The sequence below is a fragment of the Gossypium arboreum genome, chromosome 11 (assembly GCF_025698485.1).
Source record: "Gossypium arboreum isolate Shixiya-1 chromosome 11, ASM2569848v2, whole genome shotgun sequence".
NCBI lineage: Eukaryota > Viridiplantae > Streptophyta > Magnoliopsida > Malvales > Malvaceae > Gossypium > Gossypium arboreum.
Genome location: NC_069080.1, coordinates 101,945,227 through 102,017,315, shown reverse-complemented (window position 1 = coordinate 102,017,315; position 72,089 = coordinate 101,945,227). Strand labels below are relative to the sequence as shown.

At 37.7% G+C, this 72,089-nt stretch overlaps 1 protein-coding gene across 1 annotated transcript; it reads right to left on the bottom strand.

The window, feature by feature from the left end:
* Positions 1 to 37,277: 37,277 nt before the first annotated feature.
* Positions 37,278 to 49,093, bottom strand: LOC108471559 (cytosolic sulfotransferase 15-like). Its single transcript, XM_053021330.1, has 2 exons — positions 48,515 to 49,093; positions 37,278 to 37,661 (listed from the first exon to the last, which is right to left on the bottom strand). Exons 1-2 carry the CDS (start codon positions 49,091 to 49,093, stop codon positions 37,278 to 37,280), a joined length of 963 nt encoding a protein of 320 aa, XP_052877290.1.
* Positions 49,094 to 72,089: the final 22,996 nt, after the last annotated feature.

The following is a 72,089-nucleotide window of genomic DNA, read 5'->3' as shown; positions in this document are numbered from 1 at the left end:
ATAAATTAATTAAAAGAAAACTAAATGTCCATCTTCTCCAAGTTCTTTCTCCACCAAAAATTAGAAGAAGGAGAAGCCATCTTAGGGTTCTTCCATTCGGCCATAGTCTATCCTTGAATGTAAGTGTAATTTTGTCTCATTTTTAATTATTTCAATGTTTTTGAAGCCACTGTAGCTTAATCTAGCTAGCCTAAGGACTAATTTGCAAAACTATTAAAGGTCTAGGATTTTTCCATGAATTTCTTAACTTGATATTTCAATTTTAATGAAAGATTAAGAGTCCTTGTTAACAAATAAACAAGTTTTGTAAAGTGAATTTTGATGAAAATGCATGGTGAAATTGTGAAATAATGATTTGCATAAATTGGTATGTGTTCATGATGAATTCGACTAGCTCGGGTTATGAATGAAATTGCATGAATTTCAATTTACGAGCTCACAGACTAAATTGTAAAGAAATAAAAATAATAAGGGCAAAAATATAATTTTGTAAAAGTATGAATTTTGGATTGAATTGAAAAGAATGAATATTAAATATATTGAATTTATTTATTTAGATCAAGATAGACGTTGTACGACTTTAGATTGGGATAAAGATAAAGCTTCAGATTAGTCGACTCCGTTTCTACTCCTTTATCGTCAAGTAAGTTTGTATAATTGTGTAATGTTTTAATGCAATATTTTGAGCTATACGTAAAATGTTGATTGTTATGTAAATGATTAATGTAAATCCAATGATGTTACGACGATTATCGAGCCCCATTTGAACCTTAGGAATTCGTAGGATACGTTAGGGTTTTCATGTTTCGGGTGCTAGCCTTGAATGTCCTACCGATGGCTGAGGTCCTGGATTTGTTGCAGATACTCCATAGATCATGTAAGCAGTATTGTGTAGCTTACGTTCTGACCCACAGCTTCTGTGAGCAGGACCATTTAACAGCTTGTGTCAGCAACGATGTAAAGGAAAGGAAAGGTTACGATTATATGTTAGCACACTTTGTGTAAGCTATCCCATGTATCCGAAGATATTCTAAATGGTTCAACGGCCATGAATGGGAAAAGAAATGGTAAGTGTTCAATATGAACCATGATATGTATTTATGACAGAGATTGAAATGGTGAGATACCTTAAAAGCATGTTATGTTATGGAAGATGATAACTCCTATTGAATTATGTTCAAGTGTAATGGCTATCTATGTTAAATTCATATGAATATGTTCAAGTATGCTAACATGTGCTATTGTTGGTGCTTAGGCTTATGCCAAACTTATGTTGGATTGTATTAGTCATAAACTTAATGTTATGTAATGAAATGGTAAGTTATGTTTTATGTTTTACAAACTTACTAAGCATTATATATTTATGTAGTTTTTTTTTCCTATGTTTTATAGATAATCAGAAGCTCGATCAGTTTGGAATCTCTTTAGAGACCAATCACACTATCCCATAGATATATCAGTAGATTTTGATGTTTTGGTCATGGTTAGAATGGCATGTATAGGTGAACTTGTATTAATGATCTAGTTGTTATGTTTGGTTTGTATATATATGGTATTATGGTTGGTGAACTTTTAGCATTATGATGTTGAAATGGTTGGTGTCAAAATAGTCAAGTGAAGGTATATTTTGAATGTCCAATTTGGTATGTTTGATTGAGACTTGGTATAAGGTCAATTGTACTATGGCTTGGTATAGAAATAGGTAGTTGTGTATAGTTGATTCATGGATAAATATGTTTATGTTTAGGTTGATTTGATGATTTGTAATTGAGGTGTCTTTTGACATATTGCTTGTACGGATAAATGACCTATTGAATTGGTCTTATTATGCATGTTTGAGGTATGTTTTAAGGCTTGATTGTATGTGCAAATGGCTTGTAGGTGTGTGCTTGAATTGGGTGAAAGAAAGGGCTTAAATTTGGCCTATTTCTTGTCTACACGGCCTAAGACATGAGTGTGTGTCTCATTCGTGTGTGACACATGGCCATACGACATGGCAGTGTGTCCCCTCTAGGTTTCAAAATGTTGAAAGTCAGGAAGTTACATGGCCTGGAACATGAGCGTGTGAGGCTATTTCGAGAGTTACAGGGCTTGACACATGGCCATGTGACCCAATTGAAAGAGTTACTAGAGCATAGACACGAGCTGGGACATGGTCGCATGTCCCTATTTTGAATGTTACATAGCCTGAAACACGGGCGTGTGATCCCTGGAGTGTGAAATTTTCTATCTTTTTCCATAAAGTTCTAAATGTTTCTTCTGGAAGGCATCCTGGAAAAACTCTTAAGTTACACGCTCATCCTCTATACCCCGCACCACAGTCTGCCACCAGCAATAGGGCTCATCTCTCAGCAAGGATACCGTACCCTTCAACTCTTGCTCATGGGTACAGTCCAAATCATCCATAATCCTCTCTGTGGCCTCCATCTAATACCCAACCACATTTGGGGCCATCCCAGTCCAAAATATCTTAACCTTGCTTGACCAAAGTTACTCAGTCACTAACCCTCGGTCCACAAATCCAAATTAGGCCTCAAAAACTCTCTGTAGAATCCTAAGCATAGCTTGGAACACTACATCATCCCTAATACCCTGATTATCACACTCAATAACCGATGTATCAACACTCTCACTTGCCTAAAGGTTGGGCATGTTTCCTAAAGAAGAGGACTTAGCTTAAGCCACTCGACGGCGCACACCACGCCCTCGTGTACCACGCCCACGTGTACCACGTGTACTTATTATACTATCTATACTCCAAAAGTAGTTTTAAAGATTAAATAGATAATTTTAATACTAACTCAAGTTTAACAGAAATAACACAGTCTTTATCTAAAGTATTAAAAGTCTTATTCTACAATTTTAAGAGTTTATCAGTTTAGCTAAAAGTATCTGAAGTAAAAGTATGTTACTTCGACCGATGTTGGAGTCTTAAATTCTCTCTTGAAATCTTAAGCATTTTATGAAAATCTATTTATAATATAGTTCCAATTGTAAACATAATTTGTTTCTAGAATTTAGACTCTAATACAACCAAATGTAACACCTCGAACCCGGCCTAGATGTTATGACTGAATCATGGAGGTTACACCAACTGCCCGGAAAGCTGACTTTGCTTACCTTATTAAACTTCAATGAAATTGTGAAAATATTTTGCAAAACCCTTTTTACTTTGCTTCCAAAAACTCCACTATTGCTAAGCGAGAAATTTTCTAAAACTTCCATCATTATACTATCAATTTCAATTAGAAATCATATTATTAGCTTGGATATTATTTGGAAAACTCATATGTAATATCCCGAATTAGGGCCTAATCAGAATAGTGGTTTTGTGACCAAAAATCTGAGATAGAAATAATTATTTTATGATTATTTTGAGGTCTATGATATGATTGCATGATTGTGTGAAAATTTCGTGAAGAAATTCTATGTAGAAAGTGCTTAATTTGAAGTTAGGGACTAAATTGAATAAGTTGAAAAACTTGCATTCTAGAAGTTTCTAGTATGAAATTGCTTTGAAATATTAATTAGGAGGTCTTAAATAGCAATTTGACCAATTTCAAAGTTTATGGACAAATATTGGAGATGGATGGAATTTTTGGAAAGTTTAGTAGTAAGGGCATTTTGGTCATTTAGGGTAAAATGAATTAAAATACAAAATTAAAAGCCAATTTTGCTCATCTTCTTCACCATGGACGTGTATACCAAGGGAGACTCCATGGCTAGGGTTTCAAGCTTCCAAGCCCGATTGTAAGTCCGTTTCTAGCCTCGCTTTTAATGATTTTACGTTTTTGGAGTCCCAAGAACTTGATTTAGCTTATGCTAGCAATAATTCAACCTAGGGTTCATATTTGGAAAAATACCCATAGGTGAAATTTGTGTATTTTGGTGTTTTATGATAGAATATGAGGTTTTAAATTATGTTAGACAACTTGTGCTACTTGGTTTTAAGTGAAAACGAGCAAAAGGGCTTAATTGGTAAAAATAGTAATAGTCATAAGTACATGTTAGAGTGAGAATTTGATGTTTCCATAGAAGAGAAAAATGATCATCATGTCATAAAACATAAGAAAATAGGATGAAGTTTCATTTCCGAACCTTGGGGTAAAAGTGAAAATATGCAAAAGTTTAGGGGTCAAAATGAAAATTTTTAAAAATATGATTTTTGGACCCGTATGAATAGTGTGACTAATTATTTGGCCAAATGTGATATTATAGATGAAGGAAATCGAGATTCAGGCTTAAATCGGGAAAATACAAGGTTATGGACTAAAATGGTAAATTGTTGTTTCTGGATCGAGGTAAGTTCGTATGATAATAATAATGCAATGTTATGTTTGAATTATATTTCTTACTATTATTGCATATATTTTATGATTTAATATATTGGAAAAGTTGATGGAATGGTGTTTATGATGTGGAAATATGACATGAAAGAATGTTACATGAAATGCAAGAAAAATGAAGATACATGACAAGTGATATATGAAATATGTGATATATGTTATGTAAATTCTTAAAAGCTGATTTGATATTTGAGTTGTGTCTTATTATACTATGAATGGACAATTGGTACTATGGATAGTGAGATCGAGACTTCGAGTAAATTCGTACATAAATAATCTATCGATTCTTTTTATGTTATTATATTTTGATATCATATGAAATGTGGCTGCCTATCAAATGGTTATTTGATGTAAATTATGAATTTAAATTGATTACGGACAATTTAGTAAAATGTTGAAAAGTGAGGAATTTCCTGTAACACCCCAATTTTCGGGAATTCTGTGAATGTTGGCATAGGTTTAATTATGTTAATGGGCCTCTAGAAGGCCCAAGCTTAAGATAGAACCCGTCAATTTTAGTTAATTTTTGTTCCATAAGAAAAAGGGGGTGAAATTATGAAATAGGACCTATGTGAAAATGTTTGAAAATGCTATAGGCTAAATTGAAGTGGCCAAATAAATAGGAGTGCAAAATAGGAGGATTTGCATGACAAACCTCCCATTTTACATGAAGTGGCCAGCCATCATGTTGTTGTAGACAATATGAGCACTTGATATCCATAATTCATGGTACAAATTGATAATGGGTTAGGTAAATGTTCCATGATAATGGATTAAGTAAATATTCCATGATAATGGGTTAGGTAAATGTTCCATGATAATGGTTTAGGTAAATGTTCCATGATGGGCATTTCATGTCTTTTGTATTAAAGAATTAAATGGATGAAATATGAAATTTTATTAAAATAAAAAGGGGTGAAAAGAACAAAGTTTTGTCCATCTTTGTTCATCATAGCCGAAAGTTAGAGAAGAGAAAGGAAAGGAGAAAGCTCTTGAATGTTTGGTCACTTGGGGAAGAAAATTGAAGGTAAGTTCATGGTAGTTTGCTTCTATCTTGATGTTCATGAGTTCTTCTTGATTCTATCTTAACTCTTGAAGCATATTTTGGCTTTTGGTTGTGTTGTGAGCATTTGGTCATGAATTAAAATGAAGGAAATGGTTGTTGTTTCATGTTCTTTTGATGAAAAATGGAAGATAGGTGAAGTTGAGCCAATCAAATGAACATGCATGTGCCTTAGATGCTAAAGGGAAAAATCGGCTAACATGTTGTGCTTTAAAATGATGAAATGGAGATTATACTTAAGTAAAATCATAGATATGTGATGATTGATTGGTGATATACATGTTTAAATAACATGCATGCAAGTTATGTGTGAAAGAGTGAATTTGGTAATAAATCTGCTTGGGACAGTAGCAGTAATGTGACTTTGGAAAATCACCATAAATTGTAGGAGATGAATTAAAAGCTGAATAAATTATGTAATTAAAGATTAATGAGTCTAGTTTCAAATGGAATAAACTAGAACATATTTTGAATTTTGTACAATGAGAAATTTGATTCGTAATTAAGAGTGGTCAGATTAGTCAAACAGTGAAACATAGGAAACTTTAAGAAAAATCTGGTATTGATTGGCCATACCAAAAATTCTGAAAATTTTATGGATAGAAGATATATGAGTCAATTTTCAAGAAAAATTAACGGAACTTGATATGGAGTTTCATAGCTCCAGTTATAAAAAATTTAGTGACTGTTGCTCAGGAAGACAGCTTGTAGTGAAATTATGATTATGTGGTAAACATTGACAAAAATTTGTTAATGTGTTGCTTATTGTTTTCTTATAAGCTTACTATGATCTGTAGGTGTGGTTGGCTGAATATTGTAAGGGGTTAATACGTAGTTTGTATTTGAATAGTTAGATTAACGTGTTAGTAATCCGATTGTAGGCGTTAGTGTGTGGATCTCACAAGATATTGTTACAAGCAGTGTGTAACTAACACCCTCTTTCTTAGTCTAGATCGGCAAAAGTCGAAAATCCGAAATGCCGAAAATTGGTATTTTGTAGATTTGTGAGTGTGCGAATGCTCGTGAGGTAAATCGATTAATGTTTTGGTAAGCTGCAATGTTTGGACGCAAAGTGCATGATTTACGTGCCCTCGATATTTTTGGGCTTAACGGGCAAAATTGGAATGATGGGCCAATCTGCCCAATTCGGTAAGAACACTTTCGGCAGTGATTACGTTAGTACGTGAAAGGTAGGAATATGCATGAAAAACCCTAAAATAGATAAATTCTGAAATACCTTTAAAAGTGGAAAATTTACGTTTTACCCTAGGAGATAAATTCTTGAATTACCCCTAGGGTTAAATTGACTTAAATGCATGTTTGATTGTTGTTATTTACTGCATGCCATGTTGTTATTATCTTATGCATGGAATTGGGATGTTGACGGAGGAAGCATCGAAAGTGGCTTGTCCACGTCTTGGAGGCTTTGCCTCAATTTATCGTTAATCGAAAGCAAAGAATGTCGCAACTGTGGAGTGTTGGGTGGGTGGGTTGAGCTATCCCCACATGGAGTGTATGGGTGATGCGGGTGGAGTGTAGTGGTTGGTGGGTTGAGTAGTCTCCCAAATGGGCTTGCATATGTTATTGATGTTGCATGTATTTTGAAATGGGCCTATGGGCCATCTTCATTATCTGAATAAGGGCTAAGGCCCGGTTTATTGTGTCTGAAAAGGGCTCGTCCAAGACCATTATTACTGAATGGGCTTAGGCCCAATAGGCTTGAGTGACTTGGGCTTTGAATGGGTTTTCCTTACACACCGAGTTTCCCCAAACTCACCCCTTTTATTTTTCATCCACGCAGAAAATCCCCAACCATAGTGGGCTTGGAGCTGTGAGGGAATTCGGAGTGGCCATCCGTTCTGAAAGTTTGGTTTTCTTCTGGTGAACTAGACATCCTATTATTTACATTGAGGTTTGGGTTTTTAAATGTAATAAGGCCGCTTAATTATTTTTGATGGTTTTAATATGTATTACTAAGATAGGTATTACTTATTTTAACTGTTGAAATTGGATAGCTTTAGGGCGCGTTTTCAAAAAAAAAACAACAATTGATTTCAAAATAACACGACAACAAGCAAAGCTTCCGCAATGAAAGTATTTTCCAAAATCAATCACTTTTCCTAAAAATGATATAATCAAATCAGTTTCCTAGAAATATCCATGACGTTAAGGTGTGGCAATGGCGGTATGCATGTCTAGGATTGGATCCGAAGGAAGCTTGGTACTTAAGCAGTCCGATGGACTCACCACCTCTTTTTCGATTTCCTACTTGGTGCACAGCTTCCATTCACTTTAACCTATAATGAAATTATCTTTTAAAACACTAAGTAAGTTTTTCTGGATCAATAATATAAAATGTTTTGAACACTTCGATGTGGCATGTCGGATCCGGTCATAACGTTTGGGCCAGGTTTGGGGTGCTACATTTAATGGTATCAGAGCCTAGATTGCAACAACTCGGCCGTGGAATGGGTTTACAAAAAAAACAAAGATTTTCAAAAACAAAAAAAATTTATAAAGATTGCAAAAAATGCGTTTTTCAAAATTTAGATTTTAGAAGGTGGCATTCAATCTCCTACCAAGCTCGTAAGTATTACTCGAACTTTTCGAATATTTTCTGAATTATCTGCGTACTAAAATCACGCTAGGATACTCTAGATAGGATGATCTGAAACCATAAAAAATTTAATAAGAGATTGAAAGCTGTAGCTAGACTTGATTCTGCGAAAACAAACTCGAACTCTCATTCGATTTATAAAACATCTGTAATAAACTTTGGAATATTAATTGATGCATAAAAATTCATAATCAAGACAATACGATATGAGTACAAGAGGCCGTGGACGGAGCCGAGGAAGTGCTCAAGCGAGATCTTCGTCTTCGAGACATATGCCGGTGGTGGATGCACCGGTACCACCGGCAACAGAGGTAGAGTCTCATGACCGCGGTGCTGAGGATGATGCCCTGTCACAGGCAATGCTTCGTGTTCTGAAAAGGGTTGCCGGGGCAAGTACGGGCAATGGAGTTTCGAGAATCTATTTCTAAACGACTTCGGGCTAACGGAGCGGAGATCTTTAGGGGCGTGTCTGGTATAGCCCCGAATGTGGCGGAATATTGGTTGGAGGCCACAAAACGGATTATGGACGACTTGGACTGCTCTGAGGAGATTGTGAGTGGGTATCTGTACTAAGTCCTTTGGGTCACTCGGTTAGGGTAGACAAACTGTATAGGGATGTACCCTTAGAAACTCAAGGTAGGATTTTCCCTAGAGATCTGATGGAGTTACCGTTCGGAGAGTTTGATCTCATTTTGGGAATGGACTGGCTTGTTAAGCATAAAGCGACTCTTGATTGTGTTGCTAAACGAATGGTGTTAAGGACCACAAAGGATGAGGAGGTTATGGTGATAGGTGAGCGAAGGGATTATTTGTCCAATGTGGTGTCGGCATTAAAAGCCAAAAAGTGGATTCGGAAAGGTTGTGAGGCCTATTTGGCATTTGTAAGTCAGTCGGAAGAGAAGGGACTGACAATGGATAAGGTTAGGACCGTAAAGGAGTTCCAAGATGTTTTTTTTGGAGGAGCTTCCAAGATTGCCTCCGAACCGAGAAGTTGATTTTGGAATAGATTTGTTGCCTGGAATGGCGCCTGTGTCCATCGCACCGTATAGGATGGCACCGAAGGAGTTAGTGGAGTTAAAGGCTCAAATTCAAGAGTTGTTGGATAGGGGCTTCATTAGGCCAAGCGTGTCTTCATGGGGAGCACCGGTGCTATTCGTGAAAAAGAAGGATGGTACGATGCGGATGTGCATTGATTATTGCCAGTTGAACAGACTGACAATTAAGAATAAGTATCCACTGCCAAGGATTGATGATCTGTTCGACCAGCTTAGAGGAGCTTCTGTATTTTCCAAGATCGACCTTCGATCTGGATATCATCAGTTAAGGGTCAAGGAGGAAGATATCCATAAGACAACATTCAGGACTCGGTATAGTCGTTACGAGTTTCTGGTTATGCCATTTGGACTGACGAACGCTCCTGCAGCGTTTATGGATCTGATGAATCGTGTGTTCCAACCATTTTAGATCGGTTAAGTAGTCATCGATTTATTGACGATATCCTGGTATATTCTGAAACTGAAGCGAAACATGATGAGCATCTCCATATAGTGCTGCAAGTGTCAAGGGAGAAGGAACTCTTTGTGAAGTTCAGCAAGTGTGAATTTTGGTTGAGGGAGGTAACCTTCTTAGGACATGCGGTCTCTGCCGAAGGGATTAAGGTGGACCCTCGAAAGATTGAAGCAATTTTAGAGTGGAAGCCACCTAGGACGGTGTCAGAAATTCGAAGTTTCCTAGGGTTGGTAGGATACTACAGAAGGTTTGTGGAAGGTTTTTTTGTTATGGCAGCACCTCTGACAAAACTCATAAGGAAAGGATTACCGTTTGTATGGACTGAGAAGCAACAGGAAGCTTTTGAGAAGTTGAAGAAAGTTCTGACTGAAGCACCTGTGTTAATTCAGCCAGAGTCTGGGAAGAATTTACTGTGTACAGTGACGCATCACACGTGTGTTTGGGCTATGTGTTAATGCAGGAGGGTAAGGTGGTTGCATATGCATCACGACAGCTTAAACCTCACGAAGTTAACTATCTTACTCATGATTTGGAGTTGGCGACAGTGATATTTGCACTTAAGATTTGGAGACATTACTTGTACGGGGAGAGGTGTATTATATACACAGACAACAAAGGTCTTAAGTATTTGTTGACTCAGAAGGAGCTGAACCTTAGGCAAAGGAGATAGATTGAGTTGCTTAAGGATTATGATTATTCGATCGAGTATCACTAGGCAAAGCTAATGTGGTAGCCGATGCTCTAAGTCGTAAACTGTATCTGATCTGAGAGCAATGTTTGCTCGTCTGAGTCTGTATGATGATAGAAGTCTGTTGGCTGAGTTGCAAGTGAGGCCAACCTGGGTGGATCAGATTAAGGAAAAGCAGTTGAACGATGAGTCTTTGGTCGCTCGTTTTCAACAAGTTAAGGAAGGGGAAACTTCTGAGTTGGGGTTAGATGGCGAAGGAGTTCTGTGTTTCCGAGGAAGAATTTATGTTCCGAAGGACTCTGATTTGAGGCAAACAATATTGAAGGAAGCTCATGGAGGACTTTGTGCCATGCACCCTGGAGGGAACAAGTTGTATCACGACTTACGAGAATTGTACTGGTGGCCTGGACTTAAACGAGAAGTAACGGAGTTTGTAGGGAAATGTCTGACATGCCAGCAAGTGAAAGCTGAGTATCAATTACCCTCTGGACTATTACAGTCAGTGAAGATACCACTTTGGAAGTGGGAGAGGGTAACTATGGACTTTGTGAGTGGGCTGCCCTTGACACCATCAAAGAAAGACTCGGTGTGGGTGATTGTGGATAGGTTGACCAAATCGGCCCATTTCATACATGTTCGTACTGACTTTTCACTTCAAAAGTTAGCCAAGTTGTATGTGGCGGAGATTGTGCCAGTTCATGGAGTCCCAGTTTCAATTATTTCTGATCGGGATCCCAGATTTACATCTCGGTTTTGGCAAAGGTTGCATGAGGCGTTGGGGACGCGATTGAATTTTAGTACGGCTTTCCATCCCCAGATTGATGGTCAATCAGAAAGGGTTATTCAGATTCTGGAGGACATGTTGAGGGGATGAGTGATTGACTTTCGAGGTAGTTGGGAGGATTACTTGCCGTTGGCAGAATTTACGTACAATAACAGTTACCAGACGAGTATTCGAACGGCACCATATGAAGCACTGTATGGACGAAGGTGTCGTACACCTAGTTGTTGGACCAAACTAGGAGAGCGACAAATTCTTGGACCAGAGTTGGTAGTTGATACTGAGGATAAGGTTAGAATAATTAGGGACCGGTTAAAAGAAGCATCTGATAGGAAAAAGTCGTATGCAGATTTGAAGCGTAAGGAGATTGAGTACTCAGTAGGTGATATGGTCTTCTTAAAGGTTTCTCCTTGGAAGAAGATATTAAGGTTCGGTAAGAAGGGCAAGTTGAGTCCGCGGTTCATTGGATCTTATCGGGTTTTGAAGCGAGTAGGCCCAGTGGCTTATCAATTGGAATTGCCTCCAGAGTTAGACAGGATTCATGATGTTTTTCACGTCTCCATGTTAAGGCGTTATCTTGCTGACCCTGCTCATGTCCTGCCAATTGCAGAAATTGAAGTTCAGACTGATTTGACCTTTGAGGAGGAGCCTGTGCAAATATTGGCTCGAGATATTAAGGTTCTCAGAAGGAAATCTGTCCCGTTAGTGAAAGTACTTTGGCGTAATCATGGAAGGGAAGAAGCTACTTGGGAATCAGAAGAGACTATGCGTCAACAATACCCTCAACTAGTTGGATCAGATAAATTTCGAGGACGAAATTTCTTTAAGGAGGGTAGAGTTGTAATGCCCCAATTTTCGGGAATTCTGTGATTGTTGGCATAGGTTTAATTATGTTAGTGGACCTCTAGAAGGCCCAAGCTTAAGATAAAACCCGTCAATTTTAGTTAATTTTTGTTCCATAAGAAAAAGAGGGTGAAATTATGAAATAGGACCTATGTGAAAATGTTTGAAAATGCTATAGGCTAAATTGAAGTGGCCAAATAAATAGAAGTGCAAAATAGGAGGATTTGCATGACAAACCTCCCATTTTACATGAAGTGGCCAGCCATCATGTTGTTGTAGACAATATGAGCACTTGATATCCATAATTCATGGTACAAATTGATAATGGGTTAGGTAAATGTTCCATGATAATGGATTAAGTAAATATTCCATGATAATGGGTTAGGTAAATGTTCCATGATAATGGTTTAGGTAAATGTTCCATGATGGGCATTTCATGTCTTTTGTATTAAAGAATTAAATGGATGAAATATGAAATTTTAGTAAAAGAAAAAGGGGTGAAAAGAACAAAATTTTGTCCATCTTTGTTCATCATAGCCGAAAGTTAGAGAAGAGAAAGGAGAGGAGAAAGCTCTTGAATGTTTGGTCACTTGGGGAAGAAAATTGAAGGTAAGTTCATGGTAGTTTGCTTTTATCTTGATGTTCATGAGTTCTTCTTGATTCTACCTTAACTCTTGAAGCATATTTTGGTTTTTGGTTGTGTTGTGAGCATTTGGTCATGAATTAAAATGAAGGAAATGGTTGTTGTTTCATGTTCTTTTGATGAAAAATGGAAGATAGGTGAAGTTGAGCCAAACAAATGAACATGCATGTGCCTTAGATGCTAAAGGGAAAAATCGGCTAACATGTTGTGCTTTAAAATGATGAAATGGAGATTATACTTAAGTAAAATCATAGATATGTGATGATTGATTGGTGATATACATGTTTAAATAACATGCATGCAAGTTATGTGTGAAAGAGTGAATTTGGTAATAAATCTGCTTGGGACAGTAGCAGTAATGTGACTTTGGAAAATCACCATATATTGTAGGAGATGAATTAGAAGCTGAATAAATTATGTAATTAAAGATTAATGAGTCTAGTTTCAAATGGAATAAACGAGAACATAATTTTAAATCTGTACAATGAGAAATTTGATTCGTAATTAAGAGTGGTCAGATTAGTCAAACAGTGAAACATGGGAAACTTTAAGAAAAATCAGGTATTGATTGGCCATACCAAAAATTCTGAAAATTTTATGGTTCAAGAAAAATTAACGGAACTTGATTTGGAGTTTCATAGCTCCAGTTATAAATAATTTAGTGACTGTTGCTCAGGAAGACAGCTTGTAGTGAAATTATGATTATGTGGTAAACATTGACAAAAATTTGTTAATGAGTTGCTTATTGTTTTCTTATAAGCTTACTATGATCTGTAGGTGTGGTTGGCCGCATATTGTAAGGAGTTAATACGTAGTTTGTATTTGAATAGTTAGATTAACGTGTTAGTAATCCAGTTGTAGGCGTTCGTGTGTGGATCTCACAAGATATCGTCGCAAAGCAGTGTGTAACTAACACCCTCTTTCTTAGTCTAGATCGGCAAAAGTCGAAAATCCGAAATGCCGAAAATTGGTATTTTGTAGATTTGCGAGTGTCGCGAATGCTCGTGAGGTAAATCGATTAATGTTTTTGGTAAGCGCAATGTTTGGACGCAAAGTGCATGATTTACGTGCCTCGATATTTTTGGGCTTAATGGGCAAAATTGGAATGATGGGCCAACGGCCCAATTCGAGAAGAACCCGGTAGTGATTACATTAGTACGTGAAAGGTAGGAATATGCATGAAAACCCTAAAATAGATAAATTACTGAAATACCTTTAAAAGTGGAAAATTTACGCTTTACCCTTAGGAGATAAATTACCAAAATACCCCTAGGGTTAAATTGACTTAAATGCATGTTTGGTTGTTGTTATTTACTGCATGCCATGTTGTTATTATCTTATGCATGGGATTGGGATGTTGACGGAGGAAGTACTGAAAGTGGCTTGTCCACGTACTGGAGGCTTTGCCTCAATTTACTGTTAACTGAGCAGTAATGCTGCAACTGTGGAGTGTTGGGCTAGGTGGGTTGAGCTATCCCCACATGGAGTGTATGGCTGGTACGGGTAGAGTGTAGTGGTTTGTGACAGCCCAAAATTGACGCTAGTCGGGAAGTGGTCTTGGGACCGCTAAACCGAGTCACCGAAATGTTTGAACGTAATATTTATTGTCTAGAATATGTATTTATGAATGTGTGAAAATTTCAAGCTTCGGTTTAGTCGATTGCATGTGAATTCAGTTAGTAGGACTTGTATGACACTTTTGAAAAATGATAGGCTAATCTATAAGGACCTAATAGTACATGTAGTCAAAAGGAGGACTTGCATGTCAAATTCCCCCAAGTGCTAGTGGCGGCCATGACAAGGAATCATGGGCAAAACATGTCATGAAACATGTTGGGTGAGTGTTTTATGTTGGAATAAATAAAGTAAGGTGCATGAGCAATAAAAAATGAGAAAAAAAATGTGTGTGTGAAGGCTTCTCCCCCTCCCCATTGCCGTGAAGGTGAGAAAGAAAACAAAAAATTGTTCATCTTTTTTCATCCTTTTGGCGAAAATCCCAAGGAGAAGAAAGGGTTCTTGCTCATGGTTGGTTTGGAAGAGGATTAGGAAGAGGTTGGCTATCCTTGTATCTAGATTAAGGTATGTTTGATGTTGTGCCATGAGATTCATGCATGTTTTTAGTTGCTAGTTTTAGTTCTAATTAGTCCATGGTTCAAAACTTTGCTATGTCATGGGGATGATAGTATGGAATGAAAATTTTGAGATAAGTAAGGTTAAACTTGATTTGGTATAATCGGCCATATGGGTGTATATGTTTGTGAAAATATATTTTCTTTGTTAACTCTTTACAATCGATTGTAGGAGTAATATTGGCTTATAAGGTTGAGTTGATTCATGATGTTGTATATTAGGATTAAAATACTTGAGACTAGATTAACTTAATGGTGACAATACATTCGACCTTGAAGCATTAATCGAATATTGGTTGAGGTTTTGATATTTTGAACAAGGATAGTTGTGAAATGGGGTGAAAACCATTAAATTATACACATAAAAATCCAGCAAGAAGATTAAACTACTAAATGTATTCATTTTAGATCAAGACATCAAAGAGGAGAATCAAGCAAAGGCAAAGCAAAGATAATCGAGTAGTCGATTGGGAATCATTTCATCCAATATAAGGTAAGTCATTAAGCACTTATTTTGTACTAATTTAAATGGTCGTAATGTCCAAGTAATGATGCTGAATGGAATGATAAATATATATATATATACATGTATGTATGTGGTGATGAAAGTATTGAATGGAAAGAAAAGAGGTGAGATGTATTGAGTTATTGGTTTGGCACTAAGTGTGCGGGTGTAAACATTTATGATCACAAATTGGCACTAAGTGTGCGGGTTCAAATTGTATAGCACTAAGTGTGCAAGTTTGATTATATAGCACTAAGTGTGCGAGTTCGACTATTAAGCACTAAGTGTGCGGGCTTATTACACATCCTCAAATGAACATACATGCTCTACGTGTGCGGCCTTACCGAGTCAATCATGGACAGCGGTACGAGTAAACACCTTGAGCTCATGAGGAATGGACATTTTATTTATATTTGGAATTTAGCTTGGTAAGTCTTGACCTATGTGGTGATTATACTTGAAGATAAATGCATGCAATGTCATATGGTGTAATGTATGAAATATCAAAGTAGGGCTTGGTATGAGATCAAACCGAAATGCCTAAGGAATTATAGCACAGTTTGGGTGTGGATGGAGGATTTTAATCCCGCATTAATTATTTTCTCTTATGATATATTATTACTGAACGGTAATATAATGCTTATGGCTTACTGAGTTATATACTCAATCGGTGTTTGCTTGTCGCCTATTTTAGGTTTCTTGGACTCGTCCTTTTGCGTGCTCGTGATCGTCATCGAAGTCATCACACCGACTAGCAACTTTTGGTATCTTTCTTTGTAGTCGGTCTAGGAGAACATTTTGGCATGTATAGGCTAATATGCTTTGTTGAACTTTGGTATGTAAACTTTTAGCCATGCGAAAATGGCATAAATGTTCGGTTGGATTTAGTTCTCTAATGTTAAGTTGCAAGTCTTGGTAATTCGATTTTTATGCCATATGCCATGGTTGATTATTTTGGTGTTAAAATTCATGATATGGCAATAGTGTAGTAGGGAGATGTTTGACAATGATTAGCCTTTGGTATGGCTAGTCATGATCATAATTTGTGACATGTATGATGAATCACTAGTTAGATTAAAGGGAAATCATGCAATAGGCATAGTTGCTTTAGTAACAGGTGCTGGCAGCAGAAGTGACGTGAGATTGAAAAATCACTAAAAATAGGGGAAATGGAATTAAATAGTGAATGAATTATGGAATCGAAGCCCGATGAGTCTATTTGCATATAGAAGAAACGAAGCAACCATATGAGCTGTATGTTAAGAGATATTTAAGTTCTTACGGGACAGGGCCAGAACGGTTACTGGAGTCCCTGTCCTGACTTTGGGAATTCATCATGAATTGACCAGAGATAATTAGAAGCCATGCCATATATGTACAGATTCCTTTTCGAGTCTAGTTTCTATAGAAACAAACGGCATCAGTATTGAAGCTCTGTACAGGGAGATATCCAAGTCGTAATGCGCAAAGGTCAGTGTAGTCGATCCCTGTAACATGGGGGACTTCAACTAATAAACTGTACTAATTGGCCCGACCAAAAATTCTAGAAAAACATTTGTAGATGCATATATGAGTCTAGTTTTGGGGAAAATTTACGGATCTGGATTTCAAGTTTCAGAACTCAAGATATGATTTTTAATGCGACCCGTATGCAGATTGGCAGCCTGTCTGGGAAATTTCTAATAAGTGGCTTGAAGTCTGTTAACACCTCGTGTTCTACTCCGGCGATGGTCTCGGGTTCGGGGTGTTACATGGTTGGTGGGTTGAGTAGTCTCCCCAAATGAGCTTGCATATGTTATTGATGTTGCATGTATTTTGAAATGGGCCTATGGGCCACACTGTGATCTGAATAAGGGGCTAAGGCCCAGTTTATTGTAATCTGAAAAGGGCTCTGGTCCAGTACCACTGTTACCTGAATGGGCTTAGGCCCAATAGGCTTGAGCTGACTTGGGCTTTGAATGGGTTTTCCTTACACACTGAGTTTCCCCAAACTCACCCCTTTTATTTTCATCCATGCAGGAAATCCTCAACCATAGTGGGCTTGAAGCTGTGAGGGAATTTGAAGTGGCCACCCGTTCTGAAAGTTTGGTTTTCTTCTAGTGAACTGGACATCCTATTATTTACGTTGAGGTTTGGGTTTTTAAATGGAATAAGGCCGCTTAATTATTTTTGATGGTTTTAATATGTATTACTAAGATAGGTATTACTTATTTTAACTGTTGAAATTGGATAGCTTTAGGGCGCGTTTCAAAAAAAAAACAACAATTGATTTCAAAATAACACGACAACAAGCAAAGCTTCCGCAATGAAAGTATTTTCCAAAATCAATCACTTTTCCTAAAAATGACATAATCAAATCGGTTTCCTAGAAATATCCATGACGTTAAGGTGTGGCAATGGCGGTATGCATGTCTAGGATTGGATCCAAAGGGAGCTTGGTACTTAAGCAGTTCGATGGACTCACAACCTCTTTTCCAGTTTCCTACCTGGTGCACAGCGTCCATTCACTTTAATCTATAATGAAATTATCTTTTAAAACACTAAGTAAGTTTTTCTGGATCAACAATATAAAATGTTTTGAACGCTTCGATGTGGCATGTCGGATCCAGTCATAACGTCTGGCCCGAGTTTGGGGTGCTACATTTCCCCGATTGAACCTTCGGAATAAAAACGATACGAATGATCCATTGTGAGGTCGCATGTGTAGTACTATGTGCAGGCTACTATGCGTACCCGAAAACTGTGATCACGTGTGTAGTACTAAGTGCAGGCTACTACGTGTATTAGATGGTGAGGTCACGTGTGTAGTACTAAGTGCAGGCTACTACGTGTACCAGACTATTGGTCGCATGTGTAGTACTAAGTGCAGGCTACTATGCATACCAGATAGCTTCGGCTACAAGTGTGGAAATGGGAAAATGTGCAGGCAATTGTGTATCTATTATTATTCTGATGAGTTCAACGGGAAATCGATTAAATGAAAATACATGTGAAAGTGATTATGTGATGAACAAGTACAAGTATATGTTTATTTGAATTTATGAGCAATATGCTCAATATTTGAGCGAACCTCGGTAAAATGGAATGGATTAAGTGAAATTGTGTAAAAGTGAACTTTAGTAGTAAAACAAGATTGGAAGAAGAAAGTGCATGACTTTGAAAATTCACCAAAAATTGTGTAAGTTGAATTAAATTTAAAAAAAATTTATGGAAATAAAGCTTAATGAGTCTATTTTTGCATGAAAGAAACAAGGGAAGCAAAAGAATTCTATATTGAGTGATATTTGAATTCTTGTGAAATAGGGTCTGAATGAATTTGAGATTCCCTATTCTGAAATTAGAAATTCACCATAAATTGTACAAAATTATTGAGAGTCATACCTTACATGCATGGATACCTTATAGAATCTAATTTTAAGGGAAACAAACAACATGGTCGTTGGAATTCTATCTGAGGAGAAATTTGGTTTGTAGTGCATGTGGGTCGAGTAGTCATACCACAAACAAGGGAGACTTTAACTAATAAACTATACTAAATGGCCCGACCAAAAATTCTAGAAAAAAATTAGTAAGTAGACATATGAGTATAATTTCATAGAAAATTTACGGAATTGGATTTAGAGTTTTGTGACTTGAGATATGATGTTTTTAACTCCGGGACTCCAGAAAACAGCCTATCCTAAATATGTGTAATTGTACAATTATAGTGTTTTATCTTGAAAAGCATGGTAGTAATTGCTTATTATTTTCATATGAACTTACTAAGCATAAAGCTTACCCATCCTCTTCATATGAACTTCCTAAGTGTAAGCTTACCCATCCTCTCCATTTCTTTAGTATTGGCAGGTCGGCTCGGGGTTGGAGATCGTCGGAGGCAAAATCACACTATCAAACTATCATTTTTGGGAAAATTAATTCAAATATTAGAAATATCAAGTGAGTGGAATGTATAGAAAGTTGGTTTGTGATATGTATTTTTATTATGATTTTGACCATACGTATCAGTCTGCATTGAGTTATCGTATAAAATCATGAGATGTGGTCCTTATCCATTATGGTTTATAAGTTTAATTAATCGTGCCATGTCCTATATTTTGATGTGATGATATAGTTAGCTTTGTTTGTTATGAATGTGTTTGAAAAGTTTTGAATTAAATGAAATTTTATGGCCCGATTTTCGTCTGTGTATTGTTAAGCCTGGTAATGCCTCGTACTCTGTTCCAGCCTTGGATACGGGTAAGGGGTGTTACATCATATGCGTATTTTGAATTTGCAGCGGAAAACTAGTGTCTTATCAATATTTTGAAAAATATTATCGTACTTAATTAAGTGAAAAATCATGCATCTCGTCTAAAACTATCCTATTAAAACCAAATGTCAACGTCCAAAAACTGAATCAGAGCTCTCGAGCTCAAACCAATCCTAATCCCAAAGATTAGTTGAGAAAATAAAATAACAGATTGAGCTAAAAGCCCAGTATACGTCATAGCCCATCAAGCAGATAATAGATAACATGGCATGCTTAGAAATGCATATTGTCAATCAGAATAGATCCTACCCCTAACTGCTACACAGCATCTCCATCCATCCAGCACGCCAAATAGAGTTATAGAAACTCATCTAACCAACACATCGAAGTTGTGATCTTGAGCCATCGAAATATTATGCAGACGAGCTACTAGATATAATGCGGAAATACCGCCAGAAATAAATAATGCAGTATAATTGGAAATATTAGATTTTGCGGCTAAACAACTAGAACCACAAATCATAGTATGCCAGAACTTCCTCTATGTCATACACATCCCATCCCCAATGCATATGCAAATGGCATAACACCATTATACATGCTCAAAACAAACATACTCATATACAGATATAACGAATCAAAACATGCTAATAGCACATATAGACTAACAACTCGAAGGCATGCTCATAGGTTCGACCAACATAGTAGTAAGCAAAAATCTGCATTTAGCTAACATCGATAAGGGCACATATGCATTCGACCAACAACAATTATCACTGACCCTTACACATTTGGTCATCCAATGAGACATACACTCAATCAGTTAAGCATAGATCACCATGGTTAAGGGTTACTTACATTCGACCCTCACTAGATTTAAGCACAAAACACATACGATGATTATAGTTGGGTCACAAAAACATTCGCTCAGTGCCTTAAGAGGCACACATCCATAAGACTAACACCACACACACAAAACACTCAAGAGTTACGACACACACCTCATTGCTTTCGGATTGTCTGCACAACGATAATAGACCACGTTCTACACACATGACGTCAAACCCTAACCAATTAGTATTCATACACAACCTGATCTAAGGCATTTGACCCTTGCCCTTTAAAAGCCTTAGGCCAACCATTAGGGCATTCATTTACTTACTCTTAAAGGAAGAGGTTGCTAAAATCCTCAATTCGTAGGAGGGGCGTGCGCCACACACTCTTCGCCTAAATAAGAAACAACCAAATAAAACCATCAGTCCAATGACTGATCGATCAAATCACACATCTACATACCTCTCTCGCTAAACCAAAAAACAAACGCCCTTTAAGGAGTAAACAAGTTACTTACGAAGAGATATAAACACAACCCCAAAACACCCAAATCTCACACGGCTAGTAACTATAACCTGAAGAAAGCGACGACACAGGAGAACAAAGTCTGAACGATAGTAATATCAAAAGGAAGAACGACAATGGAGAAGAACACAATGTGAAGAAATCACCAAGGTGAAAAATATGTAAAAATAGAAAAAGAGATTGAGGGAGTGGACGAAAACAGAGAAAAACAAGAAAGAAAAGAAAGAGACTACCAAGAAGAAAAAATAAGAAAGTACAATGAGAGGATGGTCCGGGAGAAATTTTCAGCAACAGTTTGGGCGGAAGAATAGGGAGGAAACAAAACAATTCAAACCTAAGATATAAGGGAACTTACAACACTCCTTAACCACTAAGCTAATGCCCTATACTTGTTAACAAACTTACAAAATCTAAAGAAAAGTTAGGCACAACAAGCTAGACATTTGAGACAAAATTAATAAAAATTAAAAAAAGAATCGAACACAAAACCTTAACCACTAAACTAAATTAAGAAGTTTGGGCCGTTACAGAAATCAAGCCAGTAGAACCCAAATTCAATTTAATTAATAAATAGATTTTTAAGTTTAAATTTAAATATAAAATATAAGTTTTTAATTTTTATTATGTTTTAAATATTAAAATAGATTAACACTCACGTGTTAGGTTGGCCTAAAAACAAGACAAAGCTTAAATTTTTTTTTTTAAATCAAGCCATGAATTCTCCTAATCCATGAATAGTTTTAACCCACACTCCACATATTAACATAGGTAAATTTAAAATACATATTAGGTAGCGTGAAAAATGGTTGAAGTAAATTTATTTTATTAACATTTAATTTTAATGAAATAATTTATTTGAAAGTGTTGATATGCATGAATATTACAAAAAATAATAATAGTTTTTGTAGTTTTAAATTAGGTTATTAAGTTAGCACATCCATCAACACATGGATTTAGTATTTATACCAAATCCAATGTCCAATAGCTAAACGTTGAAGTTTTTATATTTTATTTTGAAGTAATGTATTTATAAGGATTCATTTACATATTCACTTACACTTGAGTTCTCTCTTTGATTCTAAATAATTAATATAAATTTAAATTTAAGAATTAACAAAATAACAATTATTTACATTATTAAATTTTGAATATAACATAAAAATATATATTCAATCAGAGCAAAGCCGGAAATTTTTTAGGGCGGATGAAATTTTAATTTTTATAGTTTATATTTTTATAATTTGTAAAGGATTAAATTGAATTTTTATAATTTTAGGTGGGGCCAAAGTGAAATTTTACCCTTACTAATTTAAAATTTTTTAAAAAGTTTAAGGACCTAAAATGAAATTTTTCATTTTAGGAGTGGTCAGGCCCATGCCAAAGACCTCAGCTATGCCACTGTATTCAATCATATTTATTTTCTATTTTATTATTAATTAAAAATTTTATTAAAAAACTTTAAATCTCCGGCGAAAGCAGAGGCTTAATTCTAGTTTATAATAGAATTATTTATTTAAAAATTGTAATATTAATATTTTACAAAGTAGTATTCATAATCTATACCTAACCATTTGTCCCAAGCAAGGATATCTCTCAATTTTAATTGTTGAGAGGTGCGAGCTGTTTTAGTAGACAAATAATCCTAGACATAAATTAGGTTGTGGAGGGTAATTGGGTCAATTTATTTTTATGCTATCTATATGTATTTATCTATAATTATTTTAAATTTTTATTTGATTTGGTGTACCTTAAATTTAATCATATCTGTAAAAGGTCATGTTAATTTATGTATATATACTAAAAAAATTATTTAAACAATTATGTTAAAATTCTAGAAATTTATCGATCTATGTTGTTTTTGGAGAGAGAAAGGAAGGCGTGTCCCACTAGGCGTATTTTCACTACCACATCAATGAAAACATGCCGTGTAGGATGCATTTTTGTTCTCTCTCCAAAATAAGCCCGATGTAGATTTATTTGTTTTCACTTAGGTAAATTTTTTTTTTCTTCTTCTTTTTCTTGCGATTGGAAATTAAAAGTTTGTAGATTTATTTTTATCCGTGATTGAGATAGAAATGATTGTAGTTTTAAGGAATGTTTGAATTTACGATGGTGCTGTGGAGCTAGGTGACCTACAAATTTCATCTGCCATGTGAGTATGGAGCCATCTCTTAGGAAGCCAGATTGCGTTGCAACTCAAGGTCCCAGTTGACGGTGATTATATGGTACGAGGTTGAAGTGTAGCTAGGGATTCAATTTGCAAAGGTTATACTATCAAAGGACATAAATGGGGTCATAGTTGATGGTGGTTATGCGGGCACGACAACGAGTATCTCATCAAAAGAGGATATTTTATAAAACTCAAACATAAATACGAGGAAGAGTGACATTTCAATACAATCAAGTGATGTATCTTATCCACCACCGTCGAAGGCGGTGACCCAATTATTATAACATGTAACAGTATTGAGGTGTAATAGGTTATACTAACAAGGTCACTGCCTTCAGTGGGGATGGACAACATGAATAAATTGATTGTATTGGAAGGCCCCTTGCATTTTCCTTCCTCGCGCCTATGTTTGAGAATTATGAAACATGTTCTTCTAATGAGAAAACTCATTGTTGTGCTCACATTAGCACCATCAACTACGGCCCTATTCATGCTCCATCCCTTGATAGCATAACCTTTGTAAATTTGAAGTCTTGGTTACACTTCAACCCAAGACGTATAATCATAGCCAACTTGGACCTCGAGTTGCAAAATGGTCTCAGCTTCTCAGGTGATGGCGCCATACACATACGGTAAATGAAATTTGTAGGTCACCAAGCTCCATGACATCACTGTGGACCCAAACACAACTTAAAACTATGACTATGTCTCCCTAAAAGTGAGAGAGAAATAAATCTGTAAACCCAAAAATTTCAACACGTAAGAAAAAGAAAAAAAATTAGAGGAGATTGAGAAGTGGTGAGTAGGGGTGAAGAAGGAGCATTTATATAGGAGATAGGGCGAGGTAAAAAGGGAAAAAAATTATCCCGAGAATCCTGGGTTGCAAGACTCAAAAGCAATCAAGCTAGAGGGTGTTTTCATCTAACATGGCAATGAAAACATTTCCTCATGTGGCATTTTCCACTGACATGTGGCTTGAAAACGAATCTTATAGGAAGCATTTTCACTATCATGTTAGAGGAAAACACCCCCTGGAAGGAGCCTTTTCTCTCTTGCCATTTCAACCATAAAACTTGACTTCTTCCGAGTCCCTACAACCCGGTATTCCTAAGTTAAACTTGATCGAGGAAAATGTAGAAATCACGAGTGTCCTATTTTCTCATACTAACTCAATCGAATCAAGTGAAATAATTTTGAGTTGTCGAGTCCTATTTTATCATCTTAACTCGACTTGAAATTTCTCTAAATCGAGTTGAGTGAAATAAAATTTGGGTCGAGTTGAATCGAATGAAAGTGTTCGAGTTAAACTAAAAAAAAAAAACTAAACATGTTAAGTTAAAATCTTGTGCCAGTATAACTAATTTCATTTTAGGGCACATATATTTGAAACCATGTATATTTGAAAACTTTTCCAAAGCAAAATAAAAAAAATACTTTCATATGACAAACTTAAATCGTTAATTAGCTTAGTTAGGTCCCAAAAATTATTATTATAGAAATATTTTAATTATATATATTTTGTAGAATTTTTTGAAATTTTAATAATTTTACATATAAAATTTGTTATTCAATTATTTGAATTATTTAAGTTATTCAATGGTAAAATTTAACTCGAATGGTAAATTTTAAACTCACAACTTGATTTCATACAAACCAAGATAATTTAATAAATTTGTTTCATACATTGTAAATAAATGTACATTTCGGATGCAAAACATAGTATATAAAAATTAAAAAATAACATAATCATGAGTGTCTCGAATGTATGCCACAATCGAGTGGGCGTCAGACATGTCTTGGGTTTCGTCGCACTATTGTGTTTGGCGGCTACTCATCAACTTCAGCTTCACCTTAACTGCATGTTAGGGTTGATCGCTGACTTCGTCCCCTTCCTTTGTGGTTGAACCTGATCGTGTCCTAATCGCCCATTGTGGATCCCATTGGGTTGAGTCGGCAGTTGCGAGGATGACCGACCTCATTAGAACAATGATGTTAGGGGTGTTTGTGACACTATTTGCAAGCCACTATATGGTGTCACCTGGCTTGATTGTAGATAAAAGGTGGAAACTGAAGGTGTTACGGGATGTGTCAATGTTGTTGGTGGGATTAGCATGTAATATGGTGCGGTGTGGTGGTCGTGCATAAAATATCCCAGGAGAAGGTGTTGATGTAATAAATGATGGTGTTGTGTCACTTGTGTAAAACAAATTGGTGCTGAATGTGTTGATGCATGGAATGATTGTGTGTATTGTGGTGGTTGTGTAAAATAAACAAGAACTGAAGGTGATGATGTGGGGAATGAGCGTGTGTGTTGTGATGGTTGTGATAAAAAAAAGAGTCAGAAGAAAAAATAATAAATCACATTGACCGAGAGGTTGAACGGCAATCGGGTCCTCTGATGTAGATGGAATAAATGTTGATCTTGCAGCATCTCTATCTCCAGACTTAGGATTGATGGGCCCTCGTCTTGGTCTCCTAGAGTGACGTTGCCTACTCCTCTCTGAATTCGACAATAGATACTACTTGTCATTATGCCTGATCCAATCCATGTAATCCGGAGACGTTGCCAACTCCGTTGTGAGAATTGGTTCACGCATTGGCAAGAAATCGTACCTACGCTCCCACATCTCGATATACTTCTTGTGGAATGTTGGCTAATTTTCCTCAAGTCTCCCACAAGTCAATCTTGTGGAGGTCATCGAGCTCCTAGGGTGGTGATGTAACGCCCCAATTTTCGGGAATTCTGTGATTGATTGGTAAAATTTAAAATTCTGTGTTCTGTCTATTTGATGAAGGTTTAATTATGATAGGGGGCCTCTAGAAGACCCAAGCTTAAGCTAAAACCCGGTAATTTTAAGTGATTTTAATCCATAGGGAAAAGGGGTTCTGGTTAACTGGGCTTTTAAGTATTAACTGAGTAAAATAAAACACAAGGAAGTTTGTGGTAAGTTGGCATGTGACGCCACTTGAGGGCTTTAGAGGTGGCGTGTGGATGACCAAGGAGAGCTAAGGTTCGAGTCGCAAGGTATGCAAATTAGTGATATTAATTTTTATGTACAGAAAAGGTAAGCAGTGGAACTTAAGTGAAAGTCTGTCAGGAGAAGATTTAGGAGCTGATAAGGGAGAGGATTGAGGAACTGATAAGGGAGAGGATTTAGGAGCTGATTAGGGAGAACAGTGTTGGCCAAATGGTGGACTCTTGAGGAGCAAGAGTTGGCCGGCCAAGGGGTGCTTGAGGGGGGCAAATTTCGGCTAGGGTAAGTGCCAGTATAAATTCGACATTAGGGGTAAGTTGTGTCGTTTCCTGACTATTCTCCTCTTCTTTTCTTTTTCTCCTCTCTCCATCAACTTTTTCTTTTCTTCTTTTCTCTATAGCCGAAACTTTCCATCCTCCTGTTCATCTCCATCTTTTTCTTCAGACGTTTCTAAAACCCTCATAGCCATTTACCATAAAAAGCCGAAATCCCGAAAACCATACTTTCATCTGTGCCGATTTCTCCTAGCCAATTCTCTCATCTTTTTCATCATTCTTGACCGATTCTTTAGTCTCTAAACCTCAAGTTTCTATCGACAAGACCACAGCAAAACCCTCCTATTTCATTTTTCGATACACAGTTGCAAGGAAAAAAAAAGCCGAAAACTCCACACTCCTAAGGACTTAGCCGAATATTGAGATCACTGAAGGCTCGACTTTTGTTATCATTTGAGGGCTTAGAACTGCATCAGAATCGAGTGGGGATTAAGGGATATTGTTGACTGAAGGAATCGGTGGTAAGTCTTTTCAACCTACTCTTTATTTCGTATTCTTGAAAAAGTCGAAATCTTAAAGGTTAGGGAGGCTGTCGATTTGGACTTGTAGCCCTAAGGGGTTGTGATAACTGTTTTATCCTGATGATAGTGTGATCTAGAGGCTGCTGATCAAGGGCTTGGACAAGGGGAACAACTGGATCTAAATCTAGTCGCTAACTTCGGCAAAGGTAGGATTGCTAATGCCTAAGGTGTTATTGGTCTAATAAGGTAAGGGGTATTATGTAGTTCGTTTCGGTAGTTAGATTAACGTGGTAATAATTTAATTGTAGGCAGTTCGTGTGTGGATCTCGTCAATGAATCGTCGCAAACAGGTGTGTAACTGGCACCCTCTCATAGACTAGATCGGCAAAAGTTGAAAAGCCGAAATGCTAAAAAGTCAGTATTTTGGGAACTTGCGAGTGTGCGAATGCTCGTAAGATAAGTGGGTTAATATTTTTGATAATCTTAAGTGATAAAACTACATTACGTGCAATTTCGTGCATTATTGATATTTTGGGCTTAATGGGCCGAAATCGGGTTAATGGGTCAACGGGCCCAATTCGATAAGTATGCGCGGTAATAGTGCGTAAATGGTAGAAATTTACATGAAAACCTTAAAATAGTTAAAATACTAAAATATCCCTATGCATGGAAAAATTACCATTATACCCTTAGGTGATAAAATTACCATTATACCCCTAGGGTTAGTTTTGACTAAAAAGCACGATGATCTGAATCTGTACGATGTATGCCATGATTGTATCTCTGTTGCATGGGGACATGGGTTATATTATGGAGGAAGTGTCCTGGTGGCTATACCATAAATTATCTGATCTGGTGGCTCTGCCACATATATCTGTTCTGGTGGCTCTGCCACGATTATCTGTTTCTGGTGACTCTGTCACATTATCTGTTCTGGCAGCCATGCTGCATATTTCTATGACGTGCAGCGGTTGGGTGGGTCTAGTAGTCTCCCCACATGGTGTAAGGTTGGACAGGGGTGCATATGGTTGGATATGGGTTGGGTTTTGCATAAGCATGTAATATCTGTTCTGATCTGTCATGGGCCTAAGGGCTTCTTCTGATTCCTGTTCTGGGCTAAGGCCAACTTACTATGTTTCTGTGGTTTGAGTTGATATAGGCTATGGTTGGGTTAACTTACACACTGAGTTTCCCAAAACTCACCCTTTTATTTTTCATCCACGCAGGTAATCCCCAACCATAGTGGGCTTGGAGATATGAGGGATTCGGAGTGGCCACGCAAGTCTACAAATTCGGTTTCTTTCTGATAAACTGGACGTGTAACATCCCAAAATAGGGCCTAAACGGAATAGTGGTTGCGAAACCACAAATCCGAGGTAGAAAATTTTATTTTATTACTATTTTGAGGTTCATGATATGATTGCATGATTGTGTGAAAATTTCGTGATGAAATTCTATGCATAAAGTGCTTAAGTTGATGTTAGGGACTAAATTGAATAATTTGCAAAACTTGCATTCTAGAAGTTTTTAGTATGAAATTGCTTTGGAATATTAATTAGGAGGGTTTAAATACAATTTGACCAATTTCTAAGTTTATGGACAAAATAGGACATGGATGGAATTTTTGAAAATTTAATAAGGAAGGGCATTTTAGTCATTTGGATATTAAATGAAATAAAAAGGGAAAAATAACACAAAATTCATCATCTTCTTCATTAGCACGAAATTTCAAGGGTTCTCCATAACTAGGGTTTGTTTCAAGCTTTCAAGCTCCATAGTAAGTGATTCCAAGCCCCGTTTTTAATGTTCTTTACGTTTTCGGAGTCCCGGTAGTTCGATAAAGCTTATGCTAGCAATAATTTAAGTTAGGGTTCATATTTGGAAAAATACCCATAGGTGAAAAGTGTTTATTTTGATGTTTTATGATAAAATATGAGGTCTTAGATTATGTTAGACAACTTGTGCTACTCGGTTTTAGGTAAAAACGAGTAAAAGGGCTTAATCGGTAAAAGTACCTAATAGTCATAAGTGCATGTTAGAGTGTGAATTTGATGCTGCCATACAAGGGAAAAATGATCACCATGTCATAAAACATAAGAATAAGAGATAAAGTTTAATTCCCGAGCCTAGGGGAAAAATTTTAAATATGCAAAAGTTTAGGGGCAAAAATGTAATTTTTCCAAAGTTTGAGTAAAGGACTGTTTTGATAAATGTGAATATTAAATAAGTTAAATTTGCTATTATAGATCAAGAAGAATGAAATTCGGGAGTAGATCGGGGAAAAGAAAAAGTAAAGGACTAAATTGTAAAGTTTAGTCACATTTTGTATCGAGGTAAGTTTACAGTAAATAAATGCAATATTCTTTTATTTTACATTATTATTGTCAATTTCAGGAGTTATATACTTATTTTTGAGAATATTTAAAGTCGAATTAAAGGCTAAGTGATGAGAGAAAAGCATTAAGAAGCCCCGTTTGAACCTTAGGAATGTTAGGATATTAGGGTTGACAGAGACGAGATGTGACATAAATGAGCCATGTAAGTCCATATCAGATATATGGCTTTGGAGACAGGAATGAGCCATGTAAGCCCATATTAGATATATATATATATATATATATATATGGCATTGGAGACAAGAATAATTCATGTAAGTCCATGTCAAAGACATGGCATTGGTAGGATATTGATAGACAAGAACGACCCTAGTATCCTTAGTATTCTGAGTGGTTCAATGGGTCATTGTACACGTTAAATTACAGTGAATTATCAGCAAAAGGAAGGTAGATTATATTTATGAATAGTGAAAGGTCGTAAGAAAGAAGGTAAGTGAGTAAAGAAGAAGGTAGAAAATGAGAAGTAAAGAAAGTTTATGAGGCTAGGTGACATTATGTATAATTATTCATTATGTTGAATGTTGTAATTTATTTGCTTGTAAGCTTAATAAGCCTAGTGCTTACTCTCTTTATTTTCTTTTTCTTATAGTTTTATCAAGCCACTCGGAATCGAAGGAAACGTTGAGACCCGATCACACTATCGAAGAAATCACATTGGTATAGTTAGACGTTTCGTTTTGTGTATGGAATGTATAGGAACTTGGTTTCTTTTGATATGATATGATCAATGAATGATGTGTAAATACTTGCTAGTGATTAGCTAATAGAATGGCTGATGATATACATGTTTAATAGTATGTATGATTAAGTAGTAACTATCACATGAAAACTAAGAAAATGTGAAAGTAACTTAAAAATGTATTCAAGTATCGAAATAACGTGATTTTGAAAAATCACAAGAAATTGTAGAGACATGGGTTGATGGTGAATAATATAAAATTAAAGCTCATTGTCTCTATTTTCATATGGAATAAGCAAAACAGGTAAAAGTTTTGTATTTTATAAGATATCTGAGTTTTGGTGAAATAGGGCCAGAACGATTTCTGGATCCCCTGTTCAAAATTTGGAAATTCACCATAAATTTTAAAAAAATAATTAGGTGGTTTAATTTATATGTTAGAATCCTTATTGAATCTAGTTTTAATAAAAACAAACGTATAGTCATATGAATTTTGTACAGGAGAAAAGTGGTTTGAAGTAAGTAGAGGTCAAGCAAATAATTCAAACAGGTAACTTTAACTAATAAACTGTACTAATTGGATAAGTCAAAAATTATAGAAAAAAATTAGTAGATAGATATATGAGTCTAGTTTCAGAAAAATTTATGGATCTTAATTTCGAGTTTTTAAACTCGAGAAATGAATTTTTAAGCAACCATGACTAAGAAAAATAGGTTATTCCGAAAATTAAAATAAGTGGTTTAGAGTTGTTTAAAAGGTAAGATAAGTTTAGTAACACCTCAAGCTTGACTCCGGTGATAGTTTCGGGCGTGGGGGCGTTACAGGACGTCCTTTTATTTTTATTTTTTAGTTTTGGGTTTTTAAATGTAATAAGGTCGCTCAATTATTTTTATGGTTTTGGTTTATGTTTTATTATGATGAACATTATTTATATTAACTATCCAAATTGGTTAGATCTAGGGCGCGTTTTCAAAAAAAGAACATAAATTGATTTCAAAGTAACACGATTACAAGCAAGGCTTCCGCTACGATAACGTTTTCCAAAATTAAGTAGGTTTTTTTAAAATGAACATAATTACATTGGTGACCTGAAAATATACACGATGTTAGAGTGTGGCAATGGCGGTGTGCATGTCTAGGATTGGATTCGAAGGGAGCTTGGTACTTAAGCAGTCTGATGGACTCACCTCCTCTTTTTCCGGTTTCCTACCTGGTGCACAGCTTCCATTCACTTTAACCTATAACAAAAGTATCTTTTTAACACACCAAGTAAGTTTTTAAACCAACAATATAAAATGTTTTGAACGCTTCGATGTGGCACGTCGGATCCGGTCGTAACGTCTAAGCCGGGTTTGGGGTGTTACATTTAGTGGTATCAGAGCCCGGTTGCAACGACTCGGCTGTGGAATGGGTTTGCAAAAAAATAAAGATTTTTCAAAAATGAAAGTTTTATAAAGACTCTATTTTCAAAATCAGGATCTTGAAGTGGCATTCCGAATCTCCGGCTCAAGCCTGTAAGTATTACTTTGAACTTCCCTGAATATTTTTTCTGAATTATCTGTCTTTACTAAATTAAAAAAAGAATAAAAGGCCAGGGCCAAATTAAAATAAAAATAAAATGAAATTATAAATAATAAAAATGCGGGAGGATCAATTGGGAAATTAACCCTTTAAACAAAAACGCGCGGATCCTACCTGAGTCTCTGGTCAACACGCGGATCCTAAGCTTTGAAACGACGCCGTTTTGAGGCCTATTGTTTTAAGCCAAAACGACATCGTTCCTATGAGGCTATATAAGCCAAATTTTGGCCTCAAAAATCATTTTAAACCCAAGTTTAAAAAAAACAAGAAAAAAATCCTCTGAAAGAGGATTGAGAGCTGGCCCTCAGAGCTCCGTCGAGGCTCCGTCCACGGGCTCCCACGCACCTACTCGCCCACGCGCTGCCATCGACTCCACCATGTACGGCGATCGGAAGCTCAAGAGCTTTGATTTTCAGCATAAATCCGACAGTATATTTCTTTTTATTTTATTTTAGTGATATTTGTATGCATTTATAAAAAAAGGAAAAAAGGTAAAGGCAAATCACCTCTGTTTCTTCAATCAACTGTTGGTATTTTATTGTATATGTGTGTATATCAGTCGTAGCTTTACATCGTTTCGATTCAGGCTTTTTATAGCCACTGAAAATCATCACAAAATGATATTTACAATATTTATTTCTCGCTATATTTGTATTGCCTCTGCTGTTCTTCTTTCCTTTTTTGCAGGTGATGACGAGAAGACCAGCGATGATCGGGCGCTGATGAAGGCGCACTGGCGCTCCGATTGCGGCGCGAGATGAGGGGTCGTTGACTACAGCGTGACGATTGGGATCATGCTTGCGGCGCGAATGTTTCTGGAAACCCTAGGGTTTCCTGATTTGGTTTAAGCATTGGGCCTCGCTGGTTTGGGTCTAGTTTGGGTATTTGGGCTAAGGTTTTTAGGTTAATATGTGGGTTGCCGGTGTAATTTGTAAATGGGCCATAAGTAGTGCTCCGATTGGGCTATGTACAAAGGCTATCAATTTGGACTGTAAAAGGACTTTTATATATATATTTTTTGTTTTTTTATTTATTTATTTCACGGGTCAGGCAAATTTAGGTTATTACAAATATTGTTGCTAATGCAGGAGGAAGTGTGTTTGAGTGCGCTGAAACGTATTATCCTCCTATTTATAGGTTGGGGAGGAGCTATATATAGTTCAAAGCATTATGTTAAAAAGAGCATATATACTCGTAACTTATAATAAGATTGTTAAAAAGAATTATATATAGAAAAGAAAATAAAGTCGAAAAATAAAAAGAAGTGTATGACATGTTTCTATATAGTAATTTTATAATATATAATATATTTATATATAAATTTTAGAAATTGATTACTTTTCTTTACATATTTATATATCTATGTTATGTTTATATATTATTTGTATGTTGTATTCTATTTACTTTTCTCATTCTCATGTCCTATATTAAAATTTACGGACACAATGAAAAATGTTAAAATAGTTTTCAAATTTGTGTCATTTATATCACCATATATTTTTTTATCAAAATTGTATTTAAAATATATATTATATAAAGTTTGGCAATATAGTGTTACTTTTATATTGTTTTTCTATCGTGTTTTAAAATTTTTATTATCCTTATATCATGTATTTTAAATCATAATAATTAGATAAAATATCGTGTTTTAACTTTTCTCATATCATGTTGGTACAGGAAATGATTACGCGTGTTGTGGTGCTTGTGTAAAATAAACTAGTGATGATTGTATTGGTGCATGGAATTATTGTGCGTGTTATGGTGCAGATGTAAAATAAACTAGTGTGTGCTGTGATTATGGTGTAAAATAAAATGGGTTAGTTGACAAGAATAAATTGACCATATTGTCCGAGAGGTTGCACGGGAACTGGGTCCACGTTTGCATGTGGAGCAGATTTCGATCTGTCCGCGGCATATCCTCCCGACCTCGAATTGATGTGCCCTCATCTTGGCCTTTTATGGCGACGTTGCCTACTCCTTTTTGAAGTTGGCAGTAGATACGACTCCCCCTGATGCCTGAACCAATCCATGTAATCCGAAGATGTTGCCAACTCCTTTTTGATCTTGTGTAGGTCATCGAGCTCTTAAGGTTGCTGCAGAATACATTGCGTACACCCGAACTGCCGCATCACTTGGTTGGATTCATGCATCTCAACTGTTGTAAAAACTAATAAAACTTTCATGTGCCAAATGTGCGGTTGGCCAAAAATTTCTTCGAGACGTATTCTGGATGAGTTTATAAATTTCAACAAGTGCCTAATATTTAATTTCAAATGTTGGAATAAAAAATTGATAAATATGAAATTCATAAACTAACCTTCTCATCGATTTCTTGATCTAAAACAAGTCAGATATCCTCGAGCTCGATAGATATATCGCTGTGGCTCGTGGGGTTGTCCCTAAACCTATTCGACACCTTGTTCAGCAGTTGTTCACATGTTGCACTCTAATTGACACCAACAACTCGCCTTGTAATAACATCCCAATCGACTAGTAAACTAAGTTGTAAACTGACATCCTCGAGTGTAATTGTGCACTCGCCGCAGGGGTGATGGAACCTGTGTGTCTTCGGTCTCCATCTCTTGACCAAAGCATTCATGAGTGGGGGATCCAATTTAGTCCCCCAGATCATGCGAGCCATGTATAAAAAGACTGCATCTCGCAAGTGTCCATGAATGACCTCCAGTGCACCTTTGCTTAAATTGTTTAAGTACGTCTCAAAAATTCAATGTTCGGCTTAAGTATATAAACATATAAAATTATTAATCTGAACAACATAATAATTAACTATTTAAAATTAAATAATTTGATAATATTTACTTAACATCATAATAATTAATGGATTAAAATTAAATAATTAAATAATATTTTCTTACCATTTATAATTGAATGCCGGAGATGTGTTTGTCATCCAAACGAATAAGCTGATATGCCATCAAAGAATTAATAAAATAAAATCAAAGAATTAAGAAAAATTTTATTTAGAAAAAAACTTTGGAATTGAGAATTTGGATTTAAAAAATTGAGAATTGACATTTGAGAATAACAAATTGAGAACAAGAAACTTGAGAATCAAATTGTGAAAATTGAGAGTTGAGTTGAAAAAATGAGAATTTGAGGGTTTATATAGGGAAAAAATTGCTGTTGAGGTCCCATAGCCGTTGGGAAATGTTACCGTTGGATAGAAAACGCATCCCAGAGGGCACGTTTTCACTGAATTGGTAGAGAAAATGTGTCACGTAGATGCAATTTTCCAGGACGCGCTTTTTTTGCCAGTTCAATGAAAACGCGTTGCATTTTTTTTTCTCTCCCAACATAAATTGATAAATTTTAGAAAAATAATGTACTTTTTCAAAAAAAAAATCAACATATTTAAATAAATTTTCCTTATTTTTATGTCGTATTCTATATAATTTTCTCATTTTGTGTCATATAGTAAAATTTGTCAAATTTGTCGGGCACAACTAAAAATGTTAAAATAGTTTTCAAATTTGTGTCATATATATCACCATATAATTGTATTTAAAAATATAATTATATAAAGTTTGGCAATATAATGTTACTTTTATATGGTTTCGCTATCGTATTTTAATTTATTATTATTATTATCATCATATCATGTATTAGTGTTGCATCGAGGTTAACTGAATTCTTCAAATTAAAGTTTGTATTTAATACACGGTAAACACACCATCAATAAAATAATTTAAAATTTAAAATTTTATTAAAAATAAATATAATTATTATAGTTTTAAAATATTATTTTAAGTTTGCCTAGTAGTTCTACAAATTCTTTCGCTTTTACTTTTATTATATTCATATTAAGTTTCATGTGAATCATATTCTATTATATCTTTTTATTTTATGTCAATCATTCAACCACTTTGTTAACTGATTAGTACTCTTTATTAGGTGTTAAGGCATAATTGTCAGGGATGTTGTATGTCCGATAATTACATCGTACCCATTTTTTTTCTTTATGTTCAGTCAAATAACAAAACAAGAGAAAATATTAAAATTAATTACAACACTAATCTCTTCTTCACCATCCTTTCAACCCATTTGAGTGTTTCTTCTCATATTCCGATTTTAAATTTATTCAGGTAAATATCGTTCAGGATTGGTTTTTGCTCTCAATGTACAATTATAGATTTCTTCCTAATGTTAGTTTATCTTTGATTTCTATGCTGTAAAGTCGGATATCAAATAATCATACCACGGTTAATACCCATCTTAACTGCAATAATTTTCTCATGGTGCTATTTCCATGTCTGATGCTGCCTTCAATAAAAGAGCCTGTCTTTTTATTTGGGTTTCTACATGAACCACCCATGCCATGTGGTCATTTCTTCTGTGCCACCCTACTGAAATGTGATGCATTTCCATGCTATTCGGAGGAATGTCTTCAGTGTCATTTGTTCTATTCTCAACTTGTGGTGGTATATTATCTAACATTTTGAATGCTTCTTTGATATGTCAGATGTACACCCCGTTTTTTTAATTACTATAATCTCTAAATTCTTATACATGACTTTATTTTTGTGTGTCCAAAACTTCCAAAAATAGATTGTGAAATCCTATGTTCTTTACTGGTTTCACTCTCTAACCTTGTCATTTTAAAGTTATCGATTATCCGTTCCTTTATCGAATGAAAAACGTCATTCGAGGTACAAATACCATATATTGATCCAAATCAGATTGCTCTCGCAAAGGAGTATTCCTAAAAAAACGTGCTTTTCATCCTCCCATTCACCTTGACATAAGACATACAAAGTTTTCCCTGTGTTTATTCTCCTTTTAACATTAACTTCACACGGGAGGGATTCATTGAGAATTTTCCATAGAAAAATAATCACCTTAAATGGGAGTTTAGTAGGCTAAATGAAGTTGCATACCTCATGTGAAATATCCTGGTTGAGTGAATCTACAAATCAAAAAGTATACATAATTTTAATTTAATGTATAATATTATGCATGAACCTTGATTTAGCATAATTCTACACATTAAACTTTAAGTTGACTCAATTTTACATAATACTTTTTTTTAGTTTAATAAAATGTCAATCAATAAATTTCACATAATTTGAAGAAAAATAGTTTCACATAAATAACTTTGTAATATGTGAAAATTGTTGATTGACATTTTACTAAACTAAAAAGAATGAATGAGTAAATTTTAAATTATATTTGAAATAATATAAATTATTTTTCTCCTGCTATAAAGAAAACAAATGTGTTTTTTTAATCTATGTGAAAATAATTTAAAATAATTTATTTGTGATTTAGTTTAATAAAATGTCATATTATTAATTTTTATAAAAGAAAACATGTATTATAAGGCGCATTCTCACTGAACTAGTAGAGAATGCACCATGTTGGACGCGTTTTTTCACAGAAAGGAAAACGAATTCTACAGGGCGCGCTTTTTTCGCCAATTCAGTGAAAAAGCATCCTGTCACATGCGTTTTCCTTTTCTCTCAAAAATAGCATAGATTAATAAATTTTAAAAGTTATAAAATAAGTTTCCAAATTATTTTTTCAACTTATTTATATAAAGTTGACTTATATATTACATTAATTGTATTTTGAACTACAATTTACTTTAAAAATTCATGATTGTTTTATTCACAGTATTATCTGAATATAAACCCACACTTACATGTTAAATTCATTATTTATATTGTTTTTATATCAGGCTTAGGTAAATATAATGAATACATTCACTAAACTTAATTCTTCTCAATTTTACCACTAAAATATAAAAATAAATTTATGTTTGATGAAAAATAAATTATTTTCACATGAAATCCACGAAAACATACCCGAAACCAATTTATTCTGATCATGATTAAAGAGAACTCTAGTACAGATTATTTATAAAGAAAATGGGAATAAATGAGATTTCACTCCAAAAGTTGGTAGTAAGCTAAAAGAGACATCCCCATAATCATGCAGTACCAATGTTGTTTGAAGTTTTGGAGGACAGTTTAAATGTTAAACCCGAGCCATTCAATTTCTCTTGAATAAGCTTCTCCAAACATTCAATCATGAAGGGTGTGAGATAATTGCTCCAATCTCCCACTTCTCCTTTCCTAAAAAAATCTGCGTGTGGAACTCCAGAAGTATGTGCGCCCTTCTTGTTCACTTCCAATTCTTTCAAGTTCTCAAAGCCACAAATTTTCACTATTTTTTCAATAACTCCTTGTTTCTCTTCATCATCTGTGAAAGGAACTCCTAAGAACATGGCCAGGTTTTTCAAATGGTAACCGGTATCTTCCTTAAGATCTTCATATTTCAAAAACAATATTTTGTTGGGGTTTTCTTGGCTTGCCTTCCAATATCCCAATACATGATCAAAAAATGGTCCTTGCACAAAGATTCCATGGTAGAACTTGTCAAAAGCTTCATCCAGTGATAGTGTAACACCCCTAACTCGTGGCCGACGCCGGTGTCGGACACGAGGGGTTAACGAGACAAATCCTCTTAAAGTACCGACCAATTTGGCATTTCTGGACAGGCTGGAAAACTGCGTCACCGTCGCCTTAAAAATCATATCTCGAGTTCCAAAACTCGGAAACTGGTTTCGTAAATTTTCCCTGAATTTAAACTCATATACCCATCCATGGATTTATTTTTAGAATTTTTGGTTGGGCCAATTGGTACAGTTTATTAGTTAAAGTCACCCATGTTACAGGGATCAACTGCTCTGACCTCCGCGCGTTACAACTTGAATATCTTTCTTTACAGGGCTTTAATACTGGTGCCGTTTGTTTCTAATGAAACTAGACTCAAAATGGAATCTGTACATATAAGGCATGACTCCTAATTCTTTCTGGATAATTTATGGTAAATTTTCAAATTCGCGACAGGGGACCCAGAAATCGTTCTGGCCCTGTCTCACGAGAACTTTAATATTTCCCAGTATACTGCTCATATGGTCGTTTCGTTTCGTCCATATAAAATAGATTCATCAAGGATCAGTTCCATAATTTACTCACTATTTAATTCTACTTCTACTATTTTTAGTGATTTTTCAATCTCATCTCACTGCCGCTGTCCGCAACAGTTACTGCAGTAGACTATGCCAATTTCATGAATTTTTCCTTGGCCTTAATCATCCATCATACATGACACAAATTATGGCCACCTTAACAAAATTTGAGTTTCTAAGACTCGTGGCTAAAGGTTCTAGCATCCCACTCGACGACCACATAGGCCATTTTCACATGGCTTAAAGTTTACAACCCACAATTCGACAAAATATAATAGCCTATACATGCCAAATGTTCTTCAACAACAAAAAAACAATACCACAAGATTTCAGCCGGTGTGATGACTTCAACGACGGTTCCGAGCACGCAACAATACGAGTCCAAGAGACCTAAAATGGGTGACAAGAAAACACCGAGTGAGTTTACAACTCAGTAAGTCATAAGCATTCGTCAATCCACTGATAAAGTTACTACTACATGTACAACAAATGAGGCTAGGTACTCGTCCATATCGAATCTATACCATAATACCTCGGACCTTTCGGTCCAATCTGCACCAATTCATACATCCACATTTCATATTCTACACAACAAGATAATCAAGCATTTTACACATTAACTCAATTTCCAGCACAACCATACAATTTCAATCATCACATAGATTTAAGGCTTACCAAATTCAACCCCAAGCATGAACGTATTCTCTATTCGTCATGAGCTCGAGGTACTTACCCGATTCGCTGTCCGGATTAACTCGATAATGTCGCACACTCAGTGCCAATTGTAATACAAGAGCATATAGTGAATCCGCACACTTAGTGCTATATATTTTCAGCTCGCACACTTAGTGCTATAGAATCAAACGCGCACACTTAGTGCTGTACAATTTTAAACCCGCACACTTAGTGCCAATCTTGTCACCGTGTCCATTTATACCCGCACACTTAGTGCCGTGACCAATACCTTATGCATTTTGCTGCCTTCATACATTCAACAATGGCATCATTCCATACACATACATTTTCATTTACACATCAATTCATTAAACACAATTGCATATATATTATGATCATTTAAACCAACACCAAATATATGCTTAATGACTTACCTTGTGTTAGGTAAAATAGTTCCAAGTCGGCTACTCGATGACCTTCGATTTCCCTTGTTGGACGCTCTCCTTTAAGATCTTGAGCTAAATCAAACAAATTTACTTCTCAATCGAGACACACACACGGCAACCCTATACATTTCAAAGGTCAATTTATTCGTATCATTTGTCCATATATTAGCTTTTAACGCATTTGGTCACTAGGGCGACCATATTTAACTTTCAAGCATTCATTTCTAATTTTAGTTAAACAATGCGAATGCCATTAGCTACTAATGACACACACACACACACATAAGCACATTTAGCATTTGATACATTCGCCTTAGCATAATTTCATTAAGAGTCCCCATTAGCCACTTCACTCATCAATTATCTCAACTACTTGATAATCCATACTTATCATGCTAGCGAATATTTCTTATTCAAGTTCATCATCTTCATATTCGCACTAACATCACAATCTCATATCATGGCCGAATGCTCCTCTTAAACTATTGTTCATCTAGATTTAGCATGAAACAACAATCATCACCCTTGTTAGTTACCCTAGCGAAAAACTCACTTATTCAAAACCAAGATTTCAACATGGGTTACCTAAAGAACTTGATAACTAGTTCAAATTTCATCCATCTAACTTACTAATCAAATGTGTACAACATTTCCACCATCTTCTTTAACATCTACCATGGCGAACGTTCATATCACCATAATTTTTCAAAGATTTGGCATGGTTAAATAAGGGCTTAGAATCTAGCTTAAAACCATGCTAAGATTTAAAGAGCTACTTGAATTCTTACCTTAATTTCCAGCTCAAGGTGGCTGAATTTCTTCCTCTTTTCCTCTTCTACACGGCTAAGAAGAACCAAAGTATGAAGCCTTTTCCTTCTCCCCTTTTTTTTTTTTCGGTCATGCATGAGAATGATGGACACATTTTTTTTTTTCTTTGTTTTCTTCCTTTAATTTTCCATTAGTTTATTTCCCATGCTTCTTTTTTTTATTCCTCCTTACATAATCCATTAGCTAGACATGTTTGAAACATGTTTCCCTTGCCCACAACTTGTCATGGTCAACACTTATCCAAAATAAATGGAGTATTTGACATGCAACTCCATTTATTTTACTTCATTCTTTATTAACCTCTTAAAATAGCCACATATATTTAAATCCTTCACATGAGTCCTTTTCTTTCAATTCACAATCAAATTAACTAAATCAAAGAATTCAAAATTCACATATGTATTTTCACATATTCTAGACAATAAATATTACGTTTGAACATGTCGGTGACTCGGTTTAGCGGTCCCGAAACCACTTCCCTACTAGGGTTAAATTAGGGATGTCACAACTCTCCCCCACTTAAGAAATTTTCGTCCCCAAAATCTTACCGTAAATAGGCTCGGTATCGCTCTTTCATAGAGTCCTCAAGTTCCCAAGTGGCTTCTTCCATCCCGTGTTTATGCCACAACACCTTCACTAATGGAATTTTCTTGTTTAGTAGCTCTTTTACTTCACGCATCGAATGCGAACCGGCTCTTCTTCATAGCTCAAATTAGGTGAACCTCGACCTCGGATGGAGTAATTACGTGTGTCGGGTCGACCTATATCGTCAAGCATCGAAACATGGAAAACGCTAGAATCCTTTCGAGCTCGGGGTAATATTAATCGATACGCCATCGCCCAACTCGTTCAGATACTTCAGATGGACCGATGAACCTCGGACTCAATTTGCCCTTACGGCCAAATCTAAGCACCTTCTTCCGTGGTGAAACTTTGAGAAAGACCTTGTCTCCAACCCGATATTCAACATCTTTTCTTTTCAAATCCGCATACGACTTTTGGCGATCCGGCGACTTTCAAACTTTCACGAATTACTCGAACTTTTGCTCGGCATCCTTAACCAAATCAACCTCAAGAATTTACCTTCACTAAGTTCACCAGAATAATGGGGTACGGCATTTACGATCGTATAAAGCCTCGTAAGGCGCCATCTTAATACTTGATTGAAAGCTATTGTTGTAGGCGAATTCAATCAAAGGTAAATACCGCTCCCATGAACCACTAAACTCAAGGATGCAACATCTCAACATATCCTCGAGTATTTGAATTATCCGTTCGGATTGACCATCGGTTTGGGGATGAAAAGCGGTGCTAAAATGCAGCTTGGTACCCAAAGCATCTTGCAATTTCTTCCAAAATCGCGACGTAAATCTTGGGTCTCTATCCGACACGATAGAAATAGGCACCCGTGTAATCTCACAATCGAGAAACGTACAATTCCGCTTAATTTGTCCATTGAAAATCCGACGACGGGATAAAGTGAGCCGACTTAGTTAGTCTATCGACAACGACCCAAATCGTATCCTTCTTACTCACCGACAATGGCGGTCCGGATACAAAGTCCATTGTGACTCGATCCCATTTCCATTCGGGTATCATGATCGGTCAAGTAATCCCGATGGCACTTGATGTTCCGCTTTCACTTGTTGACATGTTAGACACCTTGAAACAAATTGAAATGTCTCGTTTCATACCGGCCACCAAAATTGGCGTTTGGTCATTGTACATTTTAGTACTACCCGTGGATTGACATTCGACTACAATGGGCTTCATTTAGAATTATCGAAATAAGTTCAATTCTTTGGAACACACAGACGACTTCGAACGTCAAACAATCGTCATCATCAATTTGAAACTCGATTCCTTGTTCGAACACACTCACCCGCTTTGCAAGCAACTCCTCATCAACTTTCGAGCTTCCCGAATTTGATGAGCCAACAATGGTTTGGCCTTTAATTCGCTACTAACACATTGTCGGGTAGAATAGACAAGTGTACATTCATCGTCAGAAGTAAAACAAAGTGATTTCCGACTTAAGGCATCCGCAACCACATTGGCCTTTCCCGGTGATAATCAATAACGAGTTCATAATCTTTTAACAACTCGAGCCATCGTCTTTGTCGCAGATTTAAGTCTCTTTGAGTCATCAAATATTTGAGACTTTTGTGATCCGAATACACTTGGCACTTCTCACCAAATAAGTAATGTCGCCATATCTTTAAGGCGAATACGATGGCGACCAATTCGAGGTCATGGGTTGGATAATTTTTCTCATGTGGCTTTAATTGTCTCGACGATAGGCCACAACTCGACCTTCTTGCATCAATACGCAACCTAACCCAAGTAGGGAGGCATCACTATAGATGACAAACTCTTTGCCGATTCGGTCAGTACTAGAACCGGAGCTTTCGTCAAATGGGTTTTCAATTGGTCGAAACTTTTCCGACACTTTTCCGTCCATTCAAATTTGACATCTTTCAAGCGGCTTTTGTCATGGGTGTGGCTATCATCGAGAATCCTTTCACAAACCGTCGGTAGTAACCGCAAGCCCCAAAAGCTCCTAACTTCAAGAACATTCCTTGGAGGTTTCCAATTGACTATGGTCGAAATTTTGTTCGGTCCACCCGACACCCGATCACGGACACCACGTGCCCCAAAAAGCTAACCTCTTTCAACCAAAATTCACATATCTTGAACTTTGCGTGATAACTACTTATCTCGTAAGATTTGCAACACTAGCCTCAGGTGTTCAGTATGTTCAGTTTCATCTTTCGAATAGACCAAAATGTCATTGATAAATACAACTACGAACCGATCCAAGTATGGCCTGAAAATTCTATTCATTAAATCCATAAACACCGCAGGGCATTAGTGAGCCCAAACGGCATCACCAAGAATTCGTAGTGACCGTACCTCGCTCTAAAAGCGGTTTTGGGTATGTCCGATTCTCGGACCCTCAACCGATAGTACCCGACCTCAAATCTATCTTTGAAAACACCGAGGCTCTCTTTAATTGATCAAACAAATCGTCAATTCGTGGCAATGGATATTTATTCTTTATCGTCACTTTATTGAGTTGACGATAGTCGATGCACAACCTCATGGTTCCGTCCTTCTTCTTCACAAACAATACAAAAGCGCCCCATGGAGAAAAACTCGGTCGAGCTTAAACCTCTATCCGTCAATTCTTGCAATTGAACCTTCAATTCCTTTAATTCCGTTAATGCCATACGACACGGGCTATTGAAATCGGCGTAGTACCGGTACAACTTCGATGTCAATTCCACTTCTCGAACCGTGGCAATCCCAGAACTCCTCAGAAAACATCCGAATACTCACAAACCATCGGTACCGATTCGAGTTTCCTTTCCATCTCTTTACTTCCAAACACATACGCAAGGTGTGTTTCACACCCCTTTTCACATATCTTCGACGGTCATAGAAGATATTATTGCGGCACTCCTTTTAAATCAAGAGACTCGACTCGGACTACCTCATTATTTGCACTCCTCAAATCAATGGTTTTCCTTTTGCATCCACCACCGCATCATGCACGGTCACCAATCCATACCAAGAATAACATCAATTCATGAAATGGTAGAAGCATCGATCGGCCGGAAAACAGATTCTCGAATTATTAGGGGCATCTCTTGCACACTTTATCAACAAGCACGTATTGACCCAAAGGGTTTGACACTGAATTACGAACTCAAGAGACTCACAGTAGAGTCTTCTTTGGATGCTAAGGTTTCACATACATATGAGTGAGTAGAGCCGGGTCAATCAATGCAATCACAATAGTATCAAAGAGAGTAAAAGTACCGGTGATAACGTCGGGGAGGATGCCTCCTCTCGTATGCTGGATGGCATATGCTCTAGCAGAGTACGGGTCTCGGATCGGACAGCAGTATTAGAGGCTCTCTCTCGATTACCAACCCTACCTCCAGAGATTCTCGGGGCCTACCTCCATTGTCGTTCCACTAGGTCTTGCACCTTGCGCCTTATTCCTCTCATCTAGCTCGTGCAATCTCTAATGAAGTGGTCCTTCAACCGCATCCATAACAGCCCTATTAATGACTTACCCCAACATTCACCTAGGTGTCGTCTTCCACATTGGGGCATTCAGGTCTCTCTTGACGATTATTGCCCACACTAGCTATCAAGTAGCTCGAGTCCGCCAATGGTCGGGCTCTAATGGAAATTCCCGCATCGTCCTCGACTTCATCGGTGTCCTCCCGAACCTCTTTACAGCCGAGAACGGAGCTTTACTCGTCGATCTTTTACGGTAATCTCTTGCTTCAAATTCAGCCTTCTTCTTCTCCTTCCCAAGTTCTTCCGCCTTGCGTGCTCGCTCGACTAGTGTCACGAACTCCTTTATCTCCAAAATTCCCACTAGTAACTTTAACTCTTCATTCAATCCTTCTTCAAATCTTTTGCACATCGCAACCTCATCAGCCACACACTCCGAGCATACCGACTAAGTCTTACGAACTCATGTTCAGATTCGACATCTGATCATCCGCCTTGCTTGAGTTCCAAGAATTCCTTACACTTCGATCGATGAACTGTTGACTAATGTATTTCTTTCAAATTGGATTGGAAGAAATCCCAAGTAACTCGTTCATTTGGGACTATGGAAATTAAAGTCCTCCACCAATAGTAAGTGAGTCTCTTAACAAGGATATAGCACACTTAAGACATTCGTCGGTGTGCATGATACTCATCTAACACTCTAATGGTGTTATCGAGCGTAACTCGGCCTTTTCGGCATCATCAAGAACTATGGCCTTGAACTCCTCGGCCCCACGCTTCCTAATCAAGTCCACAGGTGGTTTACTCACCTCACGGGATCAAGAATCGGAGGCATTGCGGGCTCTTGGGGTGGAGTATTTAAATTCGGGAATGGTTGGACAGCCGGGTTGGTTCGGGCATATTGCGCGACCCACTCATTCATCATAGTGAAGAAGGCTTGTTTCGCCCTTCATTTTGATTATTCGCGGATGACTGAGGCTCAACAGCGGTGTCCCTTGCGCAGGAGCAGCCGCTACACTTTCAACGTCATCCGCCAAGGTCTCTCTACCCGGTTCCATCGCTAATCAAAACAAAAATTTCAACCGTCAAGTCATCACATTATTAAGCACTATCAATTTGGCATGTATAGCTAGATTCACACACGCTATGGTAGTCCTAGAACCGACTAAACCATAGCTCTGATACCAATAAAATTGTAACACCCTAACTCGTGGCGACGCCGTGTCGGACACGAGGGGTTAACGAGACAAATCCTCTTAAAGTACCGACCAATTTGGCATTTCTGGACAGGCTGGAAAACTGCGTCACCGTCGCCTTAAAAATCATATCTCGAGTTCCAAAACTCGAAACTGGTTTTGTAAATTTTCCTGAATTTAGACTCATATACCCATCCATGGATTTATTTTAGAATTTTGGTTGGGCCAATTGGTACAGTTTATTAGTTAAAGTCACCCATGTTACAGGGATCGACTGCTCTGACCTCCACGCGTTACAACTTGAATATCTTTCTGTACAGGGCTTTAATACTGGTGCCGTTTGTTTCTAATGAAACTAGACTCAAAATGGAATCTGTAAATATAAGGCATGACTCCTAATTCTTTCTGGATAATTTATGGTAAATTTTCAAAGTCGCGACAGGGGACCCAGAAATCGTTCTGGCCCTGTCTCACGAGAACTTTAATATTTCCCAGTATACTGCTCATATGGTCATTTCGTTTCGTCCATATAAAAATAGATTCATCAAGGATCAGTTCCATAATTTATTCACTATTTAATTCTACTTCTACTATTTTTAGTGATTTTTCAATCTTATCTCACTGCCGCTGTCCGCAACAGTTACTGCAGTAGACTATGCCAATTTCATGAATTTTTCCTTGGCCTTAATCATCCATCATACATGACACAAATTATGGCCACCTTAACAAAATTTGAGTTTCTAAGACTCGTGGCTAAAGGTTCTAGCATCCCACTCGACGACCACATAGGCCATTTTCACATGGCTTAAAGTTTACAACCCACAATTCGACAAAATATAATAGCCTATACATGCCAAATGTTCTTCAACAACAAAAAACAATACCACAAGATTTCAGCCGTGTGATGACTTCAACGACGGTTCCGAGCACGCAACAATACGAGTCCAAGAGACCTAAAATGGGTGACAAGAAAACACCGAGTGAGTTTACAACTCAGTAAGTCATAAGCATTCGTCAATCCACCGATAAAGTTACTACTACATGTACAACAAATGAGGCTAGGTACTCGTCCATATCGAATCTATACCATAATACCTCGGACCTTTCGGTCCAATCTCGCACCAATTCATACATCCACATTTCATATTCTACACAACAAGATAATCAAGCATTTTTACACATTAACTCAATTTCCAGCACAACCATACAATTTCAATCATCACATAGATTTAAGGCTTACCAAATTCAACCCCAAGCATGAATGTATTCTCTATTCGTCATGAGCTCGAGGTACTTACCCGATTCGCTGTCCGGATTAACTCGATAATGTCGCACACTCAGTGCCAATTGTAATACAAGAGCATATAGTGAATCCACACACTTAGTGCTATATATTTTCAGCTCGCACACTTAGTGCTATAGAATCAAACGCGCACACTTAGTGCTGTACAATTTTAAACCCGCACACTTAGTGCCAATCTTGTCACCGTGTCCATTTATACCCGCACACTTAGTGCCGTGACCAATACCTTATGCATTTTGCTGCCTTCATACATTCAACAATGGCATCATTCCATACACATACATTTTCATTTACACATCAATTCATTAAACACAATTGCATATATATTATGATCATTTAAACCAACACCAAATATATGCTTAATGACTTACCTTGTGTTAGGTAAAATAGTTCCAAGTCGGCTACTCGATGACCTTCGATTTCCCTTGTTGGACGCCTCCTTTAAGATCTTGAGCTAAATCAAACAAATTTACTTCTCAATCGACACATACACACGGCAACCCTATACATTTCAAAGGTCAATTTATTCGTATCATTTGTCCATATATTAGCTTTTAACGCATTTGGTCACTAGGGCGACCATATTTAACTTTCAAGCATTCATTTCTAATTTTAGTTAAACAATGCCGAATGCCATTAGCTACTAATGACACACACACACACACACATAAGCACATTTAGCATTTGATACATTCGCCTTAGCATAATTTCATTAAGAGTCCCCATTAGCCACTTCACTCATCAATTATCTCAACTACTTGATAATCCATACTTATCATGCTAGCGAATATTTCTTATTCAAGTTCATCATCTTCATATTCGCACTAACATCACAATCTCATATCATGGCCGAATGCTCCTCTTAAACTATTGTTCATCTAGATTTAGCATGAAACAACAATCATCACCCTTGTTAGTTACCCTAGCGAAAAACTCACTTATTCAAAACCAAGATTTCAACATGGGTTACCTAAAGAACTTGATAACTAGTTCAAATTTCATCCATCTAACTTACTAATCAAATGTGTACAACATTTCCACCATCTTCTTTAACATCTACCATGGCGAACGCTCATATCACCATAATTTTTCAAAGATTTGGCATGGTTAAATAAGGGCTTAGAATCTAGCTTAAAACCATGCTAAGATTGAAAGAGCTACTTGAATTCTTACCTTAATTTCCAGCTCAAGGTGGCTGAATTTCTTCCTCTTTTCCTCTTCTACACGGCTAAGAAGAACCAAAGTATGAAGCCTTTTCCTTCTCCCCTTTTTTTTTCGGTCATGCATGAGAATGATGGACACATTTTTTTTCTTTGTTTTCTTCCTTTAATTTTCCATTAGTTTATTTCCCATGCTTCTTTTTTTATTCCTCCTTACATAATCCATTAGCTAGACATGTTTGAAACATGTTTCCCTTGCCCACAACTTGTCATGGTCAACACTTATCCAAAATAAATGGAGTATTTGACATGCAACTCCATTTATTTTACTTCATTCTTTATTAACCTCTTAAAATAGCCACATATATTTAAATCCTTCACATGAGTCCTTTTTCTTTCAATTCACAATCAAATTAACTAAATCAAAGAATTCAAAATTCACACATGTATTTTCACATATTCTAGACAATAAATATTACGTTTGAACATGTCGGTGACTCGGTTTAGCGGTCCCGAAACCACTTCCCGACTAGGGTTAAATTAGGGATGTCACAGATAGTGACTCTTGGTTTTTGTCTTGGATCTTGGCCATGAATTGCCAAAGAGAAATGAACATATCCATGGGGTTTCTACATATGTAAACAAACTTACAGCCGGAATCCTTAATGGAAGTTGGCAAAGACCCATAAGAGACGTGGGTGGAAAAAAGCCTTGGCTGATAAACACAAACATTTTGAAGATCAGGAAAAGTGTTGTTCAAGTAAAGATCATGCTCGAAGAAACGAACAAGTCGGTGAGGGCCAAAGGCGAGCAATGGATTTTCATCCCATGGGAACTGATTGCGGTACAAAGTGGAGAAAGTCAAGGCCTTGAGCCAAGTAGTACCACATTTTGGAAAAGTAGCAACGATGATATCAGAATTAAATGCTTGAAAATGTTTCTGGAAAGAAATAAAAGCTTTCAGAATAAGAGAGGGGTACCAAAAACCTCGATAGAAATAAAGATCGGATCCTAGCCAGCCTTTTTCTTTGGGGAAGGTTTGCAGCAGTTTTTTTAAATCATCATCCCAAGAGGACTCCATATCATGGGATTTTGAAACCATTTCGGCTTTGGAGATTTTTGCAGTATCCATTGTGAAACTAGCAGCCCAATAGAGAAAGGGATAAAGATGAACACCCAAAACTAGTTTTCTAGACAATATATACTAGATTTATTCGTTTAAAATTATAGTGCTAATAATATTTAACATGCTACAATTCATGTTTCGTGAGCAATTTTTTTAAAGGGAAAATCATGAATAGAATATTATGGGATATTGACAATTAGTTTTGTCAAAACTCAAGTATGACATATCTAAAGTGGTTGTAAATATTTAATACGATAAAGAAATTAGTACCGAATAGTCTAAAGTGGCGAGCAAACACCGACAAGAGAACCGAGTACCTATCAAACTAGAGAGGACGACGACAAAACAATCCCTAAAATTACCCCTAAAATTACTTGTAAAGTAGGACTACATGCATGAGCAAAAAACATTCATGTGTAATTTTAAAAGTTATCTCTAAATTCTTTTTATATATTCACTTATTTATAGTATATTTATATTTTTTGACAAGAAATGAGAAATGAGGTGACATAATTTAAACATGGTGCCAAACAAGTTTGAGATAATATTTAATACTTTAATACTTTATTATTTTTGTAACACCCCAAACCCGAGACCAGCGCCGGTGTCGGACACGAGGGGTTAACAAGCCAAATCCACATGTTTCGCCCATCAATTTGACATTTCCAGTCAGGCTGGAAAACTGCGTCACTGTCGCCTTAAAAATCATATCTCGAGTTTCAAAACTCAGAAACTGTTTTCGTAAATTTTCCCTGAATTTAAACTCATATATCCATCCATGGATTTATTTCTAGAATTTTTGGTCGGGCCAATTGGTACAGTTTATTAGTTAAAGTCACCCATGTTACAGAGATCAACTGCTCTGACCTTTGCACGTTACAACTTGAATATCTCTCTGTACAGGGCTTTAATACTGGTGCCGTTTGTTTCTAATGAAACTAGACTCAAAATGGAATCTGTACATATAAGGCATGACTCCTGATTCTTTCTGGATAATTTATAGTAAATTTTAAAGTTGCGACAGGGGACCCAGAAACCGTTCTGGCCCTGTCTCACAATAGCATTAATATCTCTTAACATGTAACTCCTATGACCGTTTCGTTTCTTCCATATGAAAGTAGACTCATCAAGGTTCATTTACATAACTTATTCACTATTTAATACCATTCCTACAAATTTTGGTGATTTTTCAAAACCACTCCACTGCTGCTGCCAGCATCTGTTTTCAAGGTAGGTCTTATCTATTTGTAGTCTCCATGATCCAACTAGTCTTGCCATACATAGGTTCACCTATGACCATTTTAGCCATTCCAATGGCTGATCATGTGACCAACACTCCCATTTCCAATCCATAATTACATCATGAAACCATATATATATATATACAAATCACAAATGGTCTAAGTTCAGTACTTGACTTCTACGAGCCATTTTCGCATGGCCGTACACATATACATCACAACACAATTGAACCGACAAGGGTAGTCCTATACATGCCATTTCAAAGTTCAACCAAAATTATACCAAAATGGAGGCTTTGATAGTGTAGATGACTTGACTTTAATGATCCCAAACCGATTGCTATCGAGCAAAATCTATAAAACAGAGAGCCAAAGCAACGGGTAAGCATTTTTATGCTTAGTAAGTCTCAAGGAATAAAATCAGCTTTAATTAAAGCAATACATTCACATAGCCAAATGCATCATTTCATTAATACACATTCACATAATCATTCTTACTTCACACTTCATCATTATATACTTTCACAAGGTATCAACCACTTCAATAGTTGATATTCGTTAGTCGATTGAGCGAATGTTGCTCAAACATGTCGACTTTTCCAATGCACATATAAACATACCTTATTCTTTGGGCTTTTCGAGCGTACTAATTGAATTTATTACAGCAACCAACACTCACCTCTAGCCCAAGCTTCTTCGGAATACAACCGGATATAACCACGTGCACGAATGCCTTCGGTCTTAGCCGGATAGAACGACTTGCACGAATGCCTTCGGTCTTAGCCCGGATGTAGCCGCTAGCACAATTGCCTTGGTCTTAACTCGATATAATTTCCAGCATAAATGTCTTCGGACTTAGCCCGGATATCATTCAATTGCTCATGCACACATACATCAATAATCATTAGACATTCATGTTTCATTTTCGTTACTAAGGCTCAAACACAAAGGTAATCACTAGCATAATCGCCTTGGGACTTAGCCCGGTATCATTCAAATACTCATACACACATAAATCGATAATCATTACACATCCATATTTCATTTCACATAATTCAAGTAGGGTCACTTCTTGAGCACTTACCTCGGATGTTGTCGAACGGCTTTTACGGCTATTCGATCACTTTTTCCTTCCCCTTGTCCAATTGTGGCCCTCTAAGATCTTGAGCTAATTCAAACAAATTTAATTTATTAAAACCTCATTATGCTAGCTTATGGCCGAATATGACAAGGAGTTTAAATGGTCATATGGCCACCCTTTAGCTTGAATACACAATGGTCATGCACATTTTATACTACATCAAGCAATTCAATACAATTCATTCAAGCATCAAGGAAAAGCTAAGGCGATCAATAGGCTACCTAAGGCCGAATATACATGTCCAATTTGAGGCCAATCATCCACTTAATACCACACAAAAAAACAGCATGCATTTTACTAGTTAATGTTTTACATATTGTGGCTCAATACTTATAATATAGCATCAAGCACTCATATGGCCGATTATACTTGCAATTTCACAAACATTCTTCAACATTTTCTTCTTTAAACAAACATATTCATCACTTACTTCATAACCAAAACATCATGTGCAAACATATATATACATATATGTGCATGGCCGAATTTCAAGGTGCCCATAGCCATCCAAAACACAAATTTTAACTATCATGCAAGAAGCATGAACCATGCTCATGAATGCATCATGGCCGAATACATCACAATCATGCCCCTTTCAACTTCAATCATGGTTAAACGAAAAAGAAAACTCAAAGTCTTACTCAAGATGGCTACAAAGAAATTTCAAGAGTAGACAATCCATCTTTGCATGCATCATCATCAAGCTTCACACTTAGCATGCAATGGCTTTATCACCATATTCACTTGGGCCGAATTTCATTCCCATGACATAACAAAGATTTGAACCATGGGCTAACAAGAACATCAATCTAGCAACCAAAAACATGCATGAATCTCATGGCACAACCTCAAACATACCTTACTCTTGATGCAAGTATAGCCAACCTCTTCCTAATCCTCTTCCAAACCAAGTATGAAGCAAAACTCCTTCCTTATCCTTAGTATTTTCGGCCAAAAGGAGAGTGAAAATAGATGAACAAAAATTTTTTTTCTTTGTTTTGTTTCTCTCATGTACGGCACAAGGGGGGAAAGCATCCACACTCATTTTTTTTTCATTTCTTTACCCATGCTCTTATTTTATTATTTCTAACATCCACCACTAGCAAAACATGTTTAAGACATGTTTTCTTTTGCCCATCTTCATCACCATGGCCAGCCACTTCCTTCTCTTTGGGTAAATTGACATGCAAAACCATTCTTTTGCATGCATATACTATTAGACCATTGAAGATTGGCCTATCACCTTTCAACAATGTTTCATATAAGTCCATCTTAATAAATTCACATAGAAATGATCAAATTAATGCATGCAACTTTCACACATGCATTTGCTAACATCATAAACATAGAATATAACTTTTAATTACTTATAAGACTCGGTTTAATGGTCCCAACACCACTTCCGACTAGGGTCAAATTAGGGATGTCACAACTCTCCCCACTTAAGAAATGTTCGTCCTCAAAATCTTACCGTAAATAGGTTTGGATATCGCTCTTTCATAGAGTTCTCGGTCTCCCAAGTAGCTTCTTCTATCCCGTGCTTGAGCCATAACACTTTCACTAGCGGAACCCGCTTGTTTCGCAACTCTTTCACTTCCCGTGATAGGATACGAATCGGTTCTTCCTCATAACTCATATTAGCTTGAATTTCAATTTCTGATGGACTAATCACGTGCGATGGATCGGATCTATAGCGTCAAGCATCGAAACATGAAAGACATCGTGAACCTTTTCGAGTTCGGGGCAAAATCAAACGATATGCCACCGGACCGACTCGCCGGATATCTCATATGGCCCAATGAACCTCGGCTCAACTTGCCCTTACGGCCGAATCGAGTATCTTTTTCCAAGGCGATACCTTGAGAAACACTTTATCACCCACCGATACTCGATATCCTTACGCTTCAGATCCGCATACGACTTCGACGATCGGAGGCTATCTTCGACTTTCACGGATTACTTTCACTTTCTGCTCAGCATCTCTAATCAAATCCACCGAAAATCTTGCTTTCACCGAGCTCACCAAAACAATGGTGTACGACATTTACGATCGTACAAAGCCTCGTAGGGTGCCATCTTAATACTTGATTGAAAGTCGTTGTTGTAAGCGAATTCAATCAACGGCAAATACCGCTCCCATGAACCACTAAACTCGAGGACGCAACATCTCAACATATCCTCAAGTATCCGAATTATCCGCCGGATTGACCATCGGTTTGGGGGTGAAAAGCGGTGCTGAAATGCAACTTGGTACCCAAAGCTTCTTGCAACTTTTTCCAAAATCGCGAGGTAAATCTCGGATCTCTATCCGACACGATGGAAATAGGCACCTGTGTAATCTCATAACTGAGAAATGTACAATTCGGCTAATTTGTCTATTGAAAAATCCGCACGCGTCGACGGGACAAAGTGAGCCGACTTAGTCAATCTATCTACCACGACCCAAACCGCATCCTTCTTACTCACGACAATGGCGTCCGGATACAAAGTCCATTGTGACTCGATCCCATTTCCACTCGGGTATCGTGATTGGTGAAGTAATCTCAAGGCACTTGATGTTCCGCTTTCACTTGTTGACATATTAAACATCTCAAACAAAGTCGGAGATGTCTCGCTTCATACCATACCACCAAAACCGACGCTTCAAATCGTTGTACATCTTCGTACTCTCGGGTGGATTGCCATTCGGCTACAATGGGCTTCATTCAGAATTATCGAAATGAGTTCAATTCTTTGGAACACATGACGACTTTTGAACCTCAAACAATCGTCATCATCGATTTGAAACTCCGAGTCCTTGTTCGAACACACTCGGCCCGCTTTTGCAGCCAACTCGTCGTCGACTTTCTCGAGCTTCTCGAATTTGATGTATCAATAATGGTTTGGCTTTCAATTCAGCTACTAACACACCGTCGGATCGAATGCATAAGTGCACATTCATCACCGTAAGCGAATAATGATTTACGACTCAAGGCATCCGCAACCACATTCGCCTTTCCCGGCGATAGTCAATTACCACTCATAATCCTTTAACACTCGAGCCAACGTCTTTGTCGATATTTAAGTCTCTTTGGGTCATCAAATATTTGAGACTTTTGTGATCTGAGTACACATGGCACCTCTCACCAAATAAGTAATGTCGCCAAATCTTTAAGGCGAATATGATGGCGGCCAATTTGAGATCATGGGTCGGATAATTTTTCTCATGTGGCTTTAATTGCCTCGACGCATAGCCACAACTCGACCTTCTTGCATCAATACACAACCTAGCCCAAGTAGGGAGGCGTCACTATAGATGACAAACTCTTTGCCGGATTCGGGTTGCACTAGAATTGGGGCTTCACCAAATAAGTTTTCATTGATCAAAACTTTTTCGACATTTCTCCGTCCATTCAACTTAACATCCTTTTGGAGTAGCCGTCATCGGCGTGGCTATCGTTGAGAAACCTTTACAAATCGTCAAGAATAACCTAAGCAAGCCCCAAAAGCTCGAACCTCGTAATATTTCTGAGGCTTCCAATTAAGTATGGCTGAAATTTTATTCGGTCGACTCGAATACCGATGCACATACCACATGACCCAAGAAGCTAACCTCTCTTAACTAGAACTCACACTTGCTGAACTTAGCATATAATTGCTTATCCCGTAAAATTTGCAGCACTAACCTCAGGTGTTCAGCATGTTCGGTCTCATTCCTTGAATAGACCAAGATGTCATCAATGAACACGACTACGAATCGATCCAAATATGGTCTGAAGATCCGATTCATTAAATCCATAAATACCGCAGGGGCATTAGTAAGCCCAAACGGCATCACTAGGAACTCAAAGTGACCATATCTCGTTCTGAAGGCGGTCTTGGGTACGTCCGAATCTCGGATTCGCAATTGATAATAGCCCGATCTCAAATTTATTTTCGAGAACACTGAGGCTCCCTTCAGTTGATCGAACAAGTCATTGATACGTGGTAACGGATATTTGTTCTTTATCGTCGCTTTATTAAGCTGACGATAGTCGATGCACAGCCTCATGGTTCCATCCTTCTTTTTCACAAACAACACTGGCGCACCCCAAGGCGAACAACTCGGGCGAGCAAAACCTTTATCCACCAATTCTTGCAATTGAGCTTTCAACTCCTTTAATTCCGTTGGTGCCATACGATACGGAGCTATCGAAATTGGAGTGGTACGGTACCAATTCGATGCCAAAATCTATTTCCGAACAGTGGTAAACCCGCAATTCTTCAGGAAAACATCCGGTATTCACAAACCACGCACAGATTCGGGTTTCTTTTTCGATTCCTTGTCATCGAGCACGACGCAAGGTACGCTTCGCACCCTTTTCTTACATATTTCCGCCAACATTGCCGATATTACGGTGGCAACCCTTTAAGTCCGTAGACTCAACCCGAATTATCTCATTATTCGCGACCTCAAATCGATAGTCTTGCTTTTGCAATTTACAACCGCATCGTGCATGGTCAACCAATCCAAACCAAGAATAACGTCGAATTCATCGAACGGCAAAAGCATCAAGTCCGCCGGAAAACAAGAACCTCGAACACTAGGGGACTTTTCTTGCACACTTTGTTGACAAGCACGTAATGACCCAAGGGTTTGACACCGAATTACAAACTCAAGAGACTCAATAGGCAAAGTCTTATGGATGCTAAGGTTTCACATATATAAGAATGAGTAGAACCGTGGTCAATCAAAGCAATCACATTAGTATTAAAAAGAGTGAAAGTACTGGTAATGACATCCGAGAGGCAAGATCCTCGGCGTGCGCGTATGGCATAAGTCCTAGCAGAGCACGAGCCTCAGATCCGATGGTAGCATCTCTAGATCCTCTCGACCGCCAATGACATTGCCCATATTTCTAGGTGGCCTACCTCGAGCAAAGTGGTAGCACCTGTGTGATGCCCAAAATAGACCCTAGCCGGAATGTGGTTTCGGGACCACTAAACCGAGTCATAAAATAATTAATTGTTATATTCTATGCTTACTATGTGTGTGCATTCATATGTGGAAATTTCATTCTCTAATTTTACCCATTTGTATGAGAAAGTATTAAATAGGGATCAAAGTGAAACATGGTGAAATATGATAGGCTAATTTTAAATGGCTTGTTAGTACATGTTAACAAAAGGTGGAGTTGCATGTCAAATAATCCCTTCCTAAGGAGGAGTGGCCGGCCATGACAAGGTTATGGGCAAGGAACATGTTCCCAACATGTTTTACTAATGGATGATGTTAGAAATAATAAACAACTAAGCATGGGTGAGAAAAGAAAAAAAATGTGTGAGAGAGTAGCATCCCCCCATTGCAGTGCAACCAAGAAGAGAAAACAAAAAATTTGTTCATGCTTGCTCTCTCCCTTTTGGCTGAAAATACTAAGAGGAAGAAGGATTTTGCTTCATTTCCTTTGTTTAGAAGAGATCTAGAAGGAGATTTGGCTAAGTTTGCATCAAGATTAAGGTATGTATGAGGTTGTGTTGGGAGTTTCATGCATGGTTTGGTTGCTAATTTGATGTGCATGTTAGCCATGGCTCAAATCCTTGTTATGCCATGGAAATGGTATTTGGCCAAAGTTGTTATGGTGATAAAGCCATTGCATGCTAAGTGTGAAGCTTGATGATGATGCATGCAATGATGGATTGTCTACTCTTGAGTAAGATTTTGAGTTTTCTTTTGTGTTTAACCATGATTGAAGTTGAATGGAGCATGATTATCATATTCGCCATGATGCATTCATGAGCATGGTTCATGCTTCTTGCATGTTAGTTAAAATTTGTATTTTGGATGGCTATGGACACCTTGAAATTCGCCATGCTCATATTGTATATATATGTTTGCACATGATGTTTTGGCTATGAAGTAAGTGATGAATATATTGGTTTAAAGAAGAAGATGTGGAAGAATGCTTGTGAAATTGCAAGCACAATTCGCCTAGCACACATATAAGTGCTTGATGCTATATTATAAGTTTTAATACAATGTGCAAAGCATTAACTAGTAAAATGCATGCTGTTTTTGTGAGGTATTAAGTGCAAAATTGACCTCAACATGTACATGAATATTCGCCTTGGGTAGCCTATTGAAGGCCTTAGCTTTTCCTTGATGCTCAAATAAATTGTATTGAATTGCTTGATGTAGTATAAAATGTGCATGACCATTGTGTATTCAAGCTAAAGAGTGGCCATATGACCATTTAAACTCCTTGTCATATTCGCCATAAGCAAGCACAATGAGGTTTTAATAAATTGAATTTGTTTGAATTAGCTCAAGAGCTAAGAGGGCCACAATTGGACAAGGGAAGGAAAAGGTGATCGAATAGCCGAAAAAGCCGCTCGACAACATCCGAGGTAAGTCCTCAAGAAGTGACTCTACTTGAATTATGTGAAATAAAGTATGGATGTGTATTGATTATTGATTATGTATGTATGAGCATTTGAATTCTACCGGGCTAAGTCCCAAGGCGAATATGCTTGTGATTATATTTATGCTTGAGCCTTAGTAACGAAAATGAAATATGTATGTCCAATGATTATTGATGTATGTGTACATGAGAAATTGAATGATATCCGGCTAAGCCCCAAGACAATTATGTTGAAATTATATCCGGTTAAGACCAAGGCAATTGTGCTAGTGGCTATATCCGGGCTAAGACCAAGGCATTCGTATGAAGTTATTCTATCCGGGCTAAGACCAAGGCATTTGTGCACGTGATTATATCCGGTTATATTCAAGAATCTTGGGCTGGAGGTGAGTGTTGGTTGCTGTAATGAATTCAATTAGTACACTCGAAAAGCCCAAAGGATAAGGTACGTTATATGTGCATTGAAAGTCGACATGTTTGAGCAACATTCGCTCAATCGACTAATGAATTTCAGTTATTGAATTGATTGATACTTTGTGAAAGTATATAATGATGAAGTGTGAAGTAAGAATGTGTATTAATGAAATGATGCATTTGGCTATGTGAATGTATTGCTGTAATTAGAGCTGATTATATTCCTTGAGACTTACTAAGCATAAAAAATGCTTACCCTGTTACTTTGGCTCTCTGTTTTATAGATTTCGCCGATAGCAATCGGATTCGGGATCAATAAAGTCGAAGTCATCCACACTATCCACGCCTCTATTTTGGTATAAATTTTGGTTGAACTTTGAAATGGCATGTATAGGACTACCCTTGTTGGTTGAATATGTTGTGATGTATATATGTACGGCCATGCTAAAATGGCTCGTAAAAGTGAAGTATCGACTTAGACTAATTGTGGTTTGTATGTATATATTTGGTGTCATGATGTGGCTATGGCTTGAAATGGGAATGTTGGTCATATGATCAGCCATTGGCATGGTTAAAATGATCATATATGAACCTATGTATGGCAAGACTAGTTTGTTCATGGAGACTACCAAATAGGTAAGGCCTACCTTAAAAACAGATGCTGCCAGCTGCAGTGACGTGAATGTGAAAAATCACCAAAATTCGTAGGAATGGAATTAAATAGTGAATAAGCTATGTAAATGAACCTTGATGAGTCTATTTTCATATGGAAGAAACGAAATGGTCATAGGAGTTACATGTTAAGAGATATTAAAGCTATTGTGAGACAGGGCCAGAACGGTTCCTGGGTTCCCTGTTGCAACTTTAAAAATTTACTATAAATTATCCAAAAATAATTAGGAGACATACCTTATATGTACAGATTCCATTTTGAGTTTAGTTTCATTAGAAACAAACGGCACCAGCATTAAAGCCCTGTACAGAGAGATATTCAAGTTATACCGCGCGAAGGTCAGAGCAGTCGATCCTTGTAACATGGGTGAATTTAACTAATAAACTGTACCAATTGGCCCAACCAAAAATTCTAGAAATAAATCCATGGATGGATATATGAGTCTAAATTCAGGGAAAATTTACGAAACCAGTTTCCGAGTTTTGAAACTCGATATATGATTTTTAAGGCAAAAGTGACGCAGTTTTCCAGCCTGACTGGAAATGTCAAATGGATGGGCAAAACAAGTGAACTTGGCTTGTTAACCCCTCGTGTCCGACACCGGCGATGGTCTCGGGTTCGGTGTGTTACAATTTTATTGGTAGCAGAGCCACGGTTTAGTCGATTCTAGGACTACCGTGATGTGTTTGGGGTCTAGCTATACATGCCATTAAATGATGAATCGATAGTGTGGTGATTTCTGACAATTTGACTTTGTGTTTGTTTATAGCAATGGATCTCGATCCCAACCGAGCGATAGCTGATGATGTGGAGAGTGTGGCGCTGCTCCGCAAGAAGGGACGGCGCCAATGACTCTCACCTATGGCCAGCAATCCTAATGACGAGGCTAGGCAAGCCTTTTATAGTGTGATGAACGAATGGTTTAATCAATACATTCGAACCAACACTACTGTTCCACAACCTCCATTCCCGACAAATGCAACCCTCAAGACTACAATACCTCCGTGGATCGACCAAATAAGGTCAAGTAAGCCCCCAATCGATAGGATTCAAAAACATGGGGCCACTGAATTTAAGGCTACGGATGATGATGATGCCGAAGCGAGCTGAATTTTGGTTAGATAACACTATCCGGTGCTTGATAAGCTATCCTGCACACCCGATGAGTGCTTAAAGTGTACCATCTCCTTGCTACGCGAGTCCGCCTACTATTGGTGGAGTACTCTGACTTCTGTGGTGCCTAGAGAGCAAGTGACTTGGGAATTCTTTCAAACCGAGTTCCGAAAAAAGTATATCAGTCAGAGATTCATCGACCAAAAGCGGAGGGAATTCCTTGATCTTAAGCAAGGTTCGATGTCGCCATCGACTCACGAACGAAAATTTGTGAGGCTTAGCCGATGCGCGAGAATGCATTTCGTCCAAGTCGTTATGTGTAAACGCCGAGGATGGGCTGAATGATGATATAAGGATGTTTTTGGCATCCTCGAGATACGAGAGTTCGTAGTACTTGTTGAGCGAGCTTGTAAAGTCAAGAGCTTAGAAAGGAGAAACAAAAAGCTGATGTGGGAACCGGAGAATTCGAAGAGGTCCTCGGGAAAGTCTCTTCAACAAGCATCAAGAGATTTCGAGATGATGCGAGCCGGTCTAGAGGCGTTTGGGCTTTTCTAGACGAGGACGCGATCGACCTCCCTGTGACCACACAAGTCACTTCGATCGCCGATGGTGGAAATGATCGCCGAGAGGGCGGAGTGTCCACATTGTGGCAAATGGCACTCGGGGAGCTGTTGGTTTCGTGATCGCTCTGCTATAAGTGTGGATCGGCCGACCACTTTATGAAGGATTGCCCGAGGATGCTTGAGAATGAATGTGAGTCGAGTGGAAACACAGGTGCTACCACCGCCGAGGTAGGCCACCTAGAAATATGGGCAATGTCAATGGCGGTCGAGAGGATCTAGAGATGCTACCATCGATCCGAGGCTCGTGCTCTGCTAGGACTTATGCCATACGCAGCACGCCGAGGATGCTACCTCTCCGGATGTTATTACCAGTACTTTCACTCTTTTCAATACAAATGTGATTGCTTTGATTGACCCCGGTTCTACTCATTCATATATATGTGAAACCTTAGCATCCAAAGAAGACTTTGCCCATTGAGTCTCTCGAGTTTGTAATTCGGTGTCAAACCCTTGGGTCATTACGTGCTTGTCAACAAAGTGTGTAAGAAAAGTCCCCTAGTGTTCCGAGGTTCTTGTTTTCCGGCGGACTTGATGCTTTTGCCGTTCGATGAGTTCGACGTTATTCTTGGTTTGGATTGGTTGACCATGCACGATGCGGTTGTAAATTGCAAGAGCAAGACTATCGATTTGAGGTGCGCGAATAATGAAATAATTCGGGTTGAGTCTACGGACTTAAAGGGTTGCCGGTAGTAATATCGCGATGTTGGCCCGTAAATATGTAAGAAAAGGGTGCGAAGCGTACCTTGCGTACCTTTCGATGACAAGGAATCGAAAAGAAACCCGAATCTGTGCCCGTGGTTTGTGAATACCGGATGTTTTCCCAAGAATTGCGGGTTTACCACTGCTCGGAAATAGAATTTGGCATCGAATTGGTACTGGTACCACTCCAATTTCGATAGCTCCGCATCGTATGGCACCAACGGAATTAAAGGAGTTGAAAGCTCGGTTGCAAGAATTGGTGGATAGAGGTTTTGCTCACCGAGTTTTTCGCCTTAGGGTGCGCCAAGATTGTTCGTGAAGAAGGATGGAACCATGCGGTTGTGCATCGACTATCGTCGACTTAATAAAGTGACGATAAAGAACAAATATCCGCTGCCACGTATTGATGACTTGTTCGATCAATCAAGGGAGCCTCGGTGTTCTCGAAAATAGATTTGAGATCGGGCTATTATCAATTGCGAATCCGAGATTGGACGTACCCAAGACCGCCTTGAGCGAGATATGGTCACTATGAGTTCCTAGTGATGCCGTTTGGGCTCACTAATGCCCTGCGGTATTTATGGATTTAATGAATCGGATCTTTAGACCATATTTGGATCGATTCGTAGTCGTGTTCATTGATGACATCTTGGTCTATTCAAGAAATGAGACCGAATATTTGAACACTGCGGTTAGTGCTGCAAATTTTACGGATAAGCAATTATATGCTAAGTTCAGCAAGTGTGAGTTCGGTTAAGAGAGGTTAGCTTCTTGGGTCATGTGGTATCAGATCGGGTATTCGAGTCTAACCGAATAAAATTTCAGCCATACTTAATTGGAAGCCTCCAGAAATATTAATGAGGTTCGGAGCTTTTTGGGGCTTGCTTAGGTTATTACCGACGATTTGTAAAAGGCTTCTCAACGATAGCCACACCGATGACGGTTACTCCAAAAGGATGTTAAGTTCGAATGGACGGAGAAATGCCAAAAAGTTTCGATCAACTGAAAACTTATTTGATGAAGCCCCAATTCTAGTGCAACCCGAGTTCGACAAGGAGTTTGTCATCTATAGCGATGCCTCTCTACTTGGGTTAGGTTGCGTATTAATGCAAGAAGGTCGAGTTGTGGCCTGCGCGTCGAGGCAATTAAAGCCACATGAGAAAAATTATTCGACTCATGATCTCGAATTGGCCGCCATCGTATTCGCCTTAAAGATTTGGCGACATTACTTATTTGGTGAAAGGTGCCATGTATACTCGGATCACAAAAGTCTCAAATATTTGATGACCCAAAGAGACTTAAATCTGCGACAAAGACGTTGGCTCGAGTGTTAAAGGATTATGAGCTGATCATTGACTATCACTCGGGAAAGGCGAATGTGGTTGCGGATGCCTTGAGTCGTAAATCGTTATTCACTTTACGAGCGATGAATGTGCACTTGTCCGTCCGATCCGACAAAGTGTGTTAGTGATGAATTGAAAGCCAAACCATTATTGACACACCAAATTCGAGAAGCTCGTAAAGTCGACGACGAGTTGGTTGCAAAACGGGCTGCGTGTGTTCGAACAAGGACTCGGAGTTTCAAATCGACGATGACGATTGTTTGAGGTTCAAAAGTCGTCTGTGTGTCCCAAAGAATTGAACTCATTTCGATAATTCAATGAAGCCCATTGTAGCCGAATGGCAATCCACCCGGGAGTACAAAGATGTACAATGATTTGAAACGTCGGTTTTGGTGGCATGGTATGAAGCGAGACATCTCCGACTTTGTTTCGAGATGTTTAATATGTCAACAAGTGAAAGCGGAACATCGGTGCCTTCAGATTACTTGACCAATCACGATACCCGAGTGGAAATGGGATCGAGTCACAATGGACTTTGTATCCGGACCGCCATTGTCGCAAGTAAGAAGGATGCGGTTTGGGTCGTGGTAGATCGATTGACTAAGTCGGCCCACTTTGTCCCCGACGCACGGATTTTTCAATGGACAAATTAGCGGAATTGTACGCTTTCGTTGTGAGATTACACGGGTGCCTATTTCCATCGTGTCGGATAGAGATCCGAGATTTACCTCGCGATTTTGGAAAAATTTGCAAGAAGCTTTGGGTACCAAGTTGCATTTCAGACCGCCTTTCACCCCCAAACCGATGGTCAATCCGGCGGATAATTCAGATACTTGAGGATATGTTAAGATGTTGCGTCCTCGAGTTTAGTGGTTCATGGGAACGGTATTTGCCGTTGATTGAATTCGCTTACAACAACAAACTTTCAATCAAGTATTAAGATGGCACCCTACGAGGCCTTGTACGGTCGTAAATCTTGTACACCATTGTTTTGGACCGAGCTCGGTGAAAGCAAGATTTTCGGGTGGATTTGATTAGGGATGCTGAATGAAAGTGAAAGTAATCCGTGAAAGTCTCGAAGATAGCCTCCGATCGTCGTAAGTGCACGCGGATCTGAAGCGTAAGGATATCGAGTATCGGTGGGTGATAAAGTGTTTCTCAAGGTATCGCCTTGGAAAAAGATACTCGAGTTGGCCGTAAGGGCAAGTTGAGCCCGAGGTTCATTGGGCCATATGAGATATCGAGCGAGTCGGTCCGGTGGCATATCGCTTGATTTTGCCCCCGAACTCAAAAAGGTTCACGATGTCTTTCATGTTTCGATGCTTGACGCTATAGATCCGATCCATCGCACGTGATTAGTCCATCGAAATTGAAATTCAAGCTAATATGAGTTATGAGGAAGAACCGATTCGTACCCTATCACGAGAAGTGAAAGAGTTGCGAAACAAGCGGGTTCCGCTAGTGAAAGTGTTATGGCTCAAGCACGGGATAGAAGAAGCTACTTGGGAGACCGAGAATTCTATGAAAGAGCGATATCCAAACCTATTTACCGTAAGATTTTTGGGGACGAAAATTTCTTAAGCGGGGAGAGTTGTGACAGCCAAAATAGACCCTAGCGAATGTGGTTTTGGGACCACTAAACCGAGTCATAAAATAATTAATTGTTATATTCTATGCTTACTATGTGTGTGCATGCATATGTGGAAATTTCATTCTCTAATTTTACCCATTTGTATGAGAAAGTATTAAATAGGGATCAAAGTGAAACATGGTGAAATATGATAGGCTAATTTTAAATGGCTTGTTAGTACATGTTAACAAAAGGTGGAGTTGCATGTCAAATAATCCCTTCCTAAGGAGGAGTGGCGGCCATGACAAGGTTATGGGCAAGGAACATGTTCCCAACATGTTTTACTAATGGATGATGTTAGAAATAATAAACAACTAAGCATGGGTGAGAAAAGAAAAAAAATGTGTGTGAGAGAGTAGCATCCCCTCCATTGCCGTGCAACCAAGAAGAGAAAACAAAAAAATTGTTCATGCTTGCTCTCTCCCTTTTGGCCGAAAATACTAAGAGGAAGAAGGGATTTTGCTTCATTTCCTTTGTTTAGAAGAGATCTAGAAGGAGATTTGGCTAAGTTTGCATCAAGATTAAGGTATGTATGAGGTTGTGTTGGGAGTTTCATGCATGGTTTGGTTGCTAATTTGATGTGCATGTTAGCCATGGCTCAAATCCTTGTTATGCCATGGAAATGGTATTTGGCCAAAGTTGTTATGGTGATAAAGCCATTGCATGCTAAGTGTGAAGCTTGATGATGATGCATGCAATGATGGATTGTCTACTCTTGAGTAAGATTTTGAGTTTTCTTTTGTGTTTAACCATGATTGAAGTTGAATGGAGCATGATTGTCATATTCGCCATGATGCATTCATGAGCATGGTTCATGCTTCTTGCATGTTAGTTAAAATTTGTATTTTTGGATGGCTATGGACACCTTGAAATTCGGCCATGCTCATATTGTATATATATGTTTGCACATGATGTTTTGGCTATGAAGTAAGTGATGAATATATTGGTTTAAAGAAGAAGATGTGGAAGAATGCTTGTGAAATTGCAAGCACAATTTGGCCTAGCACACATATAAGTGCTTGATGCTATATTATAAGTTTTGGGCCACAATGTGCAAAGCATTAACTAGTAAAATGCATGCTGTTTTTGTGAGGTATTAAGTGCAAAATTGACCTCAACATGTACATGAATATTCGGCCTTGGGTAGCCTATTGAAGGCCTTAGCTTTTCCTTGATGCTCAAATAAATTGTATTGAATTGCTTGATGTAGTATAAAATGTGCATGACCATTGTGTATTCAAGCTAAAGAGTGGCCATATGACCATTTAAACTCCTTGTCATATTCGCCATAAGCAAGCACAATGAGGTTTTAATAAATTGAATTTGTTTGAATTAGCTCAAGAGCTAAGAGGGCCACAATTGGACAAGGGGAAGGAAAAGGTGATCGAATAGCCGAAAAAGCCGTTCGACAACATCCGAGGTAAGTCCTCAAGAAGTGACCCTACTTGAATTATGTGAAATAAAGTATGGAGTGTATTGATTATTGATTATGTATGTATGAGCATTTGAATTCTACCGGGCTAAGTCCCGGCGAATATGCTTGTGATTATATTTGCGTTTGAGCCTTAGTAACGAAAATGAAATATGTATGTCCAATGATTATTGATGTATGTGTACATGAGAAATTGAATGATATCCGGCTAAGCCCGAAGACAATTATGCTGGAAATTATATCCGGGTTAAGACCGAAGGCAATTGTGCTAGTGGCTATATCAGGGCTAAGACCGAAGGCATTATGCGAGTTATTCTATCGGGCTAAGACCCAAAGGCATTTGTGCACGTGATTATATCCGGTTATATTCAAAGAATCTTGGGCTGGAGGTGAGTGTTGGTTGCTGTAATGAATTCAATTAGTACACTCGAAAAGCCCAAAGGATAAGGTACGTTATATGTGCATTGGAAAGTCGACATGTTTGAGCAACATTCGCTCAATCGACTAATGAATTTCAGTTATTGAATTGATTGATACTTTGTGAAAGTATATAATGATGAAGTGTGAAGTAAGAATGTGTATTAATGAAATGATGCATTTGGCTATGTGAATGTATTGCTGTAATTAGAGCTGATTATATTCCTTGAGACTTACTAAGCATAAAAAATGCTTACCCGTTACTTTGGCTCTCTGTTTTATAGATTTCGCTCGATAGCAATCGGATTCGGGATCAATAAAGTCGAAGTCATCCACACTATCCACGCCTCTATTTTGGTATAAATTTTGGTTGAACTTTGAAATGGCATGTATAGGACTACCCTTGTTGGTTGAATATGTTGTGATGTATATATATACGGCCATGCGAAAATGGCTCGTAAAAGTGAAGTATCGACTTAGACTAATTGTGGTTTGTATGTATATATTTGGTGTCATGATGTGGCTATGGCTTGGAAATGGGAATGTTGGTCATATGATCAGCCATTGGCATGGTTAAAATGATCATATATGAACCTATGTATGGCAAGACTAGTTGGTTCATGGAGACTACCAAATAGGTAAGACCTACCTTAAAAACAGATGCTGCCAGCTGCAGTGACGTGAATGTGAAAAATCACCAAAATTCTTAGGAATGGAATTAAATAGTGAATAAGCTATGTAAATGAACTTTGATGAGTCTATTTTCATATGGAAGAAACGAAATGGTCATAGGAGTTACATGTTAAGAGATATTAAAGCTATTGTGAGACAGGTCCAGAACGGTTTCTGGGTTCCCTGTCGAAACTTTAAAAATTTACTATAAATTATCCAAAAAGAATTAGGAGACATACTTTATATGTACAGATTCCATTTTGAGTCTAGTTTCATTAGAAACAAACGACACCAGCATTAAAGCCCTGTACAGAGAGATATTCAAGTTATACCGCGCGAAGGTCAGAGCAGTCGATCCCTGTAACATGGGTGAATTTAACTAATAAACTGTACCAATTGGCCCGACCAAAAATTCTAGAAATAAATACATGGATGGATATATGAGTCTAAATTCAGGGAAAATTTACGAAACCAGTTTCCGAGTTTTGAAACTCGAGATATGATTTTTAAGGCGAAAATGACGCAGTTTTCCAGCCTGACTGGAAATGTCAAATGGATGGGCAAAACAAGTGAACTTGGCTTGTTAACCCCTCGTGTCCGACACCGGCGATGGTCTCGGGTTCGGGGTGCCCGGGTTTCCACTTTGACTTACATTTTGTTCAAGCATCTTCGGGCAATCCTTCATAAAGTGGTCGGCCGATCCACACTTATAGCAGAGCGATCACGGAACCAACGACTCCCGAATGCCATTTGCCACAATGCGAGACACTCGCCCTCTCGGCGATCATTTCCACCATGGCGATCGAAGTGACTCGTGTGGTCACAGGGGTCGATCGCGTCCTCGTCTAGAAAAGCCCGGCGCCTCTAGACCGGCTCACATCATCTCGAAATCTCTTCGATGCTGTTGAAGAGACTTTCCGAGGACCTCTTCGAATTCTCCGGTTCCCACATTAGCTTTTGTTTCTCCTTTCTAAGCTCTTCGCTTTACAAGCTCGCTCAACAAGTACTACGAACTCTCGTATTTTGAGAATGCCAACGAACATCCTTATATCATCATTCAGCCCATCCTCAAAGTGTTTACACATAATAGCTTCGGACGAAATGCATTCTCGCTGCGTCTGGCTAAGCCTCACAAATTTTCGATTCGTAGTCGATGGCGACATAGAACCTTGCTTAAGATCAAGAAATTCCTTCGCTTTTGGTCGATGAATCTTTGATGATATACTTTTTTGAACTCGGTTTGAAAGAATTCCCAAGTCACTTGCTCTCTAGGCACCACGAAGTCGAGTACTCCACCAATAGTAGGCGGAATCGCGTAGCAAGGAGATGGTACACTTTAGGCACTCATCGGTGTACAAGATAGCTCATCGAGCACCGGATAGTGTTGTCCAACCAAAATTCAGCTCGCTCGGCATCATCATCATCCGTAGCTTTGAATTCAGTGGCCCCATGTTTTCTAATCCTATCGATTGGGGCTTACTTGACCTTATTTGGTCGATTCGGAGGTATTGTAGGTGCGGGGTTGCATTTGTCGGGAATGGAGGTTGTGGAACAGTCGTGTTAGTTCGAATGTATTGGTTAAACCATTCATTCATCACACTATAAAAGGCTTGCCTAGCCTCATCATTGGGATTGCTGGCCATAGGTTGAGAGTCCACCGGCGCTGTCCCTTGCGCGGGAGCAGGTGCCACACTCTCCACATCATCAGCTATCGCTCGGTTGGGATCGGGATCCATTACTATAAACAACACAAAGTCAATTTGTCAGAAATCACCACACTATCGATTCATCATTTAATGGCATGTATAGCTAGACCCCAAACACATCACGGTAGTCCTAGAATCGACTAAACCGTGGCTCGATACCAATAAAATTGTAACACCCGAACCCGAGACCATCGCGGTGTCGGACACGAGGGTTAACAAGCCAAATCCACATGTTTCGCCCATCAATTTGACATTTCCAGTCAGGCTGAAAACTGCGTCACTGTCGCCTTTAAAATCATATCTCGAGTTTCAAAACTCGGAAACTGTTTTGTAAATTTTCCTGAATTTAGACTCATGTATCCATCCATGGATTTATTTCTAGAATTTTGGTCGGGCCAATTGGTACAGTTTATTAGTTAAAGTCACCCATGTTACAGAGATCGACTGCTCTGACCTTTGCGCGTTACAACTTGAATATCTCTCTGTACAGGGCTTTAATACTGGTGCCGTTTGTTTCTAATGAAACTAGACTCAAAATGGAATCTGTAAATATAAGGCATGACTCCTTATTCTTTCTGGATAATTTATAGTAAATTTTTAAAGTTGCGACAGGGGACCCAGAAACCGTTCTGGCCCTGTCTCACAATAGCATTAATATCTCTTAACATGTAACTCCTATAGCCGTTTCGTTTCTTCCATATGAAAGTAGACTCATCAAGGTTCATTTACATAACTTATTCACTATTTAATACCATTCCTAAAAATTTTGGTGATTTTTCAAAACCACTCCACTGCTGCTGCCAGCATCTGTTTTCAAGGTAGGTCTTATCTATTTGTAGTCTCCATGATCCAACTAGTCTTGCCATACATAGGTTCACCTATGACCATTTTAGCCATTCCAATGGCTGATCATGTGACCAACACTCCCATTTCCAATCCATAATTACATCATGAAACCATATATATATATACAAATCACAAATGGTCTAAGTTCAGTACTTGACTTCTACGAGCCATTTTCGCATGGCCGTACACATATACATCACAACACAATTGAACCGACAAGGGTAGTCCTATACATGCCATTTCAAAGTTCAACCAAAAATTATACCAAAATGGAGGCTTTGATAGTGTAGATGACTTGACTTTAATGATCCCGAATCCGATTGCTATCGAGCAAAATCTATAAAACAGAGAGCCAAAGCAACGGGTAAGCATTTTTATGCTTAGTAAGTCTCAAGGAATAAAATCAGCTTTAATTAAAGCAATACATTCACATAGCCAAATGCATCATTTCATTAATACACATTCACATAATCATTCTTACTTCACACTTCATCATTATATACTTTCACAAGGTATCAACCACTTCAATAGTTGATATTCGTTAGTCGATTGAGCGAATGTTGCTCAAACATGTCGACTTTTCCAATGCACATATAAACATACCTTATTCTTTGGGCTTTTCGAGCGTACTAATTGAATTTATTACAGCAACCAACACTCACCTCCAGCCCAAGCTTCTTGAATACAACCGGATATAACCACGTGCACGAATGCCTTGGTCTTAGCCGGATAGAACGACTTGCACGAATGCCTTGGTCTTAGCCGGATGTAGCCGCTAGCACAATTGCCTTGGTCTTAACACGGATATAATTTCCAGCATAAATGTCTTGGGACTTAGCCGGATATCATTCAATTGCTCATGCACACATACATCAATAATCATTAGACATTCATGTTTCATTTTCGTTACTAAGGCTCAAACACAAAGGTAATCACTAGCATAATCGCCTTGGGACTTAGCAGGGTATCATTCAAATACTCATACACACATAAATCGATAATCATTACACATCCATATTTCATTTCACATAATTCAAGTAGGGTCACTTCTTGAGCACTTACCTCGGATGTTGTCGAACGGCTTTTACGGCTATTCGATCACTTTTCCTTCCCTTGTCCAATTGTGGCCCTCTAAGATCTTGAGCTAATTCAAACAAATTTAATTTATTAAAACCTCATTATGCTAGCTTATGGCGAATATGACAAGGAGTTTAAATGGTCATATGGCCACCCTTTAGCTTGAATACACAATGGTCATGCACATTTTATACTACATCAAGCAATTCAATACAATTCATTCAAGCATCAAGGAAAAGCTAAGGCGATCAATAGGCTACCTAAGGCGAATATACATGTCCAATTTGAGGCCAATCATCCACTTAATACCACACAAAAAACAGCATGCATTTTACTAGTTAATGTTTTACATATTGTGGCTCAATACTTATAATATAGCATCAAGCACTCATATGGCCGATTATACTTGCAATTTCACAAACATTCTTCAACATTTTCTTCTTTAAACAAACATATTCATCACTTACTTCATAACCAAAACATCATGTGCAAACATATATATACATATATGTGCATGGCCGAATTTCAAGGTGCCCATAGCCATCCAAAACACAAATTTTAACTATCATGCAAGAAGCATGAACCATGCTCATGAATGCATCATGGCGAATACATCACAATCATGCCCTTTCAACTTCAATCATGGTTAAACGAAAAAGAAAACTCAAAGTCTTACTCAAGATGGCTACAAAGAAATTTCAAGAGTAGACAATCCATCTTTGCATGCATCATCATCAAGCTTCACACTTAGCATGCAATGGCTTTATCACCATATTCACTTGGGCTGAATTTCATTCCCATGACATAACAAAGATTTGAACCATGGGCTAACAAGAACATCAATCTAGCAACCAAAAACATGCATGAATCTCATGGCACAACCTCAAACATACCTTACTCTTGATGCAAGTATAGCCAACCTCTTCCTAATCCTCTTCCAAACCAAGTATGAAGCAAAACTCCTTCCTTATCCTTAGTATTTTCGGCCAAAAGGAGAGTGAAAATAGATGAACAAAATTTTTTTTCTTTGTTTTGTTTCTCTCATGTACGGCACAAGGGGGGAAAGCATCCACACTCATTTTTTTTCATTTCTTTACCCATGCTCTTATTTTATTATTTCTAACATCCACCACTAGCAAAACATGTTTAAGACATGTTTTCTTTTGCCCATCTTCATCACCATGGCCGCCACTTCCTTCTCTTTGGGTAAATTGACATGCAAAACCATTCTTTTGCATGCATATACTATTAGACCATTGAAGATTGGCCTATCACCTTTCAACAATGTTTCATATAAGTCCATCTTAATAAATTCACATAGAAATGATCAAATTAATGCATGCAACTTTCACACATGCATTTGCTAACATCATAAACATAGAATATAACTTTTAATTACTTATAAGACTCGGTTTAATGGTCCCGACACCACTTCCCGACTAGGGTCAAATTAGGGATGTCACAATTTTTATATTTATATTTCTAAGGATATAATCTTGACCAAAGCTTACCAAAGACTATGATAATGACACATTAATTGTTTAAGTCCTCCTTTAGGCTCAAGACACAATAGACATAGGAAGTATAAATGAAATAGA

Coding starts and splice junctions, on each gene's coding strand:
- LOC108471559 (XM_053021330.1), bottom strand. CDS start 49,093: ATGGATACTGCAAAAATCTCCAAAGCCGAAATGGTTTCAAAATCCCAT. Junction 37,662..48,514: donor AAAACCAAGAGTCACTATCT/GTGACATCCCTA, acceptor GGATATTGGAAG/GCAAGCCAAGAAAACCCCAA.